A 72,089-nucleotide genomic window follows, 5' to 3' on the forward strand; every position below is an offset into this window, starting at 1 on the left:
TTTGATCAATCACACATATAACTATATGAGTAGGTTCTAGATTTTTCAACCCTTATTCTTGCATGATTTGTTTTGTCACCAAATTTACCCTGATCCACCATCTAATTGTATGTCATTCAACAAATGGCCATTGCTAGTACTAGTGCTCCTAGATCCACAAATAGATCTATTATTTTTACCTCCTTATTTATTTTCCTTTTAGATGCATTTGTACTTACTTTAGAAGCGTTAGTCTTAACTATTTTTCTTCTACATCGAACTAGTTTACAATAAAGTTATATTTTGCATGTAGGTGCTATTTCTAGCAATTGTCGGAGGCAGTGTACTTTCTCCAATGCTTCCCAAAGATCATAAGCTTTATTCCCTATTTCCACTTGCTCTTTACTTTCCCCCTTTTGGGCTACTTAGTCTTTCAGGGAATGGAGCTACCCCCACCCAAATTTTAGGATTTGCCAAGGGTACCATCATTAACAAATGATCAAAAGAATATTTAGAAGAATCCAATTCTAGTAACTCCACATTAGCATCTACATTCTTAGATTTTTCTCTTACAACACCTTTTGGTTGCAGACTCTCTTCTTCTAAAACCTTGCTCCTTTGGTTGTTGTCTTTGCACTCTAGTGACAACACCAATCATGGAGTTAGCTTTAAAAGTCACCCTACGAGGTAGCAATTTAGACTTTATTCCACTCTCTTGCCTCTTTCTTTCTACTTAAACTAAATTTGCAATGGATGTTGAAGGATTGGTGGAGGTTTGTTTACCTTTATCGTTGGTCTTGTTATCATCCTGCCTGGGACAATTTTCTTCATAATGTCCTTCATCACTACACTTCCTACAAAGAAAAGTATAGTCGTGATTCTTACATACGTTTGGATAGTATGTGGTTATATGACCTTATTGTTTGCACCGATAACAAGTTATTGGTCCTCTAGGCTATTGTTGTCCATTTTTCCCCCATTGTATTATTTATTCCTCTTAAAACAAGAATCTCTTCCATGATTCCAATCACTATTATAATTGTTTCGAGGTACTAAAGGTCTTCCTTGGTGTAGGAAAACCTTAGTTAGGTGGTCCAATCTCATAAGTAGTATTATTCCTATCCATATAATTACAATTTGTTTGCATTGTTCGTGCTTGTTGCTGCTCTATACCTATCTTATGCCAATAATTAGTATATAGATGCCTAGTCTTTAAAAAGATGGTGTAATAGTGGATGGTGTGGTGTTAGCCAACATGAAGTTGGACATTTAGTAGCCACATGACCATACCCATGGCACTTCGTAGGGTGACTTTTGATTGAGGTGGATTGGTAGTTGAACTACTTGAAGCTTGTTCTGTATTGGAAGCTTGTACCACTATTGAATAAATTTCTATTAATGATGCTTAAATCACACCCATTATTTTCTCTTTTAATTTTTCTAGACACTTCGTTATTATGTCTACCACTTTAGCCTCATCTAGCGTGGATTAAGTCGAACGCATAGATGGCATGCTTGGCTACATCATGTAAGCTAGAATTGAAATGTATGGATTCAAAGGTGCCCTTGACATATTGGAACTTGCAGTTGCTACTACAAATGGGTTTAGGGGAATGGTCACATATGACACGTTCTTAGGTAGCCCACTTGAAGTAATTGGATATTCAATCGGGGTTTCCTTGAATAGATCTTTATGTTGTTGTTGGTTGAGTTGCACCTCTTTCCACCATCTATCATGTGTTTTAGCATCTACATTGTAGCTGGCCTGCGCAATGGACTTCTAGATTAAGCCCATATATAAATTTACACTTTTGGATCGCGACTTATTTGAGGCTAGATTCATCTTTCATATAATTTTTTCCATATGCTCAATGTAGTGTTCAACCCTTGAGACAAATATTTCAATTGAAGGGCTAACCTATCTTGGAAATCCAGATGTCAATATTCTTCTAAGAATGCTTCTGAGAGGGAAATATAAGTCCCCTTATGTCAAGCATCTAGATTACCATACCATCTCGCTACTTCATCTTTTAACGTTGCTAAAAAAATGTGAAGCTTTTGATCTTCATCAACTATCTCATTTGCAACACAAATTACTTTAAACTGTAGTATGCGAGATCTCAACCCTAGATTGTGTACATCTTGCCATGTCTTTCCTTGGTGGAAAATTCCAAATAGGGGTCGTAATCCTAAATCAAATACTCGCTCTATCCATAGGACCTCTACAGGCTCCTTAAACAATTGTTTGAGACTAGAGTTAGACTCTAAATCCCAATCAATGGATAGATCGTTGCTTTCCACTGTAGCCCTAGTTTCACTCTCTATACTTTGATTTTGTTTGTGTCTTTCCCTAGTGGGACTACTGGTCCTTGAGACCACTCAGTCCCATTAATATGAATCTACTTTTCTTTCTTTTGATGGTATTCTATCAATTGGTATATTAGTCCAAGAGGTTGCTTGTTTGAGCTAAACATAGCGTCTAAGCCCAAGATCAACAATGCATTCACTCTTTCTAGCCTTTCTAGCAACGAAGCTTTTTACCTAGCTACTTTTTTCCTTGCTCATTGATCTTGAGCTTCATTCTTCTATTTCCACCTCTCCTTTGAATTCATCTACAACTAATTTATTAAAAGGCAAAAAGTGAATGAAAAAGTGCATTCTTATGTGACATGGCCAAATTTAACTTTCTTATTATTATAATTATTATTCTTCTTCTTGCTTATGCTTGTGCGTGAGAGAGGGAGTGTAAGGGATTGAGGGAGTGAGTGTGTGAGGTTGAGGGACCATGGTGGAGAAGCTCTCCATCTTCTCCTCTCTTCATCTTTTCTCTTATCTCAGGCGGCATGGTAATGGAGCTTGGAGCTTGAAGCTTGAGGCTTAAGCTTGCACCTTGGATCGTGGAGCTACTAGAAAGTTCATGGGAGGAGGTAACTCGATCGGGCATAAAGGTAAGCTCACTACACTCATAGGTGTAAGAGTATGCATGGCTATGTGAGAGGTAGCCATTACACTTGGCTTGAAACAATAAACAGTCCATGGGTCTTCACAGTTGAGCGAGAGCCCCCACATGTAGCGATTTGTCGATATAATCCTTGTGGGACAAATGACACAATCTCTTCATCCTGTCCTTGATTATGTGCATGACAAGAATGTGATTTGCATGTTCTGAATCCTTCATTTCAAAGGTTTCCATTAACTTGTTCATCAAGGTATCAAGCTCATACTTATTTATCGCAGCTATCAGCATATCATCCACATAAAGAATCAATACTATCAGGCTTTCATCTTTAGCATTTCAAGTGTATAAGCAATGGTATGTGTCTCACTTCTCTTGTAGACATGAGATTGCATAAAGGTAACAAACTTATTGTACCCTTTTCTAGCTTGTAAACAAGCTTTTCTTTGCCACATTCCACAAAACCCTCTAGTTACTACATGTAAATCTCATCATGAAGATCATGTAGAAATGCTCTCTTGACGTCCAATTGTACAAGCATATCATCCTTAGCCACCAATGTAAGGATAGTGTGAAAGAGTAGTCAATTTCACCCCAAGTCAAAGGATCTCATCAAAATCTACACATTTTTCTTAATTTAAACCTTTGGCCACTAACAGTCCCTTGTACTTTGGTTTTCCATCACATATAACCTTCAACTTATATACCCACTTGGATAGCAAAGCATTTTTTACCTTTGGCAAAGGAACCAAACTCCCAAGTTTAGTTTTTCATAATGAAATCCATTTCAAAGTGCATAGCTAGCATCCAATTCAGACTATCATCATGAGTAAACATTCTATTCATACACTTTTCAACACCATTGTGGATAGGATTACTGAGTATTGTGAGTTCTCTTTTTGTACCAATTTTTTTTAAAAACAAAATAAAGCCTCATCTTTTGTACCCATAGTGAAAGCATATACTTCCCTAGTTGCATTATCAATGAATATCATAAAATAGGATGCTCCCCATCGACTTTTTAGGCATAGACCCATATATATCACTATGAATGTGATAAAATAAGATGCCCTCCATAAACTTTATAGGCATAGTCCTAGATACATCGCTAAGTCAAGCTACTCACTTATTTCCCTATTTAAGTTTTTCTTATTGGTTGAACATGCATGCTTTCATATATACAATGCTCACAACTAAAAATATCAGTTTCTAGACATACGTTCCAACTAACGATGCCACAAAGATACATTTAGTTGCTTGGTTACTACAATTACTTACTTTTTTATATGACACATGAAGCGGATACAAAGTGCCACATTTAACTCCTTTAGCAAAACACCAAATAATCCCTTGTGGACTTCCATGACAAACTCCCAAAGTAGTAGAGTATTTGAAGTTGTTCAAGTGACTAGTAGAGATATCAAGCTCTTAGTAAGCTTGGGCACATGGCATGCATTCCAAAGAGTAAAGATAGATCAATTATAAAAAGTAAACTATACATCACCTACACCAACTATATCACATAGATGGTCATTATCAAGATGAAGTGATCCAGACCCACTCCTGTCATATGAACCACTCCTTATGAGTATTCATATGAAAACATATTCCAAAATCAAGAATTCAATCTTGAGCAAGTTGTCTATCTATTGCAACTAGCATGTGTACAAGAAGAGTAAAAGTAAATAACACTTTACCATCATCATTATGCACAATCATTGCATTGATTTCTTCAATATTTACCTTTCCTTTACCTTATTTACTAGTAGTATCCTTATTTTCCTCCTTATATTTTTTATTTTACTTCAATTTGTAACAATCCTTCTTAATATGATTTTTTAACCACATTTAAAGCATTCAATGTCTTTCTTAGACCTAGATGAGCAAACTACAATCATGGTTCTTACTTATGTATTATTTTTTGCATCTTTCCTAAGTTGCCTATTGCTGACCATCTATGCATTGGTCCATGGATTTCTTGAATATATCTTCAACCAACGAACTATCAAAAACATCATTAAACTTCAACTCGCAATCTAAAACTAAATTACTAATAGTTATTCTAAAAGTGTCCCATAATGCATGTAATCAATTTCCAAGTACAACCACCACAAAAATGATGTCAAGTATTTCAAAGCTAATACAAACAGACACTAACGTTTCTTTCGACATATAGTGACTGAGTTGGAGAGAAAGACATAAGTAAAACAAAAAGGATTTTACTAATCTCATCTTCAAACTCTAACTTTTGAGCCTACATATAATAAAATATGATGTCAAATTCTCAAGTTGGGAGGCAATAGCAAAGTAATCCTTTACATGCAACTCACATAACTTTTCATGAGATACACCTTATCAAAGACAATTTCTTTCTCAAAAATATCACATAACTTCTTCCAAAAGTCATGTGTAGTAGTTCATTCACAACTTTGAAATACAGAGATTCTACCAAGTACAACCTAATAGTGAATTTGGCCAATGCATCAAGCTCTGACAAATCATCTTCACACATCTCCTAGTTTTCCATCAACATCTCTTCTAGGCCTTAAGTGCTTCTTTTGAATAAAAACATCTTGAATTTGCTCCTTCCATGATCTGAAGTTGTTGGTACTATCAAACTTCCTAATGTTATATAGTTCCATATCTATTATAGACAATGATGTCATTTGTGCAAAATAGCACCTAACTATCAAGTGACTAACTAAAAAATCAACAAATTGCAATGCAAAACTAAGAATTTCTACAACACTTACTAAACATAATTAGAACTAAGCAGAGCTAGAAAATAAATCACTACTTAGTAATAATGCATATATCGCTATCCAAACATTGTGAAAATCAATGCATATAGTTAAAACATAGTACTATAGCATCAATGCTTCCTTACAAACATAACGTCATAACATCATCCAATCATTCAAAAATACATTTAAAAACTACTCCTAAAACCACTGCAATACATTAAGGAATAATATTCGTGCTCATTCACATGCAAATATACATGGACAATATGATAATATATGTAGCTTAAGCCTATACATCAAAGTCTCTACTCTAGTAGCAACCAAGAGTGACCTCCAAAACTATGAATTTTGTAATCTACAACCTGTGTCAAATTATCTACAACATGAAACTGCTCATTTCTAGCAATCTATCCTTGGTTACCAATGCTTTGTAACTTGTATACATCTCTACATTGAGCAATATAATCCTCAACTTATTTTACACTGTAAAAAAAGTTGAAACAACATATAGTGTTGGCTAGAGACTCCCTCATGCTTTAATACCAATTGGGTTAAGACTACGAGGAAAAGAGATTAAACACACACACACAATATTTGTGATGGGTCCAATATCTCTCTTGTGAGCAATACCTTAGTATCTTATACCTAAAAGAATAAAGAATGAGTATACATGTATAATTAAGGTTAATGACTAAAATGGGCAACTGGCCACATTGGCCTTCACCCTAACAAGACCTGCCTCCCTAATAATCCAAAACGAAGACTAATTATTTTCTACTAAACAAAGGTTTTGCTACTCCCTGATGAAGGCTATAGTTGAAGCCACAACTAGCATCTTCTTCAATGGTCTAAGTATTTTTTTGTATATCCTCCTACCAACCAAATTGCATGCCTTCTTTATGAGTGTAGTTTAAGGATGACACACATTAGATAGATATCTCAAATGTCTTCTAAGCCATTTTAGTCGACCCAAAAACCTTGCAATCTTGTGACGGCTACTAAACATTTTGATCAATTTTGTGACGGCTACTAAACATTTTGATCAATTTTAAACAATCATTTGCCATTCATTCGTCGAACAAATTGTCCTTTAAATTTCCTCTTTTAGCAAGAAACGTTGATTTATAGACTTAAATCTATTCAAAATTTGCCCACACATTGTAGAGCACAATCTTAAGTGACAAATGCTCTACAATTTTCACAAATACACAAAAATGGTTGATGAAGACCTAAATAAATCTAATTAAGGGGAAGAATATTTTGAGTTGCCCCTTGAAACTTAGTCAAACCATTCTTTTTTTCATATTTCAGCATTAGTATTGACAAACATATCCCATCCAAAGATAAAACATCTTTTATTTATGTTCTCTAGTATCATCTAACAACAAATTTGTAAATGCAATTGGAAATATATCAACTACAATGCGAGGCAACCATGTCATATCATTCATTCGCCTGGTGAAACCAACCCATAATGACTTGTTCATTTCCTCCTTCACTTGCTTTGCATAATTCAAGTTTATTCAATATCTTCTTTGTGCCAAGAGATTCAATATCCTCTTTGTGCTAAAGGTTGTGCATCCATTTTCATGTGTACCTCATGTTGATAGACTTTTGGGTCAATTCTTATCATGTCAATGTAATCCCATGCAAAAATATCCATGAACTATCTACACAAATCCACTAACTATTATTTAAAATATTATTAACATAAACACTAGCCTTTATAATTTCCCAATTTCACTTCTTAAAGTCCATCTTGCGAAGCACGAGTTGAATGATTTATGGCACGCTCACAATGATGCTCTACTTCAACCATGACTTTCTAGCTTACTTCTCTTGCTAGTTATTTGAATTTGACCAGTGGCACGCTTTGGTGATGGACTACACTACATTGCATAACCTGTTGTTTATCTATTATAGGTGCTTCACTTCGAATGCCATAATACAAACCACATCCTTCCATATTCTTCGTACTTTATAGTTCTTGAATGTATCCTAAACCAACGAGGAGAAATCTATTTTATAACTTTGAACAATACTTTCCACATCAATCTCAAGCATCCATATGAATTTTCGGTGTATGCACAAATATTTCCTCATTATCATCCATTTCAAGAGCTTAAAAGATTGTCTAAGCCACCTATAGGTTGACACAATCTTTTTACTAATATACTGTATTCAAAATCTTTTTACATCAAAATATACAATTTTTTTATGAAAAGTTTGCCCCATAGCCCCATCTAACAATACATTATCATCAAATATTTTACTGACATAACAAACTCTACAAAGACTTGATCATCCATTGTCTTTGCTTGAGCTTCTATTATTAAGTTTGTACTTTATATCAACTTTGCCAATTTCCACTTGGTTTACTTTCTAGCATCTTTTGTTGTTCATGAATCCTTAACCAACACCACGTTATATTTGAATAATCAAATAAAGTCCAATGCTTTTTCAAGGGTGAGTGTAAAGAAGGCTAAGCTAATGTCTACAATCTCCTTTAAGTGACTCTAATTCCAAACTATTTGATTTGTCCTCACTATCATTCTCTAAGTTCGAATCATCCTCCAATTTTGAATGTGAATCCTTTTGATTGCATCTCTCAAATTTGACTAAGCAACCCTTTTCTCACTAATGAATTGCAATTTCAATAATACTCGATTAATAGTATATGTAGTGAGAACAAACACACATGCACAAAGGCTAATAGAAATTGGAAAGACATGCTTAGTATACATTTCTTCTGCATTTCAAGTATGTGTGTTTACACACTATGAATGGTTATACTTGCAAGCTTTGGTCAACCTCTAATAGTATGATAATAAATCATAAGTAATTAGACTTCTTGTGCTCTCTTTGGAGTATGGTTGAAACTACGAGGCTCATGTTGCACATATCATTAACACAAATCCAATCTAACTTAGAGAGTTATAAGAGTTACAACATGAATTGATGATCTTAAAACGAGCCAGTGCTATACCTTTGCGACTCCTATTATGGCTTTGCCACCTCAATAAACTACTCACTTCTTTCCTAGCGACCTTCATCACGTTGTTATCAACTTAACATATTTTGAATTGTACCATCATTAGCTAATTCAACTTGCATTTTATCATAGCATTTTATCATACCATTGAGTTATACCTTTGGGACTTTCTAATTCCATAGTTGCATGATCATTCCCTTTCTTGGTTTCTTCAACACCCCTCTAGCTTATTTCAATTTTCCTCTATACCATCCCTTCCACTCTTCATTGTCATTTCCTTGATTGTATTTAATTAATATTCTTATTTGCTAATCACCTCCATAGCAAGCTTGCTAACATAAGTATTTTCCTTTCATGGGTATGGCTTGACAATGTTACTAATATTGTTGAGAAAGCTTAGTTAGATCTCGCAATTCAAGCTAGAAGTCCTTTGGTAGATATTTCCACACTTGCAATGTAAGGGCATGTGATGAAAGATTGAAAGAACCAAAAAATGGTTCTCTAGCATATAAGGTAGAGAGCTTAAGAGATTGAAAAAAGTGGCTTAGATTTCATTGAGATTATTTTTGCATATTGGCAAAAAAATAAGTTTAAAAATGAATAGTCCACCTTTAACACGATGTGCACATACACACCAAACACAAAGGTAGCTAGAGTCCCTAACAAGATTTCTTAAGCAATAGGACATACTCCAACAACTATAATCTAAAAGCTATCTTTTATTGAATGAACAACGAAGAGACAAGATAAATGCAACTTAAATGCTCACCTTATGTCCTTTGCTTGTGCAACAAATGTTATCATTGTACATCACAAGGGAGCATGCTTGACATAGCAACCTCTTCTTGCAATGGGCCTCGTGAGTGAGAGAGAGAGAGAGAGAGAGAGAGAGAGAGAGAGAGAGAGGTGTTAAGACTTGATGCTGAAAAACACATAATGATGCTATAAAGTATGCACTGGTTTCAAAATGACAAATACCTTCATTATATTTCATGTCACATATATAAATACCAAAAATTATTGACAATTGCTACAAAGTTAAAGTGCATAAAAGTAGACAATGTTCAAAGGGTCATGTCGCAATGCCACACACAAGTTGCCCCTTTTTATAGTATATATAAGGCTTTGCCACAGGCAACTCACTTTACTTGCTATACATCCAAACACTACAAGTAAGGCCCTCACAATCCACTTACTATACGTTTAAAAAAAAAAGTATAGCAAGAGCCCATGTGATAACATGCTAAATACTAAATATTATTGACAATTGCTACAAAGTGGAAGTGCATAAAAGTAAGGAGTTCAAAGGCCCATGTCACATTGCCAAACACAAGTTGCCCCTTTTCATAGCAAGTATAAGACTTTTCAACAAGCAACTCGCTTTGCTTGCCATACATCCAAACAATACAGTAAGTAGTGCCCTTGCAACCCACTTTACTTACTATACATTCAAGAACATGCTAAAGCCCCTTTACAAGGTTGAATGATAGGGTAAATATACACTTGAATAAATTTTGAGCCAAGCAACACTTAAGTAAATTTACTTTTCACTTGCACAAGTTTACAATGATAGGGAGTATGATCTATTTGACCAATAACTACTCTTAAATGTGTGAAAGCTTTAAGGAGTTTATGAAGTATCTCTAAAAATGGTGGAACTTCATTAACTTGGAGAAATCCGAAGACTTGGCAATCATTAATTTGTTGGAGGCCCTCTTCTCTCTCCTTTGACTGTATCTCAAACTCAAGCACCCTCCCTCCTTGATACACATGGAAATCACTGTTGGAGGCCCTTTCTCTCCTCTAACTGCATGATTCATGGAAATCATACTATTGGAGGCTCTTTTCTCTCTCCTCTAACTGTATCTCTCAACTCAAGCACCATCTCTCCTTGTCGGCACACATGGGTCCTTGCGTAGTCAATGTGTGTGTGAGTGGCCTTGGTGCATTCCTTGACTTGCTCTTCTTTGCACCTGCCATCTCACACTTTTTCCTCGATCCACACCTATTTGGCTGGTTCCAAGTGATGGCCTGCAATTACTAGTACTTCACAGTCCAATAAGAGCCCGGCCACACTCTAATACATGGACTTCGCATGTTGGGGGGCTCTACCAATAAAAGCCTGTGGCCACACTAAAGTAGCCTGCCAGTTGGGACTTGTGTGGACCCCCAAAGAAAACCAATTATACAAGAATTTCCGGGTAGAGAGAGAAATTTCAGTTGTGCCACATAGCAACGCTAGAGGAGTCTTGTCCCCTCCATTTTCCCTCTTTTCTCCATTTTCCCTCTTTAAAAAAATTCTCTAAAAATGGAGGGGACTATAAGGACTAGATGAAGTACAGCAAAAAAGGCTGGTTAGTGGGGGCTTGGTGCTTAGACAGGTCAAGTGTAACTTCCACACGAGTATAAATTGACTTTCTGGACTCGCCAAGGTATTGAGACCTCAGAGGAGCCCCACACTAAACCGCGTATACAAGCTCCCCCCAATATGAGAGCACCAGCAGCACTTTATGGTCAGTAGTCAAGACCTGGTTCCGACAGAATCTCTAGATCACAAGGACAGTAGAAAACCGACAAAAGAAATGTGGCTCTCATTCCAAGGCCTTGGAGGGCTGCTCGAGCTCTGTAGAAGTGAATGTTCACAGCAACCCTACGCAGAGTAAGCTATCCTCTGAACTAATCAAACAACTTCAGAGACCTGGTTCTGAAAGAATCCCTAGATCACACGGACAGTGGAAATTTGACAAAAAAAAGTGGCTCTCGTTCCTAAGGCCTTGGGAGGGTACTCCAGCCCTGCAGAGAGCTGAATGTTCACAGCAACCTACTGAAGTAAGCTGGACTAATCTGACAACTTACATATGTAGTAATTTCAAGATGTAAGAGCATCTGGTCAGCTCCTCCCATCTTTCCAATCACTGTGTTAAGCCTGTCTAGATAAGCAAAAAGCCTCGTCAAGATGTCTATAGCAACACTGGACCCATTCTTCCAACCACATTCTCGAGCTACTGTAAACTCATTTGCTGGTATAAAACTAGTTTCACTTTGACTGCTTCCATGAAGCAGCCATGATTCTATGCAGTTCATAGCTGCAAGGCTAGATTCATAAGGTTTTGCCAATTCTGCTTCAGTTCAATTTCTGAAAAGTATAAACTACATATTTATCATCTCAATAAAATTATTACGACATGGCTCATTCCATAGAAAGCCAGCACCCAACATAATGTGAAGCTGAGATTTAAGCTCCATAATGTTGCTTAATAGTCAAATAATTTACTGCTACCTTGCAAAGTCTTATTTGTTTTAACAGTCTATATTTAATATCAGTGGACTGATGAACTTTTATTGTACAATTCCATCCACCATGGCAAAGGCCTTTCACAGTACAGTTTTCCATCCATATGTATATTGGCAGGGCCACTGCAACATCTCATCCAAACTGGTAAGGTTCGTTCAGGCTTTCCTGCTCAATAAACCAACGTATGAGTAACTTACTCCATAATCCCAGGTTACTTCACGCACTTGCATGCTTCAATGATGGATCAATTTCGTTAATGTTTTGGCTCCTACCTGTGACATATATACTCTGAAGATTAGAGAGCCATGACTGACCTGATCAGATGATGGATGGGAAAGGAGTTTGGTGGTTGTCAGCCCGTGTAATATCCAAGCTGAAGGGTGGTTTCAGCAGCTGTTATGCTGGAGTCATTCTGCTGCACAGACCCAGCAGCTGCTAGCCTTGAAGATGACGCCTCGGCTGCTGCAAGCTTTGAAGACTTCACACTTGATGTGTCCTGAATGTCCTGGGTACTAATTACACTGTGTGCTTGCATCGCCGACATCTCAGAAAGCTTCATGTTTCACCAATAACAGTTGGATCAGGAAGCTTAAAGACCCCACGTACATTAATTGCTCAAGGGTTGGGATAGCATACAAAATGAGTTACACTATATGCTTAGAATTCTATAACTGTATGATATTGTCATGAAATTTTGAACGTGTAGAACCTTGATTTAAACTATCTGTTGACCCGGTTACTATCAAGACACTGTTCTTGGCAGAACTAATTCACAGGGCCGACACCATCAACATGTTGAGCGTGTTTGTACACGCACAAACGAATCATCGTACGATGTATCAGGAAAACCTACACCTGCAAAACCTATTGCTACATATTCCATTTTGTAGTGCATGCCTGAACTTGATGCATTACCGGATGATCTACCCATTCGCAAGTTCCCTAGATTCTTTTGAAAGCACAGAGAAGGGTTAAACAAAAATATCGAGCACCAACATCGCGCACCTTAGATTTCAGTAATTCGTTCTCCTGAAGGAGTAGATGCTCCTGAAAGACCGAACATGGGCTATATCATGTTCAAGGAATATTACTCCCTCCATATGGTTCAAAAAACAAGACTAGATCAATGTACCTTTTTACGCAGGTCCGCGACCTGCTCCACCAGCAGTTGCGTCTGCTTGTTACACAGCAATGTTAGTAAAACATAAGTTTCTAGGGAAACAAACTTAAACATCCGCTTGTTCCTTTTAAAGGTTATTTCTATTTTTGTGCTTTCATGATGGGTTGGATGGTTTTCTGATCGCAGTTAGGATTTTGGATCTTTAAAATTTGTTAAACCTTCTCAAACAAAATAAAAAATCAAGGCGCCTCTAATGCAATGCTTACTAAAAACTCTTTTGTCAATCCAAGTTAAACAACCAGTTATGCTTTTCAAAATCTTTATGAAATGTCAGTTTCATAACTAAAATACTTAAAACGGGTGTTTTTATTTTTTGAGACCATAAATTCTAATTGGATTAAAATATATTTTGTAATTTTAAATTTTTGCCTGTAAGGGCATTGTATTTTGGGCTGGTACAAATAGTCACAGTTTTGTTTTCAGTGTGCACTTCTTGAAGGACCACTGAACACATTAAAGCCATTTCATTTTGATTATGAGGTTTTTCAACATATCAATCTTACCCATTTGTATTTGATGATAAGATCTACCTTTTTTAAAGCAAATATATTCACATTAGAATATAAAAAGAAATGCACAGCTCATTAGTGGTCTTGTAAAGGGCATACTTGCTCTCCACAAAATAGCCTCTTCTTTAATACGTACCAATAATGAATGAATATTAGGAAAACATCTGGAACTTCTGAAATAATGTAGGTAACGATGATAATGATTTCTAAGCAGCCTTGCACCAATATATTGATGTTTGTTTAATAAGCATTCATGCCACGCCATCGTGATTTGTTACCTTGTTTTCTGGCGCACACTTTTGAACTCCATAGTGTCAAGTTAATTTTTCTTAATTATATAAAAAAGAAACAAGAAAATTTGGACAGTTCAAATAATGATAAGTCACCCTTGTAAAATAGTAACAAATTTCTTAAGACATGAAATAGGAACGTTTGCCTGTCTACGTGGTCATATTATTTGATTGGGATTCATCGTCTTTTTTGCACTGGAGCAAAGGTTCCAATTATGCAGCCTCAATAATAATTGTGAAACTTTTATGTAGGTACAAGATTTTGTGAGCTAATGAGCAACCTCCTGATTTTTAAGAGAAATGTGATGCCATCACAAAGAGGTATTTTAAGCTTTGGAAGAAAGACTTTATAAATTTGTATAGATTCCAATTGCATGGAAAATCCAATTTTTGGCGCCTTTGTCCAAAGCTGAGCAGTGAGAATGCATGAGGGGCTGCCACATTAACAAATTTGCACCTCAAAACATGGTATACATTTAACTTAGAATAAGAAGTGCTAAAATCCCAAGGCTCCTAAAGATTGGTTCATTGAGGCCAGATGCCTCTTTGCAACCATTCACCCAATCAACTAAGCTGATTTGAGAGCCAGTTCAAAGCTGAGACCTTTTCTTAAGTCACAATAAGTCATCATCTTTATGTTTTGATGTATGCTTGGAAGTGTTGTAAATACTCAAATTATCAAGCCCAATACTAACTTTCAACCTCTTCATTCAAAAATATATCCATGAACTTGAGTTCCTTGCTAGAGGATGGAAACAACACGAGTTAGTCTCACCTTCCTAGCTCTCACTCGACCTATCCCGGCTTCAAGTTGGCTTTCAAGCTTTTGCAAGTCCTTCAAGTGCAAGCCTACAAGGTTTTCACCCAACATGTGCCTGCAAAGGCAAAGAATGGGGAAGACTGGACGATGAAATTCAAAAACAAGGAAAAAGGGAGAAGGAACAATAAATGTGCATTGTCGTTTGTGCTTTAATAGTTAAATAACGCTTGAACAAGGATCTCTTACATTACAGAGAGTGCTTGGGTCCAAAATTGTAGGACGAAAATACCAAGGGGAATGCTTCTCCTACAAGTACCTGTGTGTTTGTTCCATGTAAGCAAGTTGGTCCTTCATTCGAGCAGCCTCATGCCTCCAATACTGCATGAACGAGAGAAAATGAGTGGCAAATTTGAAGAAAGGGGTTTGTGAGAAGCTCGTAGACCTTCATTTCTAGACAACTGAAGATACATATAAAAGATGCATCTAAGCCAAATACACATCACAATAGAACTTGACAAAAAATAGCGCTAAATGGAAAAGTGAAAAGGACTTTTTAAAGTAACCTTCCTCAATTTATCTATTTAAGTGGAAAAGGTCTCTTTGAAGCAAATTACATGAGGTCATCTTTAATCCTAAAATTAAAAGCAAAGTGGACTTTCTAAGTAGCCTTCTTTAATTTAGGGGGTTGTGCGAGATGTTGATCAATCTCTAATGAGAGATTTATTTGTTCAGTTTTCAAAATGATTCCTTCTACACCATCTACCAAAAATGTATTGAGGTGTGTTGGGTTTCCACGCTAAACAAGGAAGGACCATTTGCCTTCCAAATATCAAATCACACAACACTTGACACACCCCCCTCTCTAAAAGAGATCCTAGCCCTTGAAATGGAATTAGGTCTTGAGTAAAGAAACCGCTTTAAGAACTCGGATAAAGAACAATCCTCTTGGTCAAGAGGAGAGAACATGCCACAAATGCCATACACCATATATTTTGACTTTGTCAAGTGAGGTTGTGATCCAAAGCCTTGGATTTAGAACCACCAAAAACAAGAGCAATACACAAATACAACATTCAACCCCACTTTGAGTGGATCGACGAACTTTGAGCTGTAATACCCTAGTTGGAAGAAGCTCAAAGGTTAAGGGGCTAATAGAGTGATACGCCCTGCCCCTTTCCCGCCCCCAAAAAAATAGCAAAGCATACCCAATCCCAAGTTAGAGACAAATTTGAGCAAAAGATACATCATATTTTAGCCACTTAAAACTATGATACAAATCCTTGTACATTAAATATTAGTTGAACATGAGAACAATAACTGAGTCATAATTTTTTTATATTTTAAATTTTGCAAAACCTTAAAATAATGCATCATTGAGTAATCACTCTATTGGCCCTTCATAATCACCTTTTGTGAACTTTATTTTAGACTACATCTACTAATAAAAGCCCCAAAATTATTTATTTATGTGTAATATGATATACAATTTAACTTGAAAGAATAATCCAATGAGTCACTTTATCCTACATTCCCTAGGTAATGACTTTTATCCAATGTCACTCCCCGTTGCCCTAAATTCCCTAGATCGTGACAAGCTACAGTACCATGAAATTAGTATCCTCCATTATGGGCAAACACCGAGTAGGAACGGAGGACCGAGACACATTTTGGATTTTGGCTCCAAACTGGGTGCACTGCGGCCCACCTCGTGTCTGATATTTCTGATGAAACTGATATTTACGGAGTTCAGGTTTGGCCTATCGGTAATATCTTGTTTCAGCTATGCCCGAGATACCATCATGAATGCCGTTTAGCTCGTGGAAGCATCAGCAACAGACAGTGGGGAGATCAGCATGGAGCAACTATACTAGGAGTCGCCAGCCTGATGACCGTGGAAACTCACCCACAAGACGGCTTTTTCGAGGTTTATACAGGTTGGCATATCTTCAAATTTCTTGTATTAGTAAGCCTTGAACTACAGTTGTGTCTGCTCTTGCAGATTGCTCGTGGAATCATGAGCTGAGCAACACTACGATGCAAGATTTGCTTGTATTTTTATAGGTTTCAGCTCAAATAGAGCATATATCACCGTGAGAGTTCAAGTGCAAACCACCGCTATAAGAGTTCAAGTGCAAGCACGAGGCCCTTGGGCATAGATTGGAGCTTGTGTATAAATGGCCAAGCCAAATGTTAACATGACTGCACGTTTTATTATTGGCGTTGTCGATATCTCCTTTTTGCCGAAACCCAACGAGTAGAAAAGATTGGAACGCTCAAATTTGATACAGCAAGTAAAGATGGTTCATCTCTTCATGCCACAAGAGCATGGCCTCGGCATCCACAAATAGCTTCAAAAAAAAGTCACCGATATCAAGAATTTAGAAACGATCATGAATGAGCCAACCGATCATAATCAAGTCAAAGAAATAATGAGCTCTCTATATTTGAGCTGCCAAAGACACATTTTCCCCATACAATCAAGTTGCTCCCCCCTAAGCAAAAGACACCAAAACAAGATTGGTCTATGAATCGACAAAGACACCAATAGTGGACCTTTAAATTTGAGCTGTCAAAGTTTGTTATCTTCTCATGTCACTTCCTCCAATGCAACCAAGTTTCATTTGCATGCAACCTCCTTTAGCATGCTATGAGAACTCTTGCTTTGAAAATCGAGATCTAGTGAGTAAAAGACACCATGGCAAAGCTTGGTTATGATACAGTGCACTTCATCAGGCCGGTTGAGCACCTATGACATGGAAGATGGATTAATAAGAAGTTTTGCAAGCAACAATAGTCAAGTAGATTGTTGCGGCAATAATCATCACATTTTGACCAGGTGGCAAATCTAAAAGATTATTGACTATTTAATTGATGTGATGTATTTATTGTTGGTTGGGCTATTTAGAGCATGCATGCTATTTAAGTCGTTGGATTGCGCTTGCTAGTATCAAACGTTGTGGGTGAACATCGGAAATCAACTGATCATGGAGCCGTTGGATTGTGCTTGCCAATAACAGGATGAACATCACAAATGAACTGATCATGGAGTGTGCTTTGCTCTTCAACAATGCTCAAGATTTTGACTACTTGAGCTCATGTCTTGCAAGTCTACAACAAGATCATGAGCATTGAATGGTACAATTGTGAGCACATGGATCAAGGAGCATGAGTAAGATGGCCCAAGGGCCAAGGTTACACCAATTTGATTGAAGTTGGTCTTGGTTGTTGAGCCATTAAATTTAGACGTTCCATCAACCCATATTTAAGTCTCTTTAAACCACCCCCAAAAGCTCATTATTGCTTTATGGCTCATACTTGGCAGTACGTCAAATGCACTCCCGGTCCTCTACAAATAGGATCCTAGTGAGTGCATTCCTCATCCCTTGATCCTTATTCTAGCCAGTTACCATCGGCCATCAGCTCACCCAAGCTTGTGCCTCTCTGATTAGATACCTCGGTTTGTGAGGCTGTCCCAGCTGTTTGAGCAGTCTACCAACTAGATGACCTGATCTGGAGTGCTTCTGACGTCTTCATTGCTAGAAACACCTCCCACAGCTGTCCCCCAACTGTTCCCAGCCAGATGACCTGTTCCAAATGAGTTCACAATTGTATTTTTCAGTCTTCTCTGCTGCCAGCTGCCTGGATCTCTTAGCTCCTGTATGACATCAGAAACCCTACGTTTTGATGCTGATTCAGGCTGCCCAGCACCTGACAACCATCCTAGAGTTGTCACAATCATTTTGCAGCCTACGTTTTGCTGACATGCCATCACTGACTGCTGCACATTGCATTTTGTTGGCAGGCAGGCACAGTGCTGTCACATCATCGTACTTCTTATCCAATCAGCTGACATCATCTTCTTCTCAGCCAGATCTGCGTTTTCAATAGTTTGGTCCGACTCTCAGCTGCAGCCACTTCTCTGGTATCATGTGAGACTGCTTTCTGCATTTCAAGGTCTGTTCGAGGTACAACACACTCACAGGGCTGTCATCAGTTTCTTCAAATCCCTACAGCTCACCTTTGATCCACCTAAGACACAAAAGGTTTTGTGGCCCATTGTATCATATCAACGTAGTCTAATTACTCAATCTCGTATTCTTCACTCCGATTTTCTCTTCACCTTGAGGTCTGCTGCTTTCACTGTGTTGTCGTACACTTTGAGTTCTCCATCTTTGTTCAAACATTATACAGTATCAGAGGTAGGTACACTTGGGCGATACCTCAGCCTTGGTCTGAAAGCTTGACATTGATGAGAAAGATGAGTGCAAAAAATCAAGAAGCCTCATTCACCATCACATGACCAAAGCAATCTCCTCAAGATCTACCTTCTTCAATGCCGACACCGATCTCCATGGAGGTTCGAAGAGACTGGCAACAACGTCCAAAAATTCAAAATCCTCATGACATCCCTTCCACATATTTCAACCATGTAGATCTATGCAGTTACCATTGAAGATATGTTGGAAGTCATCAAGAGAATAGAGAGATTTGTCAAGACTTGGGCTTACGATACACTGCTTGTACCTCTCCAACATGCCTTCCAAATGATCCCATCTACAACAAGAGGGATTAGATGCATAATAGTCAAAGTACAAGACTAACGAGGATCGAGAACTCTCAACCCAAGGAAGACACCAACATGGGATACGTACTATATTACGATCAAGATCCATTTGAATCGATGAAAGGTAAACAAGTTGTATTTTCTAGTCCTTTAGTTACTTCAGCGTTTGTGCAACCTATGGGCACAAGCATTCACAATGACCTTCATCTGTCTTAGAATGTATGCAAACATTAACAAGGGTGGGTCAAGAAGAAAAAGATCAGGCCATACATCTCATTCAGAGGTAAATTCAAGAGATGTTTCACTTGGAGCATCATTGTAGCCATCCATCCATCCCACCCACATGCTACAATCAATCCAACGATCCCACCCTCTCAATCCACTGCACACACATGTACACATCCACCTTTGACACAATTGACCACATCAGGTAGAACCATAGAACACATTCCTTACACACACATCCCTTTAGACCCTATGTCTATCCGCAATCGGATGGTGGAGGTGCATTGGTGGTGGGGATATATCCCCGAAACCAAGCACCTTTAAGGATCTATTTGCAAGGGTTACCGAATCTACCAACACCCTAGCACAATTTAGATGGAACCACAATTTACTTGAATGTTGCTATGCAATAGAGTGTCAATTCATTATCTAAGTAATAGGATCTACAATTGGGCAAGGTCCTTAAGTTACCATGCCCATCCCTACATTTCCGCATGTTATTGTGAAGATATGCTAGGGTTTGCACCGAGGAAACACATCATGTACGGCCATGACTGAAACTCAGAGACTCAAACAATGACAATGCAAAATGCAAAACTCAAACACAGACACAAACACAAAGAGAAGAAACTGTAAAGTGAATGAATGCTGCAAATGAATGCAAGAGTGTACAGAATGCCCGAGGGCAAAGCAATGAAAGGGCAGCATGCTGGTCAACCATAAAAAACAGTCGATGCTGAAATCTGGTAAATGCAATGGGTGTACCACCAAAGAAGGTTGAAAGGTCACCAAAAGAAAAAAGTCTGATGCTGAAATCTGGTAAATGCAATGGTGTACCACCAAAGAAGGCTGAAAACTGGTCATCGGAGGCAAAGAACTATCAAGCAACAATAGGAGAGGTGCGTGCTGATGTAGGCAACCTACTGAGCAACAAAAACGCAGGCACGTTTGGTAGGAGAGATGGCAACAGCATGTCGCCTAGCACCAAGTGCTGAAACTGCAGGCTGATCAAGTGCTATGATGGCACAAGCAAATGGAGACCTCCAAACAGCAGAGCGATGGCTGAAAACAAGCCACCTGGGGCTGGATCGTGATGGGCTGCAGTCAATGATGGCTGGAATCTGCACAATAGAGTGAGAAACCTGCGCAAAAGAATGAGGCTGAACTGCCAGTCTGGATGTTGAAGGGTGCCCCAAAAAATTAGGGTTTTGGGGGACCACAGAAACTCTCTCAAACCGCACACCAATTTTACATTTTTTTCATTATTTAAGCATGTTTTGGGGCTGTTTAAAAATGCTAATTAGCTGTAAAGCATGTTTTAGCTCAACAGTTACAACTCTATTCATACATTCTCATCACAATGCTAGATACACCAAAAATGCACTTATTGATAACACTTTTACTAATGTGTCTAACTAAATTAGTTGGTCCAACTTGATGCAACATGCGTCTAGACTCCTAGTCTCTAGAACTTATGAGAAGTTGTTTAGGAGTTAGAATCCCAACCAAAACCCCATTGGTCTCACCAAAGGCTATTGGGGTTCTAACTCCTAAAAAACTTCTCATAAGTTCTAGGAGTTAGAAACCCATTGGTCTCACCAAAGGCTATTCACTCTTGGAAAAGCCATAATGCTTCAATCATAGTTAAGTTAATGGAAGATCTACTTCCTTTATTCTACTAGTATGCTGTTCAAGAGAGGACCTGTTGTACTAATCTTGATCATGAGCTCCAAAAATTAAAAAATCAAACGGAGGCAACCTTTAGGTCAAGTGGCCATTCAAATACACAAGGTCAATGGGGACCTCAAGATCACACCGCTACATATCAACCATCTCAATCTACTACTTTTTTAGCTATGGAGGGAAAGAGCAGTTTTCTTTATAGCAACCAAGGTTGACGTACTTGATGTGCAGGCCGACTTAGTAACAACCCTCATCAAGGTACAACCTAATGGCCTATATTTGATGACACGATCTTTTTTCTCACAACTAATGGTTCAAGGCTCTAAGTTTCATTGTATCCACGATTGGGTTGCAATTAAGTATCATTTGGATGAGGAGCAACTTTTGTCGCTTTTGTTTAGGCCACCCTTTGATACGACTTTGTGTACAAATGATCAAATTGTCAACTATGAAGGCCTTCCACACCTAAAATTGCCTAAGGATGTGTACAAAGCGTGTCAACTTAGGAAAACATTACACACCACATCGTCTATTTGGTTGCATTTAATGCAAATCAAACGGTTGCAAAATCAAATGGTAGTCAATTCGTCTCCCATTAGTTTTCCAAATTCTTGCAAGAGCAAGACATCCATTGCCAACTCACCTCTACCAATTCCACAAAATGAAGTGGAGCATAGGAATCAAAAACTAATGAGCATGGCATGCTCGATGGGTATTCACGATACAGCTCCCTAAGCACCTTTAGTCAAAAGCTATGAACAATTCAATGTAAAAGATTGGCAATCTATCATAAGATCACCTTCAAGGCATTCCACAACACGCGACCTTCCATATCCCACCTCCAACTCTTTGGGAGTCATACATATTTTCGTACTCCTAATGACAAGATGGAAAATCTTGTGTCTATATCAATGCTCTTGATTTTCATGGGCTCTTCTTTTGAATATGTAAACTGTTTCATTCTATGTTTCATGAAGCAAGGTCACAAACAAAAAATCTCACAAAACGAAAAGTTTTCAAAAAGAGCTTCTTTGATCAAAAACTACATCAATATGAAGCAAGTGAAGAAAGTGTCCGCATCATCATTTTGTTTCTCTAAAGAACTTGCACTCCTTCCATTGCTACAGTTTGTAGTCTGTTGGAGTGAAGTGTTGAAGAATGATCGAATGTATCTCGACCCTAGTGCTCACTGCATGTGATTTAAAGTACCAATACCATAGAGCCACTTCATCCTAAAGACTTTTCTAAACATAAAGAGCCTTAAACCCCTCTATTAAGTGTAGTGAAGCTTCCCATATCACTTGTAATTGAATTGCAAAATGGTTAATTTTTTTGCCATCATTGCATGCTACTATTGGGTAAGAGAGATGTAAAGACCCATCGAATGGTTAGGGAAAGTTGTAGAAGACGGTTGCTGAAACCAACCTTCCTTCTCCAAAAGGGTGGAAAGAGACATCATTATAGATATTACCAATTAATCTTGGACAATAGACTATTAATTGGCCCTAAACATTGAAAATTTAATATCTATTTTAAAGTCCACTGAGATCGCTCCAATTTCTTTCAAAATCCAATGCCTCTTTCTATCAAACGACTAACATGACTTCAAACCAATTTGCCCCTTGAATGAAAGGGGATCGGCCTTCAAAGGACTTGGCTAGCCCCAAATTCAATTGCTATTCGTTGACCTCTTTAAAACTTTGAAAATGCCCAAATTTCCAACAACTGACCCCATGCGCAAGGCCTTCAATCGTAGCAAAAACATAGCTACTATTCCCTAAGGCTTGAGAATGGTTGAGAATTTCCAAGATTTACTGAGAATTGGTTGGAGAATGGGAGAGAATTCTAACAAAGAAATTCCCAGTCCATTGCCAAAACTTGACTAAAATGGCAGCTAACACTCCAAATAGAGCCAAAAATGGCTGTCAGCTCTACCAAGGTCCATCAAACTAATGTCGCCTGCTTCAATTGCTACACCCTTGATGTTGTCAACCTTTCCAAGCTGTCGTTTGCTGCCAAAGAGGTCCTATAACTAGGACCTTGTTATAGATGGATCGATTGGCTGGAGTTTCCCCAAAATGGTTAGTGATGACAACCAGCATACTCTCCTCCTCTTCCACACAGCCCAAAACGAATCCTCCAATCTCCAACCAACCTCCTTGTAAAAACTTGCCACTTAGCAACATTTTATCCGAACTTGCAACAGTTTTAATAATTCTAAAAATCAATTCAACCCTTTGTAACGCTTCTAACTTCCAATCAAGTGCTCGAGCCCATCAATTCAAGGAAATTGATTGTATCCTAACAATGGATACCATAAATCCAATCTTAGTGAGATCCAATACCCTTTGTAACCCTTATACCATTGTTTGTAACGCTTCTAACTTCCAATCAAGTGCTCGAGCCCATCAATTCAAGGAAATTGATTGTATCCTGACAATGGATACCATAAATCCAATCTTCATTCTCTAAAAGGGTGGTGAGAGACTTGAGAATGCCCTCATTAAGGCAAACAATAAATTCACATTAACTAAAATACAAAAATTTCCAATCAATATTGGACAAAGACTCTTGATTGGCCCCAAAAGTTGACACCCCTTGTGACATTTCTTTAACTTGTATTACAAATGAAAAAAGGACACTGAGATTGCTCCAATCTCCTTCAAAATCCAATGTCTCTTGTTATCATGAATGACCGACATTTCTTTAACTTGTATTACAATTGAAAAAAGGACACTGAGATTGCTCCAATCTCCTTCAAAATTCAACGTCTCTTGCTATCATGAACAACTAGCAAGTCTTCAAAGCAATTTGTCAAGTCATTTGACAAGGGATTGGTCTTCCATTGATCCTTAGCCATTCATATTTGACCCTAAGTTCAATCAAGAATGGGATAGGCCTTCAATTCTTTAGCACAAGACAAGGTAGCTAGTGGCCTCTACATTCTACTATAAAGTAGGGTTTACAATAGCAAAAACACAATCACACTTCACCAAGCCTTCAAAATGATTGAGGATTTCTAAGAATTGTTGTGAAATTGGATAGAGAATGAAGGAGGATTCTAATGAGAAAAAAATCAAGTCTGTTTTCAAAAATTCACTCAAATGGCATCCAACGCTCCGAATAGAGCCAAAAATGGCTGTCACATGGTGCCAAGGACCATCAAACTGTTATCACTTGATCCAATTGCTGTTGCCTTGCTATAGTCAAACTTTTTAAGCTATCGCATGCTGCAAGGGAGGTCCCAAGACTGGTCACTTGTAGATGGATGCTCAACTGGCAAGTACTTTTCCAAAATGGCTAGTAGCAACCCACAAAATTTCCTCTCCTACATTGCCCAAAATAGATCCTCCAAGCCCCAACCAACCTCCTCTCACTTGAGGAAATTTGCCACTTGGTAACCTTCTACTCAAATTTTCAACCATTTCATTTCAATTAATGTTTAAATATAACTATTCCAAAAATCAACTCAATCCTTTGTCCTTGCCCAAACATGCATATCAACAATTAAATTGGCCAAGCCATGTTGACCCTCAAGTTATCTTATGCATTTATTGGTTCTTAAATTGCAATTTATTAATAATGCCTAGTTTCTAATATCAATGTACCACTAACATTTATTAAGGAATTAAATTTCCTGGGCCAAAATTGACACAAAGCACCCACTAATTCCTAACTTGTATTAACTTATTACAACTTTTGCCCTCGTCATCTAATGCAAATTCAAGGTCCTTCACCCATCATTGTGACTTAACAAAGTAGCACTTCACATGTGCACATTTAATTAATGCCTAAGCCAAAGGTTAAGCAAAGCATGGGAAATACAAGTCCCCATGACAATTGAAAACACGTTAAGGTGACCCAAAGCACCTCACTCAAAAAGATTAACAATACTGAAAACATGAAGAGTAGGATAGTGCTTCCACTTAGCTTACTTTGATCCTTCATGTGAATATGATGGTCAAGATACCCAAACTGCAATAGCTCTTTCATTGCTAACTAGGGGAGAGATGCAATGTTGGCTCGTCATACTAAACTCTTCATCCACTAAATTTAAAGCCATAAAATAATTACTTCAATTGCTCCAACTTGCACTCCATACGCCACCCCATATCGATGACCTCCCCTCAAAGCTCACAAACCACCAATCAAGAGAGTAATGTGAGGTCTTAACAAGCTCTCCTCAAAGTTGGGAGCCTGTTAAATGAGAGAAAGTCATTTGAATTTGGAGACTAGTGAGCTCTTGTCGAGGCAAGACTACCTCCAAGCGTGTCACATCCATCGTTGCTCATGCTACCTCCCTCGTTGAGGAGCATCGAGGGATCTATGTACAATGCATCTTTGTACAATGGACCCATAGGTTTTTTAAATCACCATATCATTTCGTAGAGAAGGAAATTTCCCTTTTTGAATTTTTTGTTCCAATTGCTTCGCTCATTGAGAATCAACTTTGATATTAATCATAACACTCACAATCCTAAAGCATAACTAAACGAAAGACAAAACTGAAAAAATGCAAAAAAGATTCTTTAATATTGATTATAGCATCAAACCAAAAATTTGTCCAATCATCAACTTTGCTAGCCCTTGCTTTGTCCAACACTTTGAATACACCAAGTCACCTAACTATCCTATCCAAGACAGCTCTTCATTTACTCTCAATCCACCTTGATCAAGCCACAAATGCTCTAACTCACCTCAAGCAAACATACACTCCAACACACAAGTAGACTCACTCGCTACTCCTCAAAACCCAACAATAATAAAAAAATAATACAATAGGTGAACACAAATAAGATGATTCCCACAATGCTCTCCTTAGGTTGCCATCAACCTCATTCATACACACCTTGGAATTTGTGCAACCGTCACTCAATTCTCAACCGGCATCTTTTTTGTTACCACTTTGCTTGCTCACCACTTTTCTATCAATCAAATTTATTGACTATAATTAATGTGTCACGATCAAATTTTAAATGTCTCGTACAAAAAAAGATCAAATTGCGAACTACAACTTGCACATCATCACCCACAATCGCCTTTGTCTTCCATGCAAATCAAGCTGACTGTAGATGAGCAACCCTTCTCAAATCTATAGTGATTTCTCAAATTTCCAACACATCCCCTTGTTTCTTGGCTGAATTTTGATGACATGCCTCTTGCAACCAACTAATAAACCTTAATTTTCGTTAAGATTAGACTTGTAATAATAGATTAGTTTGAGAAAATTCAAATCTACCAATAAGGGAAACAAGATTAGCAACTACCAACAAATTATAAAAATTCTCAAAACTTTCACATGAGAGATACTTACATAACAATCACCCTCTTGTTCCGACCCCAAAAAGTGTTGTAGATCAAGTATCTTCGTTGTCTATGATGACTCGCTTGCTCTCTCATCCTATCACTCAATTCTCCACCCTAAGATTTGCTCTAAACAACCCAACATGGGAGAAAAACAACCCAATATGAGAGAAACACTTGTTTGCAACCCAAAACTGATGCTAGCTTCACCTTTAGGAAATTTACATTTTCATTGGTATCTCCACCTACAAATTCAAGCTGGCTGCATAACCCTTTGGCCCTACCCTCGTTAACTAACAAATAAATGGTACTCATCCTCAACTTCATATTCCTAACCTCTTTGAGCCTAAAAGGTGTTGAAACTTTCCACAAACCTTAGTCTAGGATAGTTGATCACTCAAATCTCTAATCCCATGACACCAAAAGTCATTTCCAAGGGGATATTCAATGTCCTTGACCAAAATCTGTCCTATGTTTTAGCACTGCTCGACAACTAATACCAATGTCCTTCACTACCCAAGCATGTGTCCACCATGATATACATTCAGCTTAATCTCACATATACACAACTTAACTATCCCAACTTAGATGTCCAAAGAGCAATAAAGTTTATTCACATTCTCAAGACATTCCATAGCTTTCCCTTCCATTGTCTAATGGTAAGATGGCTATTTTTCTCAATGCTTACAAGATTTTGGTTTCCATTGCTTATTTTTACATGTATATCATTTACTCGTAAGTGCCTTGATCATACTTGTAAAAGGATGCTCAAGAAAGTAAACAATTTTCTCAATGATGAGTGCACTATCTAAGTCACACCATTGCACTTTGCATAGCATTCTATTGAAATATGATACCTAGCACTACCAACTACACAAATTACATGTTGGCATATATTTTTGCAAAATTAAGCACTTTAAACAAGGCCAAATTTCATATTTTTGCAAATGCCCAACAAGGATGAAAATTACTTTCCATTTACCATATCACAAAGTATGGACCTCAAATTCAATGATGAGTGCACTATCTAAGTCACGCCATTGCACTTTGCATAGCATTCTATTGAAGTATGATACCTAGAACTACCAACTACACAATTTACATGTCGGCATATATTTTTGCAAAATTAAGCACTTTAAACGAGGCCAAATTTCATATTTTTGCAAATGCCCAACAAGGATGAAAATTACTTTCCATTTACCATATCACAAAGTATGGACCTCAAATTCAATGTATTCGTAATTTCTCACATGATTGTGTTATCACCACATGCAATATATATCCTTCTCACCATTCCTTCACCATTACTCCTACCAACTACCCACACATTTAGTCTCATCATTTACTTCATCAATTACTTCTTCATCATTGCTTTGCCTTAAATTGCTTCTATTCTTGAAGGATGTTCTTATTTTTCCCCTACTATAACTAAAAGCCATTAAAAACCCAACAAAAGGAAAAAAAAAATATTAAGATCCTTGAAATAGGGCTATCTAAAATAAGAAATCCATCACCTTTGTAATTGTCATAAGTTCATGGGCAATCAATGAGCACCTTCAAACAAATACCATGGCTACTTTGAGGTGGGACCTTTCAAGAACCGAAAAGAAAATAGAGATTGACTCTCATTGCATCTCAATCAAAATCCTTTTGAGTCATGAAAAGAAGTGTTGAGGCACTAATTAAGACTCTTTAAATCAGCCCCAAAAGTGCATAATTATTGAATTAATTAAATTAAGTGAATTCTTTTGGGAATAGGTTAAATGCACCCCCGATCCTCAAATATTGATCACTAGTCCAACCAGCTATCCTCAAGCATCAAGTCACCAACTATTGTTTAGACCCTTCCAACAAATACCTCAAATTGTGATGTTATCTGTTTGAGCAATCTACCACCCATTGGACTTGATCTAGAGTGTTTCCCATGCATCTTCATTGCCAAAAACACATCGTCGAGCTATCTCACACCTATTCTAAACTAGCCGACGTGTTTTGGATTAATTTACAAAATTGTGTTTTCAACCTTTAACTCTGTTACCAACTATATGGAGTCTTTCAATTCTTGTACAACATTAAAAACCTTGCATTTTGTTGCTGACTTAGGCCACCCAACACTTGGCACCTATCCTACATTGTCACAACGAATTCTAATGTTTTTTTTTGTTGCCATCCCGTCCCTACATTGCAACACAATGTGTTTCGTAGCCAAGGAAGCTACCTTGCTATCACCCATCATCTCGTTGCTGATCGGATCAGCTGACATCTTCTTGTCAAGAATATCTACATTTTCAGCAAATCTAGGCTTTCTCAACTGATGTCATCTTCTCAATGATATCTACATTTTCAAGGCTGACTAATACACTCTTAAAGCTATTATTTGTGTCTTCAAATGCCCTTCCAACTCACCTCATCCGCCGTCCGTTGGAGACAACTTCAACAATAAATGGTGATTTTTCAAGCAAGTCGATTCAAGGGCGTGCTCCATCTCTATGGATATAGAGAGCAAAAGTAGACTAGAAGGGGCTAGAGCAAAGCATTAACTCAATCGATGGTGGACACGCCATACTACTACTATAAGATAGCATTTAACAATCTATTCCGTTTTTTGGGCTCCCTCATCTCGAGAAGTGCAATGACACTATTCATTGTCTACACCAAGTACGCATGCTGCTATAACATTTGGAGGATTTCTTTTGCCTTTTGGCTTCTTCCATCTTTTGTTAGCACGTCTACTAACAAAACAAATTCTCAATCAACTAGTGATCTCACTGTAGCATGTCTACTAACAAAATAAATTCTCAACCAACTAGTTATCTCACTGTCGAATTCTATGCAACAAATTGTACCGCAAGTACTCTAATTTGTCCATGACATGCAGATCTCTATTGTGCACAATGACAATGGCGATTGCATGTATCAATAACTTGTACTGCAACATGTAATAGCAACTCGAATCAACCGTGATATGCCCGATTCAGCCATAATAGTACTTTTGTTAAACAAGTTGGAGATCAATAGTTCGAGAGGAAAAGAGGGACTCAACATTGTCATGGCATCCACAAATGCATACGTTGCGCCCACTGAAGCCTACGTGATGCTGTTCTAGCCAATTCTGTCGCCAAAAGTTACGCCTAACTACTCTATATAACGAATTAATGATGGGGATGAGGGCTAAGAGCTGTTCAAAAATGGCTGCTGAAATAGACCTTTATGAAACGAGGACAATAATTATAACTTAATCTAAACTACGCCTTAAGATAATCGTGAAATCAACAATAAAACAATTAGCATCCTTGATACAAGGGAGCTTGAATGCTCCTACTCGAAGATAAAACGTAGTCGGTCCCAATACTTAGTTCCCCTTGTATTTCCTTTAAGATTACTTAAGCAATTCCACCAAATAGAGAAAACCTAGTTATGCTCTAAAGCTTTCAATTTCGACCACCAGCAATCTCTAATCAATAATGTCCCTTTATTTGCTCTTCACAAATGAGCCTAATATTGTTGGCTCACTAAGTTGCCATTTCCTCTTACCACCGATGACTTAAGTCACTCCAAAACCAATTAAATGTGCCTTGGAAACATCAATTTTGCATATATACCTTAAAAGGCAGCATGCATGCAACCATAGACAACAAATCCACACTGATCACCAAAATTATAGCTATTGCTAGTGCAAAACACTTCAGCCCAACCCTATACAATAGTGGACTGATGTATTCTATATTGTTTGTTCATCAAGTCACAAATTGTGACATACTCACTCCAAAACTAACTAGATCTACACTGCATTTGCATGAAGATCTAAACCACTGCATATAGCTCGCATGCAACCCTAAGAAACAAACCTATATGGTAGACTTGTTTACAATTGAAAACATCAATTTTATATAAAAGCCTTGAAAGGCACTTGCATGAACATCTACACCACTATAACCAATTTCAATGTCCTCAAATAAAAAGTAGTGCTTCATACAAATTGCATGTGTGAATACACAACAAAAAGGAAAGCAAACTCCAAGTGAGAGATAAGGAAGAGAAAAGGACCACATAGAATGGAACGATCTAGCTAAGACCAAATGATACAATGGATGATTTCTCTTAATCCCAAAATGCAGCTATAGGCATCGGTCACCAAACATAGGCAAGAGAAAATAACAGCCTAACTAGAAACATGTGGAATGAATGGGGAATGATGGAGAGTGGGCTAGCTAATTATAGCCAAAAGGCCAAAAAACTACCAACCCTAATTTAAAGGCCCAAAAAATGATCATTGACCTGGTCAAGGAGCCCTAAAACTAGTGTTCACATGGTTACTATACCAAACCAAAAGTGCATTGGTGCCACTTCCATCAAAAATATCCAAGACAAAGTAATAGGCAATCTCAATGTCAAAGCCTTGAAAGTCCTTGTTTGACTATTCAAGGCATACATGACTACTGGCACCCCCTCTCAAATATTGGATGTGGCAAAAGGCCAAAGGAGATGAAATGGATTCAATGATAGCAAGAGTGCCACTACCCATTGACGAAGAAAGTTAACCGAGGAGTAAAACCCCCTCTTAAGATGAAACCCCAAAGGACACCATAAATTGATAGAAGCAAATTGACAAATGGAGCGCTCTAAAAGACTCTAATCAAGAATGGGCAAGCCAATCCTCTAACCCAATTGAGAGACAATCGCAAGGAAGCATTCAAGGTGCCATAAGCTACCAAAGAAGAAGAATAAGATCCACAGTCAAGGGTTATGCAAATGACAAGGATCAAAAGCAACAACACAAAGAAACAAGACCAAACACTTGATGTATAGCATAACATGCATGCAAAACAAGGTATACATGGGCCACACGAAGTCAAAAAAATGGTTCCATTAACACAAAAGAGAGCCCATGAAAACTTTGAGGAAAGACATTTAAATATATCAACTAGTCCATTCTCATTTTTGAGCCCAAGATAGAGGCAATAATAAATAGCATATACAAAGGCGCGAGCCTAGAGTAGGAAACAATCCTAAAAAGAATGCAACTACTACAAGCTACAAGAGCTTACATGGACAGCTAGTGAGACTTAAAGGACATTACTTTTTGAAGAAAATAAACTTATTACAATAATCAATTGTACTTGATCTAATCCACACTTTGACTTCAATTAAAAAATAGATTTGCTAGCTCTAATGATTTCTAAGTGCTTTTTGGACTATGCACATCATAAAAAGGTATGAAATTTATATTGATCTATTATTTTCAAGCAATGTAATATGAACTAAAATCCACTATAGTGTTCAAGAACAAGCACTTCAAAACAGTAGACGCAAAATTCCATTAACTAAGCCCAACTACACGTCTCACTAAATGTATTCCAACAATAAGTAATTCCTCCTTTTTGTAATCTAAGGACAACTATAACAAATAGTACACATAGAGAAGTGCTTCAATGTTGCTCAAAGCCTTCTTTTAAGTATCAAAGTTGTTCCAAGGTGTTCTTTTCCATATCAAGCTCAAATGACCACTTGAACCTTTCGATGAGTGTCTTTAGAGAGAGAGAGAGAGAGAGAGAGAGAGTACAAGAGTGTAAAGAGCATCTTTCAAGGCCTTCCTTTTATATAGAAGGTCCTTGATTAAGCTTGTTAGACTCATTAATATCAAGTGGAGGATCATCAAGTATATGACTACATGGTTTTCATTTAACCTTGTGGATAGTACATGTGAATAGTATAACCTATGTCTTTATATCGAAAGTATTCTAAACTCTTTGGGCCTTTGATTTATTCAAATTTTAAGGCTTGTAACTAATTTTTTCAATAAGGCTATAATTTGAGACCACGTATTATTGTTGTGAATATGCAAATGAGACAAATTGTGACGACACTCCCCTGGAGCCGTCATGGGGCAGGCAACGCCCACCCCGTGAAGCCTGCCTCATGAGGGATCACCCTCTAATCGATAGCCCCACAACAGTGCGGAAGCGTTTTTCAAGGTAACACGGAACGCGACACATAACGCGTCACGAAAAGCGGAAGGTAACACATAACGGGCAAGGTAACACGACACGGAAATGAGGTAACGAGATATGTATATTATGAAGTGCAACGGAGGCACGAGAATAATTACAAGAAGCCAAAAAGGCTTGAGGGACGAGAAATCACAGATAGAGGTGAACGCTATCAACGTGCATACCACGACGCCATCATGTGGGTGAGGGAGGAGTACTACCCTCATACGCACCTCTCCTTGAAAGAACGATGTCATCGTCGAAGTTTGCAAATGGAGGCACTTGCACCAAGAGCGGTGTGATGAGACTCAAAACTTCGAGGGTCTAAACATCTCACTATCAAGACAGCCAATGTCTACCCGCTAGACCTAACCTATGACCACAAACTTGGGGGTCTTTGTCGACTCAATATCAAGCCGATCAAGGTCTTCCCACTAAGTGCCATGCCCACTGACTCAATTACAGATGTGGAAACATGGTCTTGTTGACTCAAAGATGATCATCCACAGACTCAATTTACAGTTGTGGAATGATCCCAACCTAGCTGACTAGGAAGAGAAATAATATTTGAAACACTTCAATTCAACCATCTGCTAACTAGATTTACAATCAGAGAATGGAGAAAAACCAAGTTAAGACAAGTTCTGTTCACTTGAAATAACTGAAGGTCCTGACAGTATGAGTGTGCAGAAACTGCCAGTGGACTGAATGGGCGAGGCGCGTAACTCAACTGGGAGTGTGCCACGCCATGAATGCGAGGGCCATGAAGAGGCACCCTTAGTTTGATGGCCCCAATTGGCCAGATCTGTCAATCCAGTAACATTGTGGTTGCACGAGGTGCGTTGTGATGGCGCACCTCCCCTTAAAGCCCAAACTTTCTCATTATGGCCCCAATTGGCCTGATCTGTCAATCCTTGAATCATCTGAAAAAGAAGGCCCCAATTGGCTTGATCTGTCAATCCTTGCTTAAGATAGTAGGTGTGTTGTGATGACGCACCTCCCCTTGAAAAAAGTTGGGCCAAGTTAGCCCAATATTTTTGAGTATGCCGCCGTCTTGCAAAGGTGGCATTTTTGGTGGCACATAAAGCGCCCAACAAAGGGGGAATAGCCGTTCCTTTATACTCGTGGCGACGCGAGTTTCGAGCACTCGTCATGGCAGCTACAGCACCATGTAAACGAGAAGCAATCGTTCTTTTATACTCGTGGCGACGCGAGTTTGCAGCTCTTGTAATGACGCCTATAGCACCAAGTGAAATAGAACTAGCCGTTCCTTTATACTCGTGGCGACGCGAGTTTCCAATCCTTATAATGATGCATAAAGTACCAAGTGAAAGGGAACTAGCCATTCTTTTATGCTTGTGGCGACGCGAGTGTTGGACTGCTCTCCTGGCAGCTTGCACATAAGCCATTCTTTTATACTCCGGACGACGGGAGTTCTCTATCCTCGAAGTTGCACTCTATTCAAGTACCATATAGTAATCGGATAAATGTCCGATCGTTTAGGCTCCTGGAACAAGGAGCTTGGTATCTCTTTAGGATAAACCTGAGCATTGCCCGTTTCTTTATTCTCTCGCAACAAGGAGTCTTCGACAAGACAGGTGCCCATTTCTTTATTCTCCTACAGCAAGGAGTCTTCGACAAAAAGTTTATCCCAATGGGCCGTTTCTTTATCCTCCTGGCACCAGGAGCCTTTAGAATAAAGTCTACAAAGGTTGTCCGTTTCTTTATCCTCCTGGAACAGGGAGTCTTCAACATAATGTGAAGCAAGGTTGTCCGTTTCTTTATCCTCTTGGCACAAGGAGTCTTTGAAAGAATCCAATTTAAACCTAGTCGTTCGTTTATCCTCCTGGCTGAAGGAGTCTTGACCCATGGTCACATTCTTTCTAGCCATTACTTTATTCTCCTAGCTCAAGGAGTCTTTGAAAAGATTGTCAATCTGCATAGCCATTCATTTACCCTCTCGACACAAGGAGGCTTCGAAAAGATGATCAATAAGCATAGCCATTCGTTTATCCTCCTGGCGCAAGGAGTCTTCAATTTGAAGTATGGCCATTCATTTATCCTCCTGGCGCAAGGAGCCTTCGAAAAGAATATCAATAAGCATAGACATTCTTTTACTCTCCCGGCCCAAGGAGCCTTCGAACAGATAATCAATAAGGATAGCCATTCGTTTATCCTCCCGGCGCAAGGAGCCTTGAAGTTGAAGTCTCGCCCTTCGTTTATCCTCCTGGCGCAAGGAGCCTTCAAAAAGATTATCCATAAGCATAGCCATTCGCTTATCCTCCCGGTGCAAGGAGTCTTTAGTATGAGGTGTGACCATTCGTTTACCCTCGTGGCACAAGGAGCCTTCGAAAAGATTCTCAATAAGCATAGCCATTCCTTTACCCTCCCGACGCAAGGAGCCTTCGAAAAGATCATCAATGAGCATAGCCATTTCTTTATCCTCCCGATGCAAGGAGTCTTCAACAAAAAGTGTCGCCGTTCGTTTATCCTCCCGACACAAGGATTCTTCTACATAAACTATGGCCGTTTGTTTATCCTCCCGACAAAAGGAGTCTTCAACGCTACCTGTGGCCGTTCATTTATCCTCCCGACTAAAGGAGTCTTCTACATAAACTCTCACCGTTCGTTTATCCTCCCGGCAAAAGGAGTCTTTGACATAAACGATGGCTGTTCGTTTATCCTCCCGGCAAAAGGAGTCTTCAAATATCTGTACATTCTGTATGACCCGATCTTTATCCTCTTGGGTCAAGGAGTCTAGAAATGTATGCACAATATTTTGTATGGCCCTTTTTTCATCCTCCTGGGTCACGGAGTCTTCTGCAGTATCCTTTTGCAAACCTGCCGTTCTTTTATCCTCCCAGCTGCAAGAGTCTTCTGAGGAATCATGATGAACACTGGCCATTCGTTTATCCTCCCAGCACGAGGAGTCTTCAATGCTGTCAATATCTGAAATTGGGGGCTCGGTTTTTGCCTTGACCTCTTCAGACATGACTATGGCCTTCGGCAGCTTTATGGGAGGGTCACCAACCCGCAGTTCGAACCCGACTCTGTCTGGTCCCTTTTTCCCTTTAGGGTCTCAGCCCATCACAGCATAACCATTGCCATATCGGTCCTAATCGATATAGTCGAGACCGATCTTCCAACAGCAGCATCATCCATCTGCTCTTCTTCTAACTCATCATCATCTGATTCCTCCTCATCTGCGGAATAATTGGCATTCAGCTCATCTCCTGTCATCTTCTTCTTCTACTTCTTCTGCCGAACTGGACTCCGAAGAGTCGTCTCATTCTGATTCTGACTCCGAAGAGTCATCTTCTTTTTCTGTACCTTTCCTGCCTCTACAGGTTTCTGATCAATAAAAGACTCCGCAGAGTCATCTTCAATAGCACTCGACTCCGAAGAGTCATACTTGGGTTTTCTGGACTCGGAGTCCCTTTCTTCATCATAAGACTCCGAGGAGTCATCACTATAGTCACTGGAATTGTCGTCATTGGAGCTAGCACTAGGCGCTTGACGACGAGGTTTGGGTTGTGGGTTTGGGTGGGTAGTCGAGGTCGACATGGTCACCTGCTGTGAAGATGGATGCTTTGGTAGGCCGCACACAACGGCATCTGCACCAAACTCTTTTGCAATCCCTCCTTTGAGGGTGCCTTCAAGGTCCAAGGTATCCCAGTCGCCCACATTCAAAAGATAGTCACCACAGTATGCAATACCTGCATTGACCTCTTTTAATTCTTCATGGCATAACACCATATCATTGTATAGATTTTCTATGCGCCGGTCCAACTCCAACAACACCGAACCAAGGGGCTTTGTTTTGCCGTTGAGCTTATCCACCTTGGTTTTACACAACTCGCCTCTGAAAGACTCCATTTTGAGATAATCTAATAGGAAGTCCCTTTTTTGGGCATACCTTTGTTCAATATCTTGTTTTCTCATGGCAATCTTCGATTTTCGCTCAGGCAAAATTTTTCTTTTACCGGGCAAAATTTTTCGCTTTGATACCAAGTGTGACGACACTCCCCTGGAGCCGTCATGGGGCAAGCAACGCCTACCCCATGGAGCCCGCCTCATGAGGGATCACCCTCTAATTGGTAGCCCCATAGCAATGTGGAAGCGTTTTTCAAGGTAACACGGAACGTGACACTTAACGTGTCACGAAAAGCCGGGCAAGGTAACACGACACAAAAATGAGGTAACATGATATGTATATTATTAAGTGCAACGGAGGCACGAGAATAATTACAAGAAGCCAAAAAAGCTTGAGGGACGAGAAATCACAAATAGAGGGTGGACGCTATCATCGTGCATACCACGACGCCATCATGTGGGTGAGGGAGGAGTACGACCCTCATACAAATGAAATGTAGCAATAACACATGGATGCTTCATCTCCCTACTTTAAAAAGTTATTTTAGCATCCATTACATGGATTGCTAGACTCCAAGCTATGCCCACAAATCTGAACTGCCAAAAGATTCATATTACTTTCAATCACCCAATTTCTTCAAATCTGAACTGCCAAAAGATTCATATTACTAGACTCCAAGCTATGCCCACAAATCTGAACTGCCAAAAGATTCATATTACTTTCAATTACCCAATTTCTTCAAATCCTCCTTCCATCAATCAATAATCCCCCATTTGGTCAATTTTACTTTCAATATCAACAACCCAAGTTGTTCAAATCACAAGAGCACCAACCCCAAAGCACTACTATATAACTATATAAGCCAATATTTGATTCCATGAGGCTCTACCTTTCTAGGTCCCATCTCTTATTGAATATGAAAATACATATAAAGTTAAACTCTCATTTTCTTCAACTCTCTAGTGTTGTGACATCAATGTCTCTTTTCACTACGAAGAAACTTTCTTTCGATTTTGGTAATGGTTAGTTTGCATTACATATGTATGTCAGAACTGCTCATCATTAACATCCTACATATAGAAGACTAGCATCTCAATATGAATATTTTTCTCATTATAGGCCATGGGAGACCATTCAATAGGGACTTATATGTACCAATCCATATGCCTATAGTTATTCACTCAAAAGGTCGCCTTATTTCGAGTATGCAATCACAAGATTATAAAAAGCACTGCACTTAAAAAAGTTAATGTTTGCACACCAAGAGTTAACTACTTAATTAGTTGTCTTTCTCTAACCATGGTTATTGCCCTCCTACATTCTTGAAACAAAACATTCACTCAAATGGTTACCTATATACATTAGGTACTTTGACAAAACTCAATTCCAATTATACAATTACAAGATTATGAATCAAACTTCCCTTAAAATTGCTAATGTTTATACACCAAGAGCTAACTAGTAAATTAATTGCCTTTGTCTAACCAACCATGGTTATTGCCCTCCTAAAACCTTGAAACAAAACATTTCCCGTGTAAGTTTTCCTATTCAAAATTTTTTGTATTCAACTGAGGTTTAAAAGAAGGCTAACATACCTCCACATCTTGGGCAATGACACCACCAGTCTGTAATGTTCCTGAGCACTTGCGATATCTATCAAGTATTTTGCGCATGCTGAAAAATGAGAAAACCAATAAAGTTGGCCCATAAATAGTATTTCTATAAAAACATGCCTTAACCATAAACCACTTGCAAAACGAGCCATGCAATTGGAGATTGATACAAAAAAGACTTTGTTTGAGTAAGAAAGACTTATACTTGCAATCCCAATATTACCTATGTCTACAAAATTAACGTATGAGCTTTGTCAATGCAAAGGGTGAAAGATCCCTAGCTTTATGAATTTAAAACAACCAAAGTCATAAAAAAACTTGATAATCATGAGGCTGAGGTCTACAATCCATCTAAAGAAACAACTCCCATATGAAAGTTCCAATATATCACCTTTAAACAATTGGAGTTTCAACTACAAAATCACATTGCTTTTAATCGATTGGAGTCTCAACTCCAAAATCACATCGCCTTCTTTTAGTGGTAACCAATCGCACACCCTAGCACTTCAACGTGGTAGGTTCACTCATACATTTGATTGTGAGCAATGTTGTGTGACATAGATGGCCACTTATTCCATCTCAACATGTGGCAAGTTCACTTATAGTTATAGATTTAAGTACTAAGCTCCTAGGATTATCTAGAAATCCTTTTTTTTTAAAACCATGATTAGCTCTTATTGTTGTCTAAAAAGCCTATTGTAATGTGGGTTACATAGTCCCCACCACTCACCATAGAATGATTGCAAAGGCTAGTAGAACTGCAATGCCTTAAATGAACCGCCCAAAGGGATACAATCAAAACTTACAATATAAAGTTGCAATCTACCCTTAGCAATTTAATACATTTTCAAGGCAATGAAATCTATTATCACATATTCCTCATCTCACAAATCCCAAATATAAAATTAATTAAATGACTCCAATACTTGTTAATGATTTTGATTTAATGAAACCAACAACCCAATGGATTTCTAGATAATCAATATGACTTAAATGTATTATGTCTTGTTTTATATTTGAATAAAAGGATCTTATGAATACCACAATGGTTTACATCTCTAATAAATCTTTCTAGAGGATAACAATCTTGACTTATGGAACAAGATGACAATCATATGTAACTACTCATGCACTTGCAAGTCAAATATACTAAGATATGAAATATAACCTAATCCATTCGAACATTTCATGGACATGCTTAAGCATTAAGAAACACAACAATAACACCCTGATCAACTTATCACTAAACCTGGAGAGGTTAACCACCTTGAGATAACCAATACAATATGTAAACATATTTGAATCCTACCAAAAGCCTATTCTTCCGTCTCAACAAACAAAGTACTAAACAATTTGGTCATTTTATCCATTGTCACCAATCGTGCTTTGGAAAGACACTTTTAATTTACTCGAACATTTTAATTTACACTTATGGTTCCATATATGGGACCTACGAACACTTTAGATCACACTTGCGGCTTTCATGTGTGCTGCCATGGTGGCTCAATGTATGTATTTCTTTTCGTCATGGACCCTTGGTGGACATTTCCACAACTCGAACAATCCACTATGTCCTTTGGAAGCCCAGTTTGCCCAAACATTTTAACTTACACTTAGGGTTTTCCATATTTGGGACCTTTGAACACTTTAGATCACCCTTAAGGCTTTCCATGTATGCTGCCATAGTAGTTCCACCTACATATTTCTTTTTGTCATGGACCCTTGGTGGACATTTCCACAATTTGGACATTCCCTCTGTCTTTTGGGAGCCCAACATCGACATACATTGCAACAAGATGAGCAAAAACAAGACATACATACTCGTTCATTCTTATGTTGTCGACAAAGTCATGTGTTCTTTTTTATGCTTTTGGAAGTAGTCCAGGACTCTTGCTAGTCTCCTATGACCCTTGGAAGTCGTCAAGGAGCCTTATGACCCAAGATGCAAGCTGAAAACTCAAGACGGCAATATTCAACATGAATGTCTTGTTTTACCCTAGTTTTCACGAGTGATGAGAGCTACAAAAGCACTTATTTGCTGCCTAAAGCAATACCTTGACGGTCATAAAGTATTCAGCCCTCTTCCTCTTCACCAAAGCTGCCCCCTTACATGAGTTAACTGCTTTCACCTTTTTTGTTGCCCCTCCAAGACAACTTGCACCTATTTTCTCACGCCAATTTTCTACCCCTCTTCTCACATTTTCTCCACTTTCTCTTCCTCCCAAAAGTCCAATGAGTTCACGTATCCCTTACATAAGGTCACATGCATTCTAACTCCTAATCACAAACTTACCTGGCTTTCCCTTCTCTATTTGAGTCCAACCTCGTTACTTTGTGACTAATTCGCTAAATCAAGACTCTACAATGACTCAACATTACCTATGACCTATATTGTCATGTCATATTTATAGATCCTTGAATACGCGGGAGGCTAGAGCTATAAGTTCTCATGCTAGCTTCATAGTATGGACATAAAATCATCCATAGCTCCATTTTCCTTTTTATAATATGGACATAAAATAGTATGATATCATAGGGTTTTGGTATTGCATCCCTATCCCAAGCTATTCCTTATGTCGAGTTGCGCTTTTATCCCTAACTCCAAGGTTGTTTCATAGGTTGTGTGTTTTGTCCCTACACCAAAACTCAACTACCATTCCCGATTGCAACTAGTCCTTGATATCAACATTGAATCTATTTTCATATGGCCAACTATTCTCTCTTATATTGTGACCCTACTCTAGATTTGTCAAACATTTTCCCTTACAACTCATCGTCGACCTCGATATCCTCTATTTTCATCGTGGTGCAATGGGATAGCCTACCACCTCACCAAAGGTTTATTCACACAATTTGCACTTCAAGATAAGGGGGGTTGCAAACAATCTATATTTTCTTGCTAGGCCTACAACATCAATTGATATCAACCAATCCACCACTTTTGCAAATGTTCATGGATCATTGCTATATTATATGTACCACATTTTACGACCTCACCACCATGTGAGGTACTTGGATGGTTGGTATACATGTTGAATTCTTGCTTTCACTATTGGCTACTTTGGAAATTTGAGTTCAACTCCAGAAACGTTGCTTGAATTTTATTTGTGGCCAAACAGCTTTCCAAAGATGATCTTGGCTTCAAACTAGAGCCCTATGTTGGGGAGGAAAAATACCATCTACTATGATGGAGGTTTGAACTAAAGCCCTATGTTGGGGATGGAAAATGCTCTCTATTATTATTGAGGTTTGAACTTGGATTTGGGCATAGATAAATAGTATATATTGATTTGTAAGTAAATGCTCACTTGGTTTGTGCATTGACATGAAATTGATTGAGTTTATGCATTAGCATGGAGATATGGTTCCTTATTCATGTGGGCCTTCAACGGTCTTCTCATTAAGGTTACAAACAAAACTTAAGAGGAGAACCTATAATTCATTTTATGCGTCAAATTGTTGTATGTCTACTCTATATGCTTCTAAGACCATCTTTAACAATGAGCTATCTTGTAGGATTCTACCATATTCTTGAGCTATTTCTCTTCTAGCCAATCTATTCGATACATGGGTTTGGCAACACTTACCTACATACATGGTTGAAGTCCCATACCTTTTCTCAAGCCATTGGTCAATGGAGATTCCAATTGTTGGCACTAAGACGAATGGTCTAAACCTCTCCGTCAATGGCAAGAATTTCAATAAATATGTTAATTAGGAGTCATTGAGGATTAGTCTTATACATGGCACTTCCAAGTGGTGAGATGAATGAATGTTGAGCCTTGCCTAAGGAAAGGCATAGCCAATGCAACAATGCCAACAAGTGAGCAATTTAGCTTCGTCTAAGCTCGAGAGACAAAGCTAGAAAGCCAACCAACGTTCACAAGCCAAAGCCAAACCCACCATACCCATATCTTCACTAACATCCAAGTGCAAACAATTTTGACCAAATTTGATCTTGAAGATATGGGAGTCCCCAATCTATTTGCAAGAACAACCTTAGATTTCTATGAGAGGTAAGTCTCTATCCCTCCAAATTATCCATCAATAGGTTTCTACAAGAGTCCCCAATGTATTTACGTTACCAAGAGGTAAGTTTCTACAAAGATTTGGACTCTTATAATAGATACAAGTATTGTGCCTTCTAGGGCTGATCTATGATAAATCTTAACTTTAAGAGGATCAAATGATAGTGTGATACCAACGAGATTCATCAAAGCTTGTTTTCCTTGTAAGAGTTGATTAGCTATCTCGTTTGAAGCCATAGTTGGGTTTTGTTTCCCTAACTTCAACTTCCTAGGATCTCATGTTAGAAGCTTGGGCAATATGTTCTGCATGCAACTTCTATGAGGGATTCTTTCCACACTAAGGTATTCAATGAGATCCCCCTTACACTCTTACAATTCCTTTAAGACTTGGAGCTTTCTCTTTTGGCAAAAAGAAGGTTAGCCAATGATTCTCAATACCAAAAGCTTCATAGCTTATAGCTTACTTTTTCTTGAGAACTTATTGGGATTTGCTTTAAGGGCTCCTTTCCAAAGCTTTCTTCATACCAATTATCTTACAAAGATCAAGCGAAATCAATCATGTCTTCTTGAGTCCCACTTCTCTACTTGTGTATTCAAGTGTATTTACCTAGATTTCCTCATAACTACTTAGATCAATTATATTTCTTGGATCCCTTTTTGGTGAAGCCACAAACTTTACAAGCAATCTATAAGATTTCTTTGGGATTGGAGTATCATACCTTGGTGGATCTCTTTTAAAGATGAGACCCAACTATACCAAATTTGGCATCTTCAATATCCCATCCAAGATCTAAGAGGATAAGAGGGTATGTTAACATACATCTCTTGGTCATGAACCTTTCCTTACATTGGTAGGGGAGACCGTATATCTCTAATAATTCCACAATCTAGTTGATGTCTAACCCTAAAATTTAAACTTCTTGCTTCATGAATGAAAAAGATAATGTCCTCTAAGTATGCTATCCACATGTTAATTATGCATGCACAAATCTAAAGATTAGCACTTGTAGGCATGTTCACACTTTCTCCTATTCATAGTATAGTATTTCTATTAAAAACATTAAACATTTTATCACGCCCTAGCAACAAGAAAAGTTCATTGAGCTAACATATGCATTATTCTTTGGAGTTGAATGACCAAAAACATCAAATAGTAACTTGGTTAATAAGCAACGATCATGGACCTAACATAGAGCTTGCCATTCTTATAAAGGAAGAAATTCTATATATCTTTTGATGACCAAGAAAGTTGAGCTACTAACCATGAGAAAATCCTACCATAGGTCAAGGTTTGTACAATAGCCCTATACCTATTCAATTTCAACAAGACTAAGTAGAGTGACACTTATTAAGTATAGAAAGAAAGCCACTTTTCCCTCTCGCATGCACTCTTCTAGATTGATGTATTATTGATGAGCCATTAATTCCAAGAAATAGATCAAGTAGAGATAAACTCCTCAAATAATATTATTAAATATTTCAAGACTTCATATAACTTAAGGAGATATGGCAAGTGTATCCTAGCTTTGGTGTTCCCCCCTGAGGTTGTTAGTAGATAATTGACAAGGTGCAAAAGAGTCAATAGAGATCCATCATCTATTTGAGTTTAGCTCATGAATGTTTAATGTTTAAGTCAAATTAAATTGCAAGCTATTTTTGCAATCAGACTTTAAACTAATTTCAAAAAATAGCTCAAATAGAGAGAAACTCCTTAAATAATTCTATAAAAGATTTCAAGACTTCATATCACTTTCAAAGGAGATATGGCAAGTGCATCTTAGCTTTCATATTTTAGAGTAAGTGTATCTTAAGCCTTTTTAAGATGGCTTCAAGGGTTACAAGCAAGAAATAATTAAGTAGATGGTTAAGCAAATAATTGTGCTATAGGAAACAAGTATACTAGGAGCTAGATGGAATTAGAAGATTTTTTATAAACTACTTTTTCCTTCCACCTTTAAATCTTAAGGGAGGTCCCAAATCCCATGGCAATCAATACCCAACTTTAATGATTTTATACCCATAACTAAGAAGCTGCTTAGGAGGATCCCTTCTTCCTCTCTCCATCCTTGAGACATAATATCCCTCTAATCCAAAAGCTAAACTAAGGTGGTCAAATGTTTGATACATCAACCAAACTACATTGAGCCCTATCATCCACCCTACATTTTTCCTTCATTAAGGCAACTTGCTTAAAGTACTCAACTATGACATAACTCATTAGATAGGGATTGGCATTATTCAAGTTGCAATAAGTGACAAAAAAGCATCTACTCCCCCATCATAAATCAATATATGGTTTAGCAAACCACTTCACTAAACTTCTGTGTCCACAAGTAAATCAAAAAATATGGCACCCCCCTACATCATAAGCGATATCAAAAGGAATACCATCCCAAAGTTACACTCGACAGTTTTACAATTTGATCCTCAAAAAGCAACATAACTTAAAACTTGCAAACGCATAAACTGAAGTCCAAGAAGCAAAAGTTAGAGCCATCCAGGCTTTGACAAGGCTTTGACAACCCAAGAATACACATTCAAGTTCAATTGCCCTTAAATTAACATTCTAAATGTCAAGTCCTCTTGCCTTATGGAAAATTGATTTAAAATCCATCCTCTTGTCAATTCCAGAATGTACTCTTATCAATTCAAGAATGTGTTCAACTTCATGTAGTTGCTCTATCATTCTTTGCATCCCAATATTGGTCTCTTAGCCCTTGAATAAGTTAGAAATGGTTAAACCCCCTTGCCTTAAGATTTATGTTTTGGATAATCATTACTCTAACAAGTTAACTCTCCTTGAGGAAGCTATTATACTTGCTTAACTCTCCTTGAGGAAGCTATTATACATGCTTAAAACTTTAAAGACATTTAAACTTTCCCTAAACAAATAAATAAACCTACAAGTTATTGTCAATATCCACCCGCTAAGTGAAAAAAAAAATTAAAAATTCATGCATGACTAACCAAAAAGTTTTGCCTCAACTTTAATAGTCAATTGATCAACTCAACTATTGTGATGCCTTAAATTGTGATCCCTTATAGTTGTGCGATCTAAGATACAAGTGTCTGTCTATCCAATATGATTAAGTGAAACTTGGGAAATATCAACTTTCTAATAAGTATAATAAAAGATCCAAATTGGACTAAATGAATCAACGCAAAAGAGCAATCAAAAGATTTTGTATCTCCACTAAGTAGGGAAGGAAATATTAGCTAATTATTCCTTAACAACAAAGCCGTCTAAAGGAAGGAATTTAGATACTTGCCCAGGAAACGAACTAGAGGCGCCAAAAACTTGTGGACTTTGTGCAAACGCGACTCCAAACAATAGAGGAGCCAAACACTTCTTAGCTTCACTTCACGCCCACGCCACTCGAAACATTAGAGCCAAACGCTATAGCCAAACATTTGTTAGCTTCATTGCGCCAAAAGCGACTCCATGCTTAAGGCTACTGCAAATGTATATTGCAAAAACCTTAATACGAGCAAGATTTCTAGGTACGGTTGGTATGCACCAGCGCCAAGTGCAAAGTTGGTGCCAGTGACCAATCAACTCCGAGATTCAAGTCCAAATTTCATGCCACCCAACGCCGTGGCGTAAGTCCAGATTTCACTGGGAAGGCGGCAATAGGCGGCTTGACCTACGAAGGCAACTTTACGTACTTGATCAAGCAACTTTACGTACTCGAAAGGCCCCTCGCGTTTATTGTGGAGTACGAGTCTGGCAAAACAAGAAACTCTAGTTCAGAATTGTAAGATGACAATTACGAAATACTTTATTTTTTTCTTCCCTTTTCTTGCAAGTAATATGGGACTAAAACCTGCGCGCTCTCTTACTTGGGCATAAACCTATGCTAGATAGATAGATTTATGCTCGATAGAAAACTCTTTAAACGGGTGCACTTTATTTTGATTAACACCTATATGGTTGTCTAACGAGCTTCCAACCTCTATAAATGAGAAGTGGATCAAAGTCTGTGGAAACTGTCTACACACACCGCGCATGAGTCATAATTCTCAACCGTCTTTTTTGGGAATTAAATTTAAATATACCTCCGAAACCCACATACAATTTGTCTACATAATCCACATACCCCAACCGTTTTTCTTCCAAACTCTCTTCCATTTGAATTCTATACTCGTTTGGCCTCTTGAAACCTATACTCATTCCGCTTGAAATCCAAGGCAAAATGAAAAACTATTTTCATGTATGCATCTATGAAATAAAGATCATTGTATACAAACTGAGTTATACGTACATATAAACTATCAACATACATGCGATGTTCTAATCGTTGAATCCATGCAATTTGAAAAATACACAACGATTTTGCAAGATATGCTTTCAAAGACTTGTTTGGAGAATTAAAGCCCGCCAAAAAGCTTCATACGTGTAAGAAAATTAACCAAGGTTTTATAGGCATTTTCGCTATATCTAAGTGCAAGAGCATGCAACATCTAAGTAATATATCTCTAAACCTCATATGCATGAGGCCCTATGTTTAGGGTGGAAGCTCCATGACTAACATACTACCTACGTCAAAAACTACAAGACTCTAAAGTAAATTGCAATCTTATCAATTTGTTTGTTGAGATCCACTAGTTAATAATAAAAGCCATAATGTGTTGGAAAATTTGGATGAGCTTATTGGGACCACAAAGAAGCCTATTATAAAGCCAAAGCAACACAAGCTGCTATAAAAAGATTTTATACTATATATTGCTATAAAGGTGGGGTGATGTCGTCCAAGCACTTAAGAGCCCAAACACACAAAGATTCACTTGATTTACTCACGGGTTAGAACAACTAGCAACATGACAATCCATGTGCAAGTTACAGAGCATGGATAAGAAAGCCTTTTAAAAGGCAAATCAACCAATTATATAAAGCATATACTTATTACTAAATAATATAATGAGATAATTTATGTAAATTTTGTCTGCCCCAAAGGACTTGGTCAATAACTCCATAACATAAAAGCAATATCATGCTTGGTTGAGATGTAGCAAGGCAAAATCTCAAATGGGGTTCCTTTTGTATTGCACCTTGTACTTAAAGGGTGAAGAAAAAGGGTTCATTTGTCAAAGAGAATGTCCCAATCGTAGCAAGGGTCCCAATTGGCTATTCAAAGATGGCTCATGCAATTCAATATGTGCCCTCCAATGGGCAACTAAAACCTTGCTAAAATAGACATTTCATTTTGTGCTAGCAAGGCTTATGACACACTACAATAGCCCTACTCACACAACCACAACAAAAACAAGTATTTATGGGGGCAGTGGGATCTCCCTTTACACACTAGAGCCAATTGTAATCCAACTCTAACCTGGTTAGTTTGTGGTGTCATATCCTTAGATTTAACCAAACACTATGTATATTTGTACATCATATATGTACTCGTACCATTATCTACAATTGCATAGAACATAACATGTGTAGATATGTGTATGTATTTACACATACCTACATACATGTATGTGTCTACATCCATACTTAAGCATCCATATGCATACATGTATCTACATAAAACAACCATAGAAACAAAAACAATCAAAACAACCCCCTGACACATCAAATCACCATGCCCGACACGAAACCATCACGGTACGTATTTTGAAACTGTAAAATGTTCCCTGTTTTGTTTTGGACAAGAAATGCTATGTGTCATTCCACTTACCTCCTACTGCTCTCGCCCACTTGTTTCGCACCCACTTCTACATGCCTGCAACTACACACTCCCGCTCGCTTCCCGTCTATTGCAGCCTCTCTTGGATCCCTATTGCTCCAACAATCAACCCCTTGCCTACTCCAACCTCCCTTCTCTTCCTACTCTTCCTACTCTTCTCTTCCTTCTCCAGGTTCCAAGTTCCAAGTTCTCCATTCTTCTCCTCTTTCCTTCTTCCTTCTCCCTTCTCTCCTTTTCCCTTCTCTTCTAAGTTCCAAGTTCTCAACTTCTCCTTGGGGCCTAGACCCTCACTCTCGTTGACTCTTAAGCCTTTTCCCTTCTCTCAAGACTGGAGTCCTCACCTCTCAAGCCATTTTTATTTCAATTTTTAGCTTGAAATGTTTTTATATCCCCACCCCGCTCATCAAGCCAATGGTCAAGGAAGGTTTGATGCATCATTGGTCATGGTGGAAAGAAGTAACTGCTCACCCCCATTGAGTGGTGGAGAATCTCAACCATGGGCTTGCAAGCTTTGCCAATTCAAGCAAACTAGTGAAACAAACAAGATAATCCATTAAACTAAACATATCTATTTTAAATTTTTATTGATTTTAACTTTTCTAATTTACTTAAATATTAGAATATGGAATACCAATTGCCACTTGTTCCATCTTATGCATAATTAGATTCAAGCTCATCTTCTAGATAAGCCAAATTTAAAGATATAGTTTTGTCCTAATGTGACCTTAGAGAAACGAAAGGAGCTTCATGACCATGTAGCAAGTCAACAAGCTTATCTTGCAACAATTAACCCTACAACTTTTGTAACACCATCCCCATTATATGTGTCTAGAGTAGAGTCGATATCAAGTGCTACCTGTACACCTACTACAAAGCATTGCATCAACGATGGCATCAACACCACATATTGCACATAGACAGAGCATACTTGATGCTAGTTGGAATCCCAAGAAGGAAAAGATGGACACATTGATAGCACAGTTTTTTTATCATGACCACATTCAACTTTGTGCCTTTAAGTCAAAGTATTTTAAATTGATATGTAAGAAAATTGCTATGGCCCCTTGTATATATCTCCACCATCAAAGTCCTTATACACCGCTTTGCTTGGCAAGAAAAAATGCCTTTTTAAGCAAGCAACAATGACGAGAAAAAGCTTGTGGACTAAAATTGGAGTTTTTTTATTATTAATGATTGGAGTGATATGCACAAGAAATCCATTTGCGATATGTGAAAAAATGTATTTCATAGCTTCACATGATGCATTAAAGACAAAAAAGTCAAGAAATCTACTTACAATAGAGTAGATTGCAAGTATTAAGCTTATTGACCCAAAGTATATTGTGAAATTTATTGCAAATAAAAAGCCCGAAAATAGGACAGCAAGTGCTATTATCCAAGGAGATTATCCGCATATCACAGTTTCATATTGTATGGCTTATTGCTTGAATAACCTATTAAAGGATATTAGTAACCTATCATGGATTGCACCTATCATAGAGCAAGAAGCTCAAATGTTTAGCCTTATCTTGAATCACCAATTTCTTCACCATCAGTTTTCTTTGCGATCAAAAAGAAATTTTAAAATACTTTGATACTAAATTTACCTTGAACTTATTGATGCTAGGCAAATTAAGAGAATGTAGTGGTACCTTGAGGCAATTATTTCTTAGTGATGAGTTCACCTCATCAACATTAGCAAATACTGTTATAGATATCTTATGCTTAGAGAAAGTAAAAAACTCCACATTTTGAAATGATGTATAGCAAATAGATGCTATGGTATCACCTATTGTGCACTTATTGAGAATTATGAATGTTATGTAACCTTGCATTGGCAAGGTATATGAAGCTATGGATAAGCTGAATAAAAAGCTACAAGAATTAACATCAAATGATGAGGCACATAAGGAGATACACCATTTAGTTCTGATGAGATGAAACTCCTATAACTCACCCATACATGCAATTGCATTTGTTATGGATCGTGAGTTCCAAAGCAAGGATCAAAAGAATGACACTGAGGTTATCGATGCATGGAGACTTATATTGTCTCATCATGTGCTTGATCATGGCCCTAAACAAGACCAACTTTCATGTTATAAGACCTTTCAAGGTTCTTTTGGTTATGGAAAAGCACAAGAGAATCACTGTAAGATTGGGATAGCTTTGCGGTGGAAGAACTATGGTTCAAATGATCTTCAATTGCAACAACTAGCCATCCGTATTTAAGTCAATCAATTAGCTCCTCTTATTTGGAGCAATTGTGAAGTACATATATTCACATTGCTTCAAAAAAAAAAAAACGTCTTGGTATGAAGAGAATAAACAATCTAATATTCGTTAGTACTAATTTGAGAATGTTATATAACAGTATAACAACAAAGCCCAATCCATTCACAAAGTGGAAGATGCAACAAGGAAAAAAAACACATGTCGATATTAAGAGGGATACAACAATTCATGGTACACATTATGAGATTAGCACTTCAAGAGTAGCTAGAGCAACCTCAAATCATAATGATGATCTTTGATTTAGTTTACTTATCATGAGTCTCATGATACATGGCACGTATGCATTTTATATGATATTATGATCATTGATAATAATGTGACACTTACACTATTTTGTCATACCAACATTATATTTGTATCTATAATCTTAAATTTACCCTTTAGACTACTTTGGCTTGCCGCATTTTGCTTCAATCTAAAGATTGGACTTTATATTTATAGTTTTTTTTAAGGCAACGAGCATATTCTTTCAAAGATTTGACTTGATATTTGTAATCTTTTACATTTTCTAGCAATGGAACCATGTATATATTATTTCAACCTAAACTTTAAAGTTTAGTTCATTATTCATTATTTTATAATAAATGATAAAATAAAATAACATAACTCTTGAGCCTTGTAAGTTATAAATCAATTTTTAATGAGTAGTTTTAAAGTGATGCATAATATCTTTAAAGCTAAACTTAATTATTTGTCCTTATGGATTATATACCTTGGTTTTAACACTCCACATGGATCATAAGTAAAATATCAAAATTTTCCATATTTTAATTCTTTAAATGTTGCTTTCATTTCCACGTTCCCATTCCCTAAGTGTAGCGTTCCCATCCCTATTTTCCGTTTCATGTTTCGATGAAAACAAATCTATCCTAATTGGTTTATCATGCCATATCAATGTTTTAGTATATAAAAGAAAAATAAAAACTCCACCTCTTCAATGGATTATCCATGCAAAGAAGCAATTGAGCGAGGAATGGATATGGGCTATCCAAGCCTCATTCCTATGCAAGCATACAAACCCTCAATGTAATTTTCTACATACATCAATGAAGTCTAACATAATAAAATATTAAAGCTAGTTTTTTTTCCTAAGCTCATGATGAAAGGTTTTATAAAGAGCCATATTTTCTCCTAGTATTTTTTCATGTGAGGACACTTTATTAATCTAACCAAAGGTAAGAAAACCCATGATCATACTAGTACTTTTCACAAAGCTAGTTAATAAAAAGCACCAAGATTCAACTATTCTTACTCTAATAAAACATTAGTACAATCAACATCAATGCCCTATTGAGAGACCTTAGTTATGGCTTGATTATCCACCATTTGGATGTATGGACCTATCTGATTATCATTATTATATGTACTATCATACATTTTATCATCATATTTGTATTATACACACACAATCAACATCAATACCTTATTGAGAGACCTTAGTTATGGCTTGATTATCCACCATTTGGATGTGTAGACCTATCTGATTATCATTATTATATGTATTATCATACATTTTATCATTATATTATATTTGTATTATACACACACACAATCAACATCAATGCCTTATTAAGAGACCCTAATTATGGCTTGATTATCCACCATTTGGATGTGTAGACCTATCTTATTATCATTATTATATGTATTATCATATCTTTCATCATTATATTTTAACAAAGCATGCATACATAGATATACAAAAGCATACACATGATGCATGTACAAAGCCCTCATTGCAATGTATAAAAGACTACAAGATGAATAAGATGGAGCCGTTTAATTAGCTGATATATGCAATTCCATTTTCCTATAAAACAATATTGGTATCTCAAGTGCTTTATAGCTAGTTTAATTTGGTAAATAAAAAAACCTTTTAACAAGAAGTTTAATAAGAGATATCCAAACTAATCGGTAAACAAAAGTCCAATTAAAAATGAATATTTTTCTTCTTAGTAACATGAAACAAGTTTTGAAAATTGAGAAAAAAAAAGACCCTACAAAAGTGACTATCCCCTAACACTATGAGAGAGAACATGGGAATGGAATTAGGATAATATAGGAATGAAATGGAATGAAATGGAATTGAAATGAAAAGCTAAAAAATGATTATTTCATGTTACTATCCAACAAATTGGAGTAATACAAAAATTGACTATTTAAAATACCCAAGAATTACAAAATACACTTGTAACTTTATATTATAAATTATTTAATTTTAGTAGAAAATTTTAAATAAAATCTCAAAATCTCAAAAATCAAAGTTGACTATTAAGTTTAAGTACCTACAAATTAATTAAAAACTTACCACTCCATATAGCTCAAAAAAGTAAGTAAAAAATAACAAGGTATATATGTATCTCATAATTATAAAAGGATAGCATATGGTTGGCTTCATGCCAAATAAGCCTAAGCTTTAACACCCCTCCCTTGGGACCAGTTTTAAGACCAAAAGTCTACCAATTAATTGAAAATTTTCACCCGACCCATGTAGCTCAAGAGTAAATGACCATTGGCAAGTTACATAAGCAAGCCCACAACTAGAGAAGTAAACCAATAGCCATGAATCCCCACAATTTGTTGCATGCTAGCCATTTGAAACTAAAAAAATTTTCACAAATTATAACCATTCATGTTAAGGCTAGATACAATTCAATGAAATATAGCCAATTTAGTCCAACCATACCATTTTCATCCTTCCATGCCTACATCTAAAGATACATTGCATAAAAGCCATTTTTCATAAACTTTTTAAAAATTTTAAAAATTTTAAAAATTAAGCAATCTTATTTTGAGAATAAGATCAATGAAATGTAGCCAATTTAGTCCAACCATGCCATTTATCCTTCCATGCCTAGATCTAGGAATACACTACATGAAAGTCATTTTTTATAAACTTTAAAAAATATTTAAAATTTAAATAATCTTCTTTTGAAATTAAGAATAAAAGTTTATTCTCTATGCATTCCAATTAGCATTTTTATGGCTACATTCATTCTTTTATAACCCCATTTTGGATTCACAAATTAACCATATTTCAAATGTTACATAAATTTTACCTTTATTTGCATATTTTCATGTCAAGTCTATGAAGTAAAATATTGATCAAATGGCCTCTTAATCCTAATAATATCTTATATATGAAAGTAGATTCTCTATGCATTTCAACTAGCATTTTTATGGCTACATAGATTCTTTTATACCTCCATTTTAGATTAATAAACTAGCCTATCCAAATGTTGTAAAAATTCTATCTTTATTTGCATATTTTCACATCAAGCCTATAAAGTAGAATATTATTCAAATGGCCTATTAATCCTAATAGCACCATATGTATTACATAGCAAACCTCATAGTAACAAATCTATAATAACTTATAAACTATCTATTTCTATGCTTTCAATACAAGTTATAACAAGCTTTTCAAGAGTCCTAAATATAAGGCTATATAGACATTGATGCAACGAAATAGTTTTTACGACATTCAAATGCATTATGCTTTCTTCATTACACCATGGTTATTCAACTACAAAGTATTAAGAAACTCTGAATCAAAGTAGTGTTTGAAGGATTTTCATGTTTTTATTGAGAATGTATAAATAATAATAAGCTTTATGTAGTTTAAGTTCCAAGCATCCAAGATCTCAAATCAAACATTACAATACAAGAGTATTAATAACGTTAGTAGTCTTTAGATGCTTAGGTTTTTTCATATTGAAATACATTTTACTCTCTTCATAACACCCAAATATTTAACTACAAAGCATAATAAACCACAAATCAATGTCTTTAATCCACCACATAACTCATAATATTAAGAAAAATAAGATGAGTGAAAAATATAATATGACTAATGAGCATGATTAATGATTACCTATTGAAAAGTTTATTGCCAAAGAACATAATGTATAGAAGATTAAGAGTTGACTTCAAGAACATTTATATTCTCCACTACATGCACATTAATTAAGCTCTCATTGCCAACTAGTGATTAAAAGTATAGCTTAATAAGGTGTGCTTTTAAAAATATAATATTTACATCCATAGGCATAAAAGATAAGACTCCCAAGTTTTAAAAAGTTACTCTTCTTATGAGTCCACTTCGATACATTTATAACCTAAAGCAAAAACCTTCTCTTCATTTTGTGCTTTCTAAAGTAGTATCAATCTTTTTCAAACTACTTACATTTTGCTCAATGTCAAATTTTAGTTCATTTGAATTTACATAGTATGCAAATGTCTTGAGATACATTAATAATAGCATGTCGATATCTTCACTCATGATTTGTTACGACTTGTTACTCGCGTTTCACATATTCTCAATTAGAAAGCCTCCAATTATACCTTGAGCTAAACTAGTAATAGCAAAAGCATGGAGCTTAAAAGAATATCGTTATTATAACTTGAACTAAACTAATAATAGCAAGAGACTATAGCTCGTTAAAGTCTTTTCTTTGCTTGATTTGAGATTTATTTAACATTAATCTTTATTGCATTGCCTATATTCTAAATTGAAATGCTTTTGATAAATTGTATATACTCATGCGTACGTTGTATTAATTAGCTATAATTCTTAGAGGCTAATATATCTTATAAGTTGGAAAAATAAGCCATACGATCCAACATGCATACTATCCTATGCATGCGATGGCTTAAGGGCCTACGTCTAAGAATAAAGAAACTACTTACATTACGGCCCGATCATTACGTGTTACTCTTCAGTTTAAGAAGGATAATAATCAGACTACAGCCCAATCATTACGTTAAGTCCCGTAACACTTGCTCCAGCAATAGTGCCATGGCTTGAGCAACCACAAGGCTTATCCAACCTCAACAATAGGACCGTGTCTTGAGCTATTAAAAGGCTAGGCTATGTCATTGAGCCCATTTTCTCTGGAGTTCGTATATCATACGAAGACTGAAGCAAAATGTGCTCTATAACTGGTCCATACAAGCTTAAGCCTAAAGTGTCGAAAACCAAAAAATAAAAAGTCAAGCCATCGGTTGAGCTTGATTTAGAACAGCATCCTTCTTTAAAAGAGGATCGCACGATGCGTTAGTTGCTTCAGCATTCGAGTCTACATCGAAACGACCTAAGACGTATTCTGCTTATAATTCTCGCTATTGGGGTGCCATACGTACCCCCACATTCTCAAGGTGGATCAAGTGGAGATATACTAGAGTCTAGACATCACAAGCTTCTTTTAATCAAATCCCCAAAGTGGTTGGTGTATAAGCCTTGTACTGGACTTTACGGCCTATGTAAGCTCCTTGACTGGTTTGATACACTGCAGTGCTTCGCGATATTACGTCTTAAATAAGCTACAACGTCAGTGGCTTCATACGTATAAGTTCATGCATCTTCCGATCTAATATTCACGAAACCAAAGAAAAGCAGAATTCAGAACCACAAGATTACCTGGAGCTTGCGAACTCGAAAAGCTTCCCAGTGCTCGAGAATATAATAAGCCCGATCTCTGCGTCGCAAAGAACAGACAGCTCGTACGCCTTCTTGAGAAGGCCGCTTCTGCGCTTGGAGAACGTGACTTGCCTACTGGTCGTGTTCTCGATCCTTCTAATCTGGATCTTGCCTCGCCCCACTGATGGGCCTGCCTTCAGCAGATTGTGCTGGTGATCTCCATTTCCTAGCAGAGGCCTAGTACAATCTTGATCTTCGTCTTCCGTTTCTGTCTGCGCTAGGTCGATATCAGTATGCCTTGGCGCATCCTCATCTTTGCGGAAGGATGCATTCTTGTGCAGATCTTTACCGGCTCCATCGCCTTGACGCACTGGCAACTGGTGTTCTCCATTCACAACTCTGCCGGCTTGCACTACTTCGCCAAAATTTGACATCTTCATACAGCAGAGACAGCAGCAATGGTCTCGGGATGCAGCCTGAGATCCTTTGAGAACGGCCAGCGAAAGCTAGGGTTTCTGCAGAAAGTTCGAAGTGTCAGACAGATGCCGCAAAATGACGATGCATTTTGCAGAGAACTAGACAAAATGCGAGAAATTGCAACTCGGGTAAGGGCTCCACATGAGGCTAGGATTTCATTCAGGCAGTGAAGCGAGAGACGAGCTAGCAGCAGCGGCTAGGGTTTTGACAGGCCAGAAGTAACGAAGGAAGGCGAGTCAGATAAAACAAAGGCAGCTGACTGTCGGAAAGGAGGGGGAATGTAATGACAGAATGCTTACATGGCTGAGCTCACAGCCGGGGGGAAAAGGGAAAAGGAGGGATCAAACCCTGGCTGCCATGGCCTGCATAATGATGACGACGACGACGACGACGACGAAGCCGATATGTGACTTGAGCATCAACGGCCGGAGAAGGAGACTACGCCTGTGGAAGCTGTTGAGGAAGAAGGGGGGATGATGAGAAATGATGACACCTCCTTTCTCCCCAGATTAAATAATGGCTCAGAAAATCTACTAATTCCTAAAGAAACACCTCTCGAGTCTCGATGCAAAAGAAAGTCGCTCGGCCACGTGATTCCCGCGCCTGTCCGAGCCCCAACGCCTCGGCACCCCTGTCCGAAAACCACCTCCAACCGTGGAGAAACCGCTTTTTACCCTTTTTGGCTTCTCCCACGTGAGGCCGCCACCTGGGGAAAACCACTTCTAACTCCTTTCCCGGTTTCGGTGTTTCGCCACCAACCCTGTCGTACGAAGCAGTCCTCACGAATTAAAAATCCGCCACGCGTCCACTTAGACGATTAAAGACAACTTCACACCACGTACCCGTCCACATTCCTCCTCTCCCTCGCTAAATGCCTAAAGTGTAGCTTCCATTATTAAGTCCGTAAGCCTTACCCACCATAGTAAATAAAAGAGCAAAAGACTTTCTGCCATGGGACTGTCCTTCCTTTCCTCCTCCACACTCTTGGCATCATTCCTTGGAGAGTATTCCTAATGCCCCATTTTTGGTTTCTGCATATTCAATTTAAACAATTGGCACCCACTACATGGAATTATAATCCCCTTTTCCTAGTTTACGTCACTTTTCCTCGATACCTTTACACGTGGCACGCGTCAATGATCGACATGAATCACGTGGATGCGCCCAACAGAGCATTCCCCCTTCTTTTTAGTTCCTCGTACATCCCCACACCACACAAGCATACAAGTTATTACAATGCGGTAACGAATCTTTTAGATTTTCTAAGGCACGCTAATAGTAATCTAAGAGAACCTGCCCACAAACCTTACAATCCGCTATTGCTTACTCATGTTAAACTTGCATTACAAACTTAACTATTGTATATGTCTCTACCTTCAATACTAAAAACCCTTGTTGATATACTCTTTCAATTAAACTACATTTAAAAATTGCACCTTGCATAATCCACTGGCAAACTTGTAGTGGGTGCAACAACAATGATTATAGAAAAGAGTGATGCGAATTGCGAATCGCCCAACAATCTAAAGCGATATAGTTATATATGTTTCACTTTTGTCGCCATTCCTTTTAGGTAGAGCTCAATACTATATGAAACTAGAGGTACTTCTAAGAAAGTCATTAGGCATTTTTAATACTCTTAAGAGCTAGTGTGTAAATCACCGATAAGGCAAGCCAAAGGCAACAACGTGTACCATTATGCTTAGTAAATTAAAATCAACTTAGTGGGACACCCATTGAAATAATTTGTAGCCTTTTATTACATTGGCGAGCCTGAACTTCAAGGTGAGGTACAACATGTGTTGCTTTTACATGTTCTCCTTTAATTAGTGTAATAGAAAACATTATCAATCACATGGGAACATGCTTACTTAACTACTGAGATCTAATTACCATCACTCCAAGATTTTCAACATTTAAATCTAATTGTGAATTACTAATCCCAATGGTTGGATTAAGCTAGTATGTTGGTTGTTGCTCTCTCTCTCTCTCTCTCTCTCTCTCTCTCTCTCTCTCTCTCTCTCTCTCTCTCTCTCTCTCTCTCTCTCTCTCTCTCTCTCTCTCTCTCTCTCTCTCTCTCTCTCTCTCTCTCTCATATCATGGCTAGGTTTCCCATTAAGTGCTATACTTTGTAGCCAATAGACTTTCCTTTCATCTTTGGAAAGGCAAAGCCAACAATAAACAATTCTCAAAGCACTAACATGACATGTTTTCAAAGCATGTGAATTACTAGAAATACATTTTTGTATTGTGTGTACTATGTGCTTTGAGAACCAAACAAAAAAGTTTCACATATCGAAAAAGCATTAGATCATGCACGTGATCTCCTATAGATTATTGGATTTAAAATATAAAAAACTCAAATATTTAACCATTTTCCTCGATCGTGAGTTGCCTACAAAGGCAAAGTTTTAAATATTTTCCCAAAAAGTTGAAATTTTTCAATGGAACCATACTCCTTCGAGAATCCACTCTTAGGTCCATTCCAATTACGGCATGAAAAGAGGAAGAACTTGGAGAATGGAGCTTAAAAAACATGAACATGCATGTAAAAGCTCTGAAGATGAAACGTTCCATGAGAGAGTAGAAATCCACTTTGAAAACTGAGCTTTCCAAGAACACTACACGAGAAAACTAATTGCTTGGTTAAGCTCAATGCAATCTAATGGAGAGTTATTAAGACCTTATAGTTATAGGGGAATAAAGTATTATTTAAAACTAAATAAGACAAATTGCATTCTTTCATTGTCAATTTCTATTTCTTGGTATTTTGTTATATTGATATTAACATTGACCTACATTTCCTAATAGAAGGTATCAAATGAACCCATGGTAGGAGCTTGAAAGCTACATAGAAGGTGCTCAATAAACGCTGGAGAGTAATCTGAAAGTTAGTTAGTTTGATGTTTTACATAGAATATGGACTTTGTACATTTTCAAAGGGGAATAACAACCACATTGATGAGTGAGCAAAATGTTCAAGCTGAGAAATTGCATTCATTATATATGGTTGTCAATTAGTAAGCATCCTTCTTGATGGTTCGTGAACAAGATGGCCTATGAACAATTAATCTTCTTGAAGAAAATCTTTCAAAGATTTGAATGAAAATGGTCACATAATGTATTAGTTCTATGACATATATTTAAACTACAATACTTTTCTACTGAAAGAACCACTCTTGATTGATTATGTTCCAACTTATGTCTATCATACAAGGCATACAAGCCAATTTGAAGTACCAATTCTAATAAGTTCTTCTTAAGTTTCTTACACATGTACAACTAGTGATAATATGTATAATTTGTGTACACTTTTCTAAGAAGGGTATTCACATGAACCCCACCTGGTGGTTCTATGGGTCTTTCTTCATCATTAGAATTGGAGAGTTGCACGTTCTTCAGGAAACACGATCACCTTATCACAAAATATGTGGTTCAAATTCCATATGAGGACATAGATAAGAGAAGGCAACAACAAAGACTTGAATGGCATGTGCTTTGCAAGAAAAAAAGAGGCTTTTGAGAGAAAAGTGCTTGTCATGTACCATCGGTTGCTAAGAGTAAAAAGTTTCTCCACAAAGTATGTGCAAAATGATCAGACTTCGAATTACACTTAGTCCTCCCAAATGTTTAAGTGATCAATAAAGTTAGAACACCAAAGTCACTTCATTTCAATATACACATTTAATCCTCACATCCTTATCTCCAAGTAGGGCTATCTTTCATTATACTATTTAACAATAAATCATGCCATTCTTTGTTAACTCCTTTTAGTTTGGGAAATGTAAATATAAGAACAATTTTGATTCTCTCTCTCTAGGAAAACTTTAGCATATAACTAAGATTGATTTTTTGAGTAAGCAACTTTGTTGCTTATCTTGATACCATTCATCACAAAACCACTATTCATGATTTAATCAATGCTTTGCACCTAAATATTTGGCTAGGACCTACAAAAAATAACAAATAAAGCGTTGCTAATAAGTCTTAGTATTGAATTGTAGAACAAATAAAGTGTTACAATAAGTCTTAATATTGAATTGTAAAAATTTCTTAGAGAAATAAATAAAAACCTTTGTCCCATCAAATCAAATGTTTGACCCTTTAGAGTTGAATCCTTTGAATAGAAATTAGTTATCATTTGTATGAATTTCTTCATATTACTTGGAGAGATCAACTATGATGGTGGTTCTTTGTAAAGTGTGAAGCAAGCAGGGATGCCTCTAGACTACTTGAGTTGCCTTGAACGTTTGCAATGCACCTTAAGGGACACATGAAAGAATATATTTTGACTCAAGAAGATGTAACGTTGTAATGCTTAATATAATCAAAATTTCTAACCTATTGTATAACATTGTTACAAACTTTTTTGACAAGTTGCATGTTTCTTCTAAGGGGATTCCCTGAGATTCACAAAATAATTGTAAAAAAGTAACTATATTTAAGAAAATAGTACAAATACCAATGTACTTATTTTACGAATGGATTAGGTTTAAGATCTTAAATATTGATATTTCTTAATACTATATTATTTTACAATAACTTAAATTTTTTGCAATGTATATTTTCAAAAGCATATACTTAAACACTCTTAAAATCATGTACCTTAAAAAGAAGCTTATTTAATAAACTTCATGATAATAACTCAAGATTAGCTTTGGTGTTTAAAAGTAATCCTTCAAGATTTTATATGATTTTCTTATGACTTTTATATTCTCTTAAATAAACCAAATCATTCTAAAAATGGTATGCCTTAGCTAGGCCCTCTCCCAAGATTTTGTAATGTACAATGTTAATTTAGAAATAAGGAAGTTAAACATGCTACAAAAAAGAACAAATAAAGTGTTGCAATAAGTCTTAGTATTGAATTGTAGAACAAATAAAGTATTACAATAAGTCTTAATATTGAATTATAAATTTTTTTGAGAGAAAGCAATAAAAACCTATGTCCCATCAAATCAAATGTGCATCATTGTTTTGACCCTTTAGTGTCGAATCCTTTGAATAGAAATTAGTTATCATTTATATCAAATCCTTCATATTAATAGGAGAGATTGAGTATGATGGTGGTTCTTTTTAAAGTGTGAAGCAAGCAGGGATGCCTCTAGACTACTTAAGTTGCCTTGAACATTTGCAGTGCACCTTAAGGGACACATGCAAGAATATATTCAGACTCAAGAGGATGTAAAGTTGTAATGCTTAATATAATCAAAATTTCTTAGCTATTGTATAACATAGTTACAAACTTTTTGGACAAGTTGCATGTTTCTTCTAAGGAGATTCCTTGAGATTCACAAAATAATTGTAGAAAAATAATTGTTTTTAAGAAAACTGTACAAAAACTAGTGTACTTACTTTACAAATGGATTAGGTTTAAGATCTTAAATATTGATATTTCTTAATACTATATTATTTTAAATTAACATAAAAAAATTGTAATGTATATTTTCAAAAGCATATACTTAAACACTCCTAAAATCATATATCTTAAAAAGAAGCTTATTTAATAGACTTCATGATAATAACTCATGATTAGCTTTAGTGTTTAAAAGTAAATTCCTTGAAGATTTTATATGATCCCCTCATGACCTTTATATTCTCTTGAATAGACCCAAATCATTCTAAAAATGGTATACCATAGCTAGGCCCTCTCCCAAGATTTGTAATATACAATGGTAATGGTAATTTAGAAATAAGGACGTTGCACATGCTAAGTTGGTTTCTTAATAACTCAAACTTCTAAAATCATAAGAAATTTATACTAAAATTTAAGTTGCCTTGACTATGGTCCTTTGCTCTAAAGACTAATATAAAATCTATGAAACAGTTTGCTGCAAACTCCAAGGTGAAATTTTTTATAAGATGATCTAGGTAGGTTGCAAATGCTAGAAGGGGCTTGCCAAAAATATATACAATTTTATTGGTCAAGCTTGGATCAAAATCTCTTACTATTATTAGCAAGGGAGGGGTCATTAGACATCACACACAAACTCCTTTCTAATTGCCACTTGTCAAAACAATGAGGCCACCCATGAATGCCCACTTGAAATGAATGGCTCCTTTCTCTCCTACATATGTCCCATGTCCCATATGCACTACAAGTAAAATGCTACAAAGTGTGAAGAACGAAGGGTTGCCTCTAGAAGAGTGTAGTCAACATGTGATTCACAAAGTGTAGTTGGCATGTTGGAAAGTTGACTGGGATTGGTCCAATAATCAACGCACATAAGATACAAGTGAAACACTATAAGATACGTGTGTGTGGGGAGAGGGGGGAATATGTGTGTGTGTGTGTGTGTGCGCGTGCGCGCATCTGTGTGTGTGTGTGTGCATGTGTGATACATATATTAAATATGTATAGTGTATATATAATTACATACACACACAAGACACAAACATAGTAATATGTTATTTATATGGATATAAATATTAATATATGACACCATTCAGGCTCGCGTGTTTCTCCCTCATTTTGAAAAATATATCCTAGCCATTCGAAGTTTTCAATCTAGATGTGATTGTGCCAATTAAGAGCTCTCTCTCTCTCTCTCTCTCTCTCTCTCTCTCTCTCTCTCTCTCTCTCTCTCTCTCTCTCTCTCTCTCTCTCTCTCTCTCTCTCTCTCATGTTGTCCTACATTTGCCTCTACCAAACATCATGGCTAACACTTCTCCTTCTATAGGTCCTCTCCATCAGCCGCGCCATGTTGGCAAAAATAGCCCAAATCTATGGTATTAGCAGCCTTCCTCTTACAAAACAAGTCCTTCAACCTTAGTCCTCCCTACGGCATTCACACTCCACAAAGGTTTGATGACTAGCTTGACATTACACAGTTCTAAAGGAAAGAGGCATGCCACTGCAATCGACTCTAGAAGAGATAGCAAGGAGTTGGCTTTCTCCCAGATCATCATAAAAAGCACTCAGGTAACAAAGGACACAATCCATGCGAAGTGCAAATCATGAACATCATCCATTGCTACGTTTGTAATTTATATCCTACGCATGTTGATACATGCTATGACCTCTACCTCCCATGTTGAAAGACTTAAAATGATTTGTGATCTACAACCATGTGCTATGCATATTGGGCCTCCATTGCCTACTAACATGGTATTCAATGGGCAAGATTGAGTTTTTTGTGTTAGAAGGCAATGACTCATTATAAGGATTTGTGCTTCATCTTGAAGTCACATTTTTTAATCTTAATTAATGTTTGCCAAAATTTTAGAGAGGCAAGATAGATGTTAGCTTAAATTGGAGGAAATTTTCATGAGAGTTTATGTATTTTGTCTACTTGATTGTTTTTTTGGGTCTACAAGAAAGCTCAAGCATCTTGATTTAAATTCAACAATAATATCACACAGAGTTTTGATTAATGAGGATGCAAAAACTTATAGTAATTGCTTGAGTGTTATAAGTATCTATTAATTAGCACCAAAACACCTTGAAGTTAACTTGGGAAGTTAAAATGTAAAACCTAAATCAAGGTAGTTTCAAAGTTTGCTGTTCCTTCACTTCCAAAATATATAATTGTTAAACTTTAGGTAGTTTTATATAGTATATAATTGTTCTCTCTCTCTCTCTCTCTCTCTCTCTCTCTCTCTCTCTCTCTCTCTCTCTCTCTCTCTCTCTCTCTCTCATGTGTGTGTGTTTGGTTTGGGAGAGTATTGTTAATGTGTTGCATGAGGTCTAGCAGGCCTTCACAATTGAAGATGAGAGTTAGATCAAAGGGTATGTGGTGAGATCCTTTGTTTTTCCTTCAACTTATTTGAAGGAAAGAAAGTGAGGTAAAGTTATGTAACAATGATGGTTAAGATGTGGATTCAAGTTTAATAGACCAAGAAACTCCAAGGGTTGCAAATTAAAAGAGCAAGAAGAGGTGTTGTCCCCATCATCTCTTTGTATTTGTGTGTATATATAGATAGTTTCACATTGTTTTGCAAACATATTCTCCATACATTTAAACAACATTGTTAGTTTTATTTTAGATACACCTTAGAAGCATATTGAATAAAATTTAAATATGTTAATATATTATAGGGACATGCTTTGAGCTTTAGTACAAATCACTGAGATAATATTGATACAAACATTGTCATGTTGCTACGCGGACACAGTGTGAAAAACCTTGGAGTGTATCATCATCCGACTTTCTTATTAATCTAGAGAGTCAATCTCATATTAGTCATTAGTGTTAGTGTCCATAGTATGGATAATTTCAAAATACAAAAATTTTGAACAAGTGTAGACTATTTTTTATATCATTTATTGTAAATATCCTAAAGGTGTAGAAAACTTCTAGAATAGGGTGACATGCAAAAAGAAAGTGGTTTTTCAACCATTTTGGGAGATCTCGTGCAAAAAGAGGGGCTTTCGAACAATTCACGCGATATGTGATCGCAGTTTTCAGGTAGAAAACAACACTCTGAACTGGGAGGAAGACGAAGGAGCGATCTGGGAGAATTTTGTCCAACCATCTTGGGGTTCCATCAGATTTTCCATTTAAGCAACAAAGAAGAAGCTAGTGTTTGGTGGGCGTTTTTGGTCTACCAAGGAGCTCCAAGAGATCTAATGTTTCTTTTAAGTAGTCCCAAATGATGATTTTGTTTATATTCTTAGGTTTTATCAATACGTAGTACTTTGAATAATTGAAATTTGTCTTTATATTGTGTAAAGGCTTTGGCATGTTTGAAACCCTTGCCTATCCTTTTTACTATCAAGAATCCTGTGGTGGGGGGACTTGCTTGAGATGATGCGCCGAACACATACAGAATGCACAAGGAGAAGCTCACTCATGAGATAAGAAGAGAGATGGAGGCCAAAACGTTTTCTTGCTGGTTTCTTCTTCTTCTTCCACACACTTTACAATGTACACAAAGTATAGATAAGATACAACATAAAGGAAAGTGGCCTACTAAGTCAAACAAAGCATAACCGACTACACTAGTCGACTGGCGCTATAACTATGCCAGCTGTAGATAGGTGTAGCAACCTGAATATAATAAGTAATGAGTCAGTGGCCATGTGATGTCAAGATTGTGGGAGAGAAGGAAGGAGTCTCGCTTGTACCTTTCTTGCTTGCACAATGGGGGAAGACACACAAGGGTGGAGGCTAAAAACAGTTTTCCTCTTCTTAGTTGTGTAAGCCAAAAGAACACCAGTACAAAGAAATAGAAGAACCCTATATATGGGTCTCAAACCAAACTCAACTAACTAAGGTGGCATACTAACTGAGCCACGAACTAGAGTAGATAAGGATAGCTCTCATGTAGCTATTATTCATGGGCGGTGTACCAACCGCGTCTGCAATTGACAAGTCGGTTACATAAATACACAACGGTCACCCTGGCATATCACGAGTGGAGCTCGATATCTCAACACTCCCCCTCGAGCTCAATCCCAATTCTTGCACACCAAGCAGGTCTCTGAACTTGCGCAGCTTCTTTGCGCCCAATGCCTTTGTGAGTATGTCAGCTACCTAATCCTCTGTGCTGACATAAACTAGATCAATAAGACCTAGTAAAACCCTCTCCCGCACATAGTGATAATGCACCTCAATGTGCTTTGTCCTAGCATGATAGACTGGGTTATTTGCCAAGTGTATACTACTCATGTTGTCACAATAAATGACAACTGGCCCATTTGTAGGTTGATGCATATCATAAAGTAGCTTATGCAACCAAGCTACCTCACATGCAGCCATTGTTGCGCCCCTGTACTCAGCCTCTATGCTGGATAAGGCAACTGTAGGCTGTTTCTTGCTACTCCAAGTGACTGCAGCACTCCCAAAAGAGAACACATATCCACTGGTAAATCATCTATCAGAAATGCTACCAGCCCAATCAGCATCAGTATATCCATGCAACTGTATCTGAACCCCAGTCTCATAAAATAGTCCATACTGCAATGTGGACTTCACATACCTGAGTATGCGTGTAGCTGCATCCAAATGCGATTTCCTTGGAGCCTGCATAAACTGACTTACCAATCCAACAGCATAGCTCAAATCTGGCCTGGTAATAGTCATATAAATCAAGCTTTCTACTATGCGTATGTACATAGTAGGATCTTCCAGAAGCTCACCTGCATCTGTGCTGAGCTTCACATTTTCCTCCAAAGGAACTGAAATAAGCTTACAGCCTGTCATCCCATATTTGGACAGCATGTCCAATCCATACTGCCTCTGCAAGAGCTGTATCCCACTTGGTGATCTAATCACCTCAATGCCCAAGAAATAACGCAGCTCTCCCAAATTCTTCATCTCAAACTTTTGCTTCAATAGCATTTTCACATGAAGATTATCTTCATCACTGTCACCTGTCATAATCCAATCATCAACATAAATGACAAGTAGCATAATGCATTTCTCTGTTTTTCTCACATAAAGTGAGAAATCTGCCTTGGAAATCTGAAAGCCAATAGTGACAAGATACTGTCCTATCTTGTTAGACCATGCTCTAGGTGCTTGATTCAAGCCATACAAGGCTTTCTTCAACCTGCAAACAAACTCTGGATGAACAACATGCACATAACCTGGTGGCTGCTCCATATAGACCTCTTATTGCAAATCACCATGCAAGAAGGCATTCTTTACATCCATCTAATGTAAAGACCATCCCTTTGATGCAGCCATAGCAATGACTGCTCTTACGATTGCCATCCTTGCAACCGGACTGAATGTTTCTTCATAGTCAATGCCATATGTTTGTGCATACCCCTTGACTACTAATCTTGCCTTGTATCTGTTCACAGAACCATCTGCATTGTGCTTCACCTTATAAACCCACTTACAGCCAATTGCATTCTTACCTTTAGGCAAAGGTACTAACTCCCATGTAGAATTTGGTTCCAAGGCATCCATTTCTTCATCCATGGCTTTCTCCCATTTTTCTTTTCCCATGGCTTGCTCAAAAGAAGTGGGTTCTGGTTCCTGTATCACTTTGACCATATATGCATAGTGAATGGCTGTAAATCCATCATATTTCAGCCTATCCATAGGATACCTAGTTCTCGTAGACCTGCGCAAAATAGGTTCACTCCCAGGTGCTCTCAAAACATCCCTGGTCTTCCTTACTCCAGGTGTAACAATAGAAGGAATACCCAGCTCATCATCAATGCTCTGTTCTGAGCCACTGGATTCACCATCCACATAAGAGTGACCTGCATTCACATCAAACATGGGATGATCAACCTTCTCTTTTTCTTTTCGTGATACCTGCATACCACTATCTGCAATGCTTTGAGAAGATTCTCCTGATCTCAATCTGCTTGTCCATGGCGAAGAATGTGAACCACTACTAGAGGACGCTCCAGGTCCACTAATATTTTGTGACTACTGCTGTGAATTCTGTGCAGCATTACCATTTTGTGCATCTACATCATCAATCACATTTACTAGTTTATACCAGCTACTCATCTCATAAAAAACAACATCTTTGCTCACTGTAAACTTACGAGTAGAAGGGTTATAGCATCTATACTCTTTTTGCTGCAGAGAGTAACCAATAAATATGCACTTCTCAACTTTTGGATCCAACTTGGATCTCAGCTCATCTGGCACATGTACATAGGCAATGCAACAAAAAATTTTCAAATGAGAAATATCTGGTTTTCTACCAGTATACCTCTCCTCTGGAGTCATCCCATGTATTGGTGCAGTAGGAGTCCTGTTCATTATATAGACTGTTGTAGCAACTGCCTCAGCTAATAAAAATTTGGCAGGTCTTTTTCATTGAGCATGGCACGCGATACCTCTCTAATATGCCTATTTTTCCTTTCTGTAATTCCATTTTGTTGTGGGGTATGACTGCATGAATATTGCTGCTTTATGCCATGCTCCTGCAGGAACCTTGCAAACTCATTTGAGAGGTACTCTCCCCCTCCATCTGACCTTAGGCATTTTATTTGCAGACCTGTTTCTTTCTCAACCATAGCTTTAGGAGTTTTAAAATGCCCAAAAACTTCACTTTTCTTTTTCATAAAATACACCCAAACTTTTCTGCTATAGTCATCAATAAAAGAGACAAAATAATGACAGCCTCCAAGAGATGCAGCTTTAGTAGTCCACACATCAGAGTGGATTAATTCCAATGGCTTCTCACTCTCTTGAACATGTCTAGGAAACGGTTTCCTTGCCTGTTTTCCAAACTGACAGGCTTCACATACCTTATGCATTTCTGCAACCTTGAATTTGGGCAATCCTGCAACAATATTTTGGGCCTGCATTGATTTAAGTCGCTATACATTAACATGACCAATGCGTTTATGCCATATATCAATATCTGTAACTACACCGGTCCCATGTGCAAACATTGCTGCACTCAATTCAGACATGTCTGCATCCAATGTAAACATTCTATCCTTCTTCTTTCCTTTTGTTATCAAATGATCTTTATTTTTCATATCCTCAACAAAGCATCCATGAGGATTAAATCTGACCTGCAAGCCCTGCTTAACCATTTGACCAACAGAAACCAGATTCTTGGTGATATTCGGGACATGAAATACATCGGACAGGTATTTCTTTTTCCCATCCTGCATAGACAAAGGAATTTTTCCAATCTGCACAATAGGATGTGCAGTATCATCACCAGTCTCCACAAATCCTAGTTTTTTCATTTTTCTTGCATCCTCCATCCATTCTGCATGACCTGTCGTGTGGTTTGATGCACCTAAGTCAACATACCATACATCATTGCTTTCTTCTGCACTTGTCACAGAATTGTTCATGTGCTGCACCATAAACAAATGCTCATTTCTGTCATCACCCTGTCTACTAGAAGATGCATAATTCCCTTGTTGCAGTTTTCCATTCATGATGTCATTCTGCTTTTTATAGCAGTCTTTAGCCATATGACCCATTTTACCACAGTAGTAGCATTCAACATTACTATTTGCATTTTGGCCTCTTTGCCATCCACCACGACCTCTTTGGCTACCCCTGCCTCTAGAGTTACCATGTCCTCCTCCATAGGACTGGTTTTCTTGAGTTTGCTGCATATTCTGATTTCTGCCACGGCCTCCAAATCGACCTCCTCTACCTCTTCTAGCATTTGAGTAGAAGACAGCTTCTTTTGAAGTTTCTCCTGAAGAAGATGCACCACCATTTCTCTGCTCCTCAGAAATTAGAAGAGCAATCAACTCCTCAAAATCAATAAATCTTTCACGAACTGAAATGGATGTCCAAATCTGTGCATAATCCTTTCCTAGACCATTCAAGGTCACGGAAACTAAATCATCATCTTCCACTGGCGACCCAATGGAAGCAAGTGCATCTGCAATCTTCTTCACCTTCATGTGGTAGTCATTGATGCTCATATTTTCTCTTTGCACATTGTGCAACTCTTGCTTGAGCTGCATTTTCCTGGCTTGCATATTTGTGCTATACATTTTTGACAAAGTATCCCATGCCTCCTTTGGTGTACTTGCATCCTAAATATGCACAATCATAGAGTCTGAAATACTGATAGACAGCCAGTACATAACTTTCCTGGCTCTCTCATGCCATGCTTTGAATGCCTGCATTTGCTATTGATTGGGAACATTAGGAAGAAGTGGTTATTCTTCATTTCCTGCAACAAATTCCTAATATCCTTTTCCCATAAGAAAATTCGTCATTCTAAACTTCCATGCTTGGAAGTTATTCTTGTCAAGCTTTTCAGTGACAATCTGTGAAAGAGAATCAGACGCCATTACAAAACATTGCAAAAAATTCTGACACTGCAAAGAACACAGCTTCAGCCTCACAAAGGCAAATCTGCAAAACTGACGAAAGTGGTATTTGACCACACAGTCACTTTCTAGTGACGATTTTGCATCAACAGGCAACAGGGATGATTCTATAACTCCCAATGTCTCTGCGCACAAGCATACGATGCAATTTCTACAATAACTTTTCACCGACCTGTAGAACAGTGGTTGCACAGTATAAAACTGGGCCTTTTATTGAGTGCGCAGAAAACTTTTGCCTCCAAAACAGGCCCCGAAATGGCCTCAAATTAAAAAAACACTGCTTCACCGCGAAGGGCGTCTCAACCTGAGACAATGCACTCTTGAAATTTCCGGCTGTGCTACCTGCAGAGATCTGCTCCCAAAACAGAAAATGAAAGCAACACTGCTTCTTTTACCAGAACACTGCGAGCTTGGCTTACTTTCTTGAGCTCCTTACCACGAACAAGGCTCTGATACCATGTCAAGATTGTGGGAGAGAAGGAAGGAGTCTCACTTGTACCTTTCTTGCTTACACAATGGGGGAGGACACACAAGGGTGGAGGCTGAAAACAGTTTTCCTCTTCTTAGTTGTGTAAGCCAAAAGAACACCAGTACAAAGAAATAGAAGAACCCTATATATGGGTCTCAAACCAAACTCAACTAACTAAGGTGGCATACTAATTGACCCATGAACTAGAGTAGATAAGGATAGCTATCATGTAGCTATTATTCATGGGTGGTGTATCAACCACGTCTGCAACTGACAAGTCGGTGACATAAATACACAACGGTCACCCTGGTGTATCACGAGTGGAGCTCAATATCTCAACATGTGAGAGTCATAATGACCACCAACGTGCTAAGTGTAGACATGTGTACCCATCTAACCAGGCGGTCCATCATCAATGTCTGCATGTGTTGAGCTTGTCATCTCAACACTCCCCCTCAAGCTCAATTGCATCTTTGCAACTCCAAGTAAGCTTTGAAACTTTTGAAGCTTCTCTGTACCCAATGCCTTCGTGAATATATCAGCTATCTGATCCTGTGTGCTGGTATACACCAAGTCAATCTCACCTGCTAGTACCTTCTCTCTCGCAAAGTGGTAGTGTACCTCAATATGTTTTGTCCTGGCATGGAACACAGGGTTCCTAGCCAACTTTATACTGCTCATGTTGTCACAATAAATGACAACTAGACCTTCCATCTGCACATCTAAATCAGCCAATAACTTTTGCAGCCATACTACCTCACATGCTGCAATAGCAGCACCTCTATACTCAGCCTCTGTACTCGACAAAGCAACTGTAGGTTGCTTTTTGCTGCTCCAAGTAACTGCTGCACTATCAAGAGAGAACATGTATCCGCTGGTAGATCTTCTATCAGCCATACTACCAGTCCAATCTGCATCTGTGTATCCAAACACTTGTACATCTGTACTTGCCTCATAGAACAGTCCATAATGTAATGTGGACTTCACATATCTCAATATGCGTCTGACTGTATCCAAATGTGGCTTTCTAGGTACTTGCATAAACTGACTCACAAGACCAACAACGTAGCTCAAGTCTGGCCTTGTAATGGTCATGTAGATCAAACTCCCCACTATCCTCCTGAACATAGTAGGGTCTTCTATCTCATCCCCAACATCAACACTCAACTTTACATTCTGCTCCAACGGGACTAAAAGTGGTTTGCATGCTATCATACCATACTTGGACAACATATCCAAGCCATACTATCTTTGGGACAACCATATACCATCATCACATCTGATCACCTCAATGCCAGGGAAGTACCTTAGCTCACCTAAATCCCCCATCTCAAACTTCTTCTTCAAAAAGTCCTTGACTTCAACAATCCCACTATCACTATCACCTGTAATAATCAAGTCATCCACATAGATGACTATGATGACCAAACCTGCATCTCCCTTTCTCATATAAAGTGAGTGATCAGCATCAGAAACATAAAAGCCAATATTGACAAGATACTCTCTGATGTTGTCGAACCATGCTCTAGGTGCTTGCTTGAGCCCATAGAGCGCCTTCTTCAACCTGCATACATACGTGGGATGCTCTAAATCTTCATAATCTACTGGCTGATCCATATACACTTCTTCTTGCAAATCACCACGCAAGAAGGCATTCTTCACATCCATTTGATGCAACCTCCAACCTTTGGCTATTGCCAAAGCAATCACACATCTGACAGTTGCCATCCTAGCAACTGGACTGAAGGTTTCATCATAATCTATGACATATGTCTGGGCATAGCCTTTTGCAACCAGCCTAGCTTTGTACATACTAATAGAACCATATGCATTGTGCTTAATCTTATAAACCCACTTACATCCAATAGCTTTCTTGCCCTTCGGCAATGATACTAGATCCCAAGTCTTATTGGCCTCGAATGTAGCCATCTCCTCATCCATTGCTGCATCCCAATGAGCATGACCAATAACCTCCTCAAAACATGTGGGCTCAACGTCCTCAACTAGTTTCACCATATAAGCATAAT

The 72,089-nt window shown here is 37.6% G+C and overlaps 1 protein-coding gene across 6 annotated transcripts; it reads right to left on the minus strand.

Annotated features, from left to right (window-relative positions):
- Positions 1-11,770: 11,770 nt before the first annotated feature.
- On the minus strand, positions 11,771-56,394 carry LOC148021007 (agamous-like MADS-box protein AGL11). 6 transcript variants are annotated; one of them, XM_087698838.1, is made up of 9 exons: positions 56,212-56,391; positions 55,388-55,902; positions 37,941-38,019; positions 15,022-15,083; positions 14,721-14,820; positions 13,099-13,140; positions 12,972-13,013; positions 12,281-12,519; positions 11,771-12,131 (listed from the first exon to the last, which is right to left on the minus strand). In XM_087698838.1, exons 2-8 carry the CDS (start codon positions 55,825-55,827, stop codon positions 12,319-12,321), a joined length of 966 nt encoding a protein of 321 aa, XP_087554964.1. In that variant the 5' UTR covers positions 55,828-55,902; positions 56,212-56,391; the 3' UTR covers positions 11,771-12,131; positions 12,281-12,318. The 6 variants fall into 6 exon arrangements, 5 of the variants coding, with proteins under 5 accessions (XP_087554964.1, XP_087554963.1, XP_087554965.1 ...); XM_087698837.1 differs by having other exon boundaries at positions 56,164-56,390; XM_087698839.1 differs by lacking the exon at positions 56,212-56,391 and adding an exon at positions 56,006-56,157.
- Positions 56,395-72,089: the final 15,695 nt, after the last annotated feature.

The sequence above is a fragment of the Lygodium microphyllum genome, chromosome 18 (genome assembly GCF_053477565.2).
Source record: "Lygodium microphyllum isolate KBCC chromosome 18, Lygodium_microphyllum_v1.1.10, whole genome shotgun sequence".
Lineage (NCBI taxonomy): Eukaryota > Viridiplantae > Streptophyta > Polypodiopsida > Schizaeales > Lygodiaceae > Lygodium > Lygodium microphyllum.

Excerpts from the sequence above, each read along its gene's own strand:
- LOC148021007 (XM_087698838.1), bottom strand. The coding sequence starts at position 55,827 with ATGAAGATGTCAAATTTTGGCGAAGTAGTGCAAGCCGGCAGAGTTGTG. Across the intron at positions 15,084-37,940 it reads TCATTGCCCAAGATGTGGAG|TATTGGAGGCATGAGGCTGC; the intron begins GTATGTTAGCCT and ends TCGTTCATGCAG. Across the intron at positions 13,014-13,098 it reads TCGCGGACCTGCGTAAAAAG|GAGCATCTACTCCTTCAGGA; the intron begins GTACATTGATCT and ends TCGGTCTTTCAG.